General features: G+C 59.4%; 3 protein-coding genes across 5 annotated transcripts in view; all 3 read right to left on the bottom strand.

The window, feature by feature from the left end:
* Positions 1 to 10,798, bottom strand: part of LOC111144143 (solute carrier family 38 member 3) — a 14,321-nt gene extending 3,523 nt beyond the window's left edge. For both annotated transcript variants that reach the window (XM_022498302.1, XM_022498303.1), the window contains exons 1-9: positions 10,750 to 10,798; positions 2,879 to 3,028; positions 2,703 to 2,784; positions 2,410 to 2,525; positions 1,763 to 1,836; positions 1,587 to 1,679; positions 1,403 to 1,484; positions 168 to 250; positions 18 to 76 (exon numbers count right to left, since the gene is read on the bottom strand). In XM_022498302.1, coding sequence (XP_022354010.1) covers positions 18 to 76; positions 168 to 250; positions 1,403 to 1,484; positions 1,587 to 1,679; positions 1,763 to 1,836; positions 2,410 to 2,525; positions 2,703 to 2,784; positions 2,879 to 2,979 — 690 coding nt within the window. In that variant the 5' untranslated portion in view covers positions 2,980 to 3,028; positions 10,750 to 10,798. The remainder of the gene's footprint in view (positions 1 to 17; positions 77 to 167; positions 251 to 1,402; positions 1,485 to 1,586; positions 1,680 to 1,762; positions 1,837 to 2,409; positions 2,526 to 2,702; positions 2,785 to 2,878; positions 3,029 to 10,749) is intronic.
* A 5,311-nt stretch (positions 10,799 to 16,109) lies between these two features.
* On the bottom strand, positions 16,110 to 21,089 carry LOC111144021 (G protein subunit alpha transducin 1). Its single transcript, XM_022498085.1, has 9 exons — positions 20,865 to 21,089; positions 19,599 to 19,641; positions 19,351 to 19,492; positions 19,093 to 19,250; positions 18,876 to 19,004; positions 18,517 to 18,646; positions 18,085 to 18,238; positions 17,769 to 17,960; positions 16,110 to 17,370 (listed from the first exon to the last, which is right to left on the bottom strand). Exons 1-8 carry the CDS (start codon positions 20,968 to 20,970, stop codon positions 17,770 to 17,772), a joined length of 1,053 nt encoding a protein of 350 aa, XP_022353793.1. The 5' UTR covers positions 20,971 to 21,089; the 3' UTR covers positions 16,110 to 17,370; position 17,769.
* A 3,216-nt stretch (positions 21,090 to 24,305) lies between these two features.
* On the bottom strand, positions 24,306 to 52,654 carry LOC111143969 (semaphorin 3F). 2 transcript variants are annotated; one of them, XM_022498009.1, is made up of 19 exons: positions 52,574 to 52,654; positions 48,498 to 48,657; positions 34,295 to 34,455; positions 34,127 to 34,189; positions 33,880 to 33,999; positions 33,145 to 33,237; positions 31,478 to 31,571; positions 29,976 to 30,095; positions 29,614 to 29,753; positions 29,363 to 29,477; positions 29,128 to 29,197; positions 28,823 to 28,967; positions 27,286 to 27,508; positions 26,626 to 26,714; positions 26,446 to 26,487; positions 26,110 to 26,267; positions 25,848 to 25,915; positions 25,422 to 25,555; positions 24,306 to 24,761 (listed from the first exon to the last, which is right to left on the bottom strand). In XM_022498009.1, exons 2-19 carry the CDS (start codon positions 48,607 to 48,609, stop codon positions 24,351 to 24,353), a joined length of 2,358 nt encoding a protein of 785 aa, XP_022353717.1. In that variant the 5' UTR covers positions 48,610 to 48,657; positions 52,574 to 52,654; the 3' UTR covers positions 24,306 to 24,350. The 2 variants fall into 2 exon arrangements, with proteins under 2 accessions (XP_022353717.1, XP_022353718.1); XM_022498010.1 differs by lacking the exon at positions 33,145 to 33,237 and having other exon boundaries at positions 52,574 to 52,611.
* Between the last annotated feature and the right edge of the window lie 14,861 nt (positions 52,655 to 67,515).

Below are 67,515 nucleotides of genomic sequence, written 5' to 3'. Positions count from 1 at the left end.
CATGGAGGGAGACTCACTGCGATTAGGAAGAACACCATGCAGCTGAGAGAGAAGCCGCTGGAGTAACCCAGGTAGCCTGCAAAGTGGGGAGGGGCTGTGGGACTGGGGTCCCCTCCCAGGTACCCCTCCAACATCCCCCTCCAAGGCCATGGCCTTGCCGCACTCACCAAGCTGCCGCATCAGCGCCAGAGGCAGAATGACGGTGACAGAAACTAGGATCACCAGGTAGTTCCCATTCATGTACCAGTCCCTGTGAGGACAGGAGTGGGGAGCCAACGTCACTCTACTCAGCCTTGGGGGTGGGGGCCTGTCTCCATACCTAATCAGTGCCACCCATGGTGCTACTGAGTGACCTCTGAAAAATACTCGCTCAGAGCTCTGAGTCTCCCTTTCCCCTTCTGCAAAATGGATGTTCTCTCAGCACTTTCCTGGGCGAGGTGAGGACGAGGGCACTCGGCTCCTGCTTGGTGACCACCACAGGTAGAGTCACTGCTCTTGTTTTTCTCAGGACACACAGGTCTGGGTCTAGCTTCCCCAGGGAGTGGCCCCCAGAGGCCCAGGGAGGTTGTGGGGGGGGACACCAAATGAAAGAACCTGGCTCTGGGGGTGGGGTGGGACATTTTCCAAGGGGGTCTCAGGGACTTGCCAACTTCCAGTGCCCCTCTGGTCCCTCCTGGATCTGTATCTTGCATCATCCTGCATTCCCCACCACCAAGGGACAGGGGCATAGAGAACTGAAGGGATAACGAATGAGATCCTCCTTCCCAGGGAAGCCTAAAGGCCAACTCCTTGGGAAAGGTCCCCAGGACTGGGGGTAGGGGGGTGGAGGGGAGGTGGGGGGGACAGGGAAGAATCCTGACTGGTTCCTCCCAGAGCTGCTCTCAAGTTCAAATCCATCTGCTTACCTGGGCTGTGTGGCCAAGGGCAGAGCCTGGCTGTCTTCTCTGTCTCCACCCACAAAACATGGTTGATGCCATTAGCCCTGGCTAAACTGACGATGGGCAACTGGGACACCATGGGCTTAATTTCTTGGTTGGGTGGGGGGGGTGGCTAACACCCAAGCCACGGTCAGGAATAGTAGGTGCTTAGAGCTAAGCCCAAGGCTCTCAGGCCCTCCCGTGCTCACGGGCTGGGTCCAGGCCCAGGTGGGGCCCAGCTACCTCAGCCTCACCCCACCCCTTATCCCAGCTGGCCCTCCTGGGGGATTCCCCTACGTGCTCCCTAAATGAATGTCCACTGAATCTTAGCTCTGCTGGCAGCTCTCTGCCCCTCCAGCAGCCACTTGCAAGCACAGTCTCATCACTCCCACTAGCCCAGCCTGGGTTCCAGGGGCTGGCAGTACACATGAAGGGGTAGACTGAGGCTCCCGCCCTCACCCGGCCCCGCCCACCCTGGGGCTCACAAGGTTTGCTCCTCCAGGTTCAGGAAGGTCTGTATGACAAGGGGCAGCTCAGACTTGATGATGTACAGGTAGCTGGACATGGCTGGGGGGAGAGGGGTAGGCAGGCGCTGGGCTCAGCCAAAGCAGCCAGCCTTTGGGCTGCCCACCTGCCCGCCACCTGCCTGTGTCTGCCTGGTAGCCTCACCTCCAATATTCTGCAGTGTGATGGCTAGGGCTGCTGCCAGCTTCCCAGGGGTCCCAAAGGCCCGGTAGCCCAGCTGCTCATAGGCACGGATGCCTGTGGGCACGAAGAGTCAGAACAGTCAGGGGTGCTACCCCCAGTCCCTCCCTCCCTTGCTCCAGGCTGGGTCAGAGGCTCACCCACGATCCCTGAGGACTTAAGCAGCAGGTGGATGGAGTAGCTGGAGAGCAGGGCAACGGCTGTCAGCAGGAACCTGAGGAGGATGGATGAAAGGAGGACACCTGGGTCTTCCTGGGCTGGCAGGGGCGAGGAGCTCTGGGAGGCCAGGGTGTGGGGGTCTGTGACCCAGGTCTCTGGACCCCCAACAGGTCTAGATGCAAGTTCAACAAGCCCCAGCAGTGGTGAACACCGCCCGGTTTGACCCAGGGTGAGCCATAACCCAAAAGGGGCCTCTGAGCACCACCTCCTCGTGTTCTTGGAACAAACATGTTTTCCGTTTGGGCGGCAGGGCAGAGCTCCCAGGTAAAGGACACATGTGCCCACACAAGGCCTGGCCACGGAGGCTCGATCGTCACATGGGAAGGTGGTAGAAGGATAGACTCGGGTCTGTTAGGCTTGCCCTGTGTCGTAATCTCAGTGGGTTTGCTGGGAAATGAGAGATGTTTGTCAGGCAGTGGAGGGTTTTTTTTTTTAGCTGTGGTTTGGGTTAAGCCCACTCACTGTAGCCTGGGTGTTGGGATGGGAAACTGGTGGGTCCTGGGAGATCATGGCTGGTGGTGGCCTGTTTAGGGCTCCTGTCTCCAGAGGGTTCGCTGAGGGGACTTACAGGAAAAGGATGATGCCCGTGTTGGCCATGGCATAGGCGAGCCCCAGGATGCCGCTGCCCATGATGGCATTACTGAGGTTGAACACCGACATCCCAAATGAGGTCTTCCCCTCAAACTGCGGGCACCAGAGTGAAATGGGAGGTTGGGTGGGGGGAGTCGGCAAAGCATGGAGGATCTCCCAGCATTTCCCCCTCACTGCCCCTTAGCCTCCTGCTACTGCCCCAGAGCCCTTCCTTGCTGCAGGCGCACTCCCCGCCGTATCCGGAGCCCCCCCTGCTGCACCCCAGCTCACATCAGTGAAGTGTGTCTCCTTGCTGGGGTTTTTCTGGAGGAAGTCCTCGCCCTCCGCACAGCTCCGTCTGGGGCCCTCAACCCTGCAGGCACAGGCCAGAGCAGGCAGCTCAGCTCTAGCTCTTGCACAGCACCCTGCCCTGTCCCAAGCCATGACCTGGTCCCTCCTCGGCTCACCTCTGGTTGCCTGCCATGGGGCTGGCGCCTGGGAGCAGCCCCTCTGAGTGTTTGCCGTTGGGCACCAGCTCCACCATTTCTGTCTGCAGAGGTGCCTCCATGGTCAGGAGCCACCGCCAGGAGTGCTGGCTCTCACAGTGACGTGGAAGTCTGTGAAGTGATGGGTCCCTCTGGTTATCCCCGCTCGCGGGATTCTCACCAGAAGTCTAGAGCCGTATTGGCTCTAGACCTTTTGGAAGGTCACTCAGGACTTACAGGCATGTGCAGCTGTGTCTGCTGCCTCCCTGGGCCCTGCTTTTGGGGGAGTAGAGCTCAGATACCTGAGTTCTCCAGGACACCCTGAGGAGACGCCCCTAGGCCCATACCTGGTGCTCCCTGCCTCCCCTGCCCTACATGTCAGCCCAGGCAAGCCCATGGGGGCCTCAGTTTCTCCATCTGTCCAGTGAGGATCAGCTAGATGACCAGAGTTCAGAGCCCAGTGGTGTATGGACCCTAGGATGCTGAGTCCCAGGCATCCAGACCGCACTCTGGGGGTGGGCCCCGGACCGACTCCCCCTCCCTGACATTAATACCGGGAGACGGTTTCCTGTGCTGGCCGTGTGTGCCAGGGGCCTCCTAGCCAACCTAGAATGGCACTGCCCGACGGCTGGAGGCCTCGGGAGAGGGTGAGGGCTGTGGGCCCTGTTCCCAGCCGCCCGGCGGGCACTGCTGGCAGCCGGAACAAAGGCCCTTCTGTGGTCTGAGAGCTGGCGCTGGGAACGGCAGGCGCAAAGGCTACCCCCCCGGAGCCAGGAGGCCTGAGGCGGTGCTGGGTGGCTGGACACCTGGGCCCTGCCCGCCTGGCCGCGAAGGGCCCTCAGGGGGCCTTCCAGGAAATGAGTGTCCCAGGGCCGACTTCTCTGGCCCACACAGGCGTCACCCTCCACACAGTCCTGGCCTTATGGCCAAGTTCTCCTTCAAACCTCTCCTCCCCTGCTAGGGAATACCCCCACCCCTTAGGGGGTCTCCGTCTAGGAGTGGACCCTTTGAGCAGATGCCCCATTTCCTGGAACCCCAGGCCAGGAACTCAGGGCCTGGGGCTGCTGTAGAGGGGCCTGGGCCGCTGGATCGTCCTCCCTTCCCTGCCCTCAGGGCATGGCTCTGCTAGGTCTGCAAGGAACCAGCTCCCCTCCTTTTCCCTCCACTACCCCTGCCCCCTACCACATACCTCACTGGCTCCTCTCCCATCACAGGGGCTGGGAGCCACCTACCTCATGCCCAGAAGGTACCTGGGCACAGTGCCCCAGGTCTATAAGGACGTCCTGAAGGCCAGAGAGGCCAGGAGGAGAGCTAGGAGCTGAGTGGAGACCAAGGAGGGGACAGCACTGCCATGTAGGTCTGCCAAAACCTAGTCTTTTTTAAGACTTTATTTTTAAGGAATTGCTACACCCTACATGGAGCTCAAACTTACAACCCCAAGATCAAGAGTTACAGGCTCTACCGACTGAGCCGGAGGGGCACCCCACCAGAATGTCATCAATGATGCCATGCACCCTGTCTGCTTGGGAATGCTGAATGCCCCACCTCCTCCAGATCTTGATGGTTTCAAGTCTGCTTAGAACCCAGAGCACTGGGGGTCTTAGCACTCAGGGCTATGAGTGGAGATAAAAAGCTGGGTTCAGGCCTCAGGCCCCAGCCACAGAGAACTGACCAGAGGACCAGCCCACCGTTGCCCTAGGCAGCCCCAGGCCAGAGTTCAGATCCCAGGCACCTCGGTCCTGAGGACCCCACACTTGGCATCCTTGGACTCCCTCAACCTTCCTCTCCTTCTTCTCATGCTGGCATCTGAAACTGTCGCACCTCTAGCCTTGCCCACTAAGGACCATGACAATGTGACCAGCTCCTCTCGTGTTCTCCTGCCTTGGCTGAGAGCCCCTGAAGTCAGGCTGTCTTCATGCCCCTGCCCTAAGCCCCACCACCAGCCCCTCTCCAAGGGTCCCAATTGGGTGTGGTGATGCCAGCACCTTATCTCCAGAGTAACTCCAGAGTGCCCCCTGGCTCTCAGCTGGGGTTCCCCTTTTCAGGCCTCCCACACTGGGCAGGCTGGGACAGGCCCTCAGAGTGTGCTGAGTTGGCAGCTTGGACAAAGCACCCTTCCCTGCCTTAATATCTTTCCCTAGCAGCCAGGCACTACCTCCAGGGAGACCACAGCCCATGGCATGGTCATGGCCAAAGTGCGAGTTCTCGTCTCCAGGTTCCCCATCCCCCCAGTAGGACTTAGGCCTGGACTTTCACAACCTGTCTATATTACTCACAACCAGTCACTGCTGGGTCTTGGCCTGGCTTGAGATCCCAGAGAGGACATGGAATATCCTGCCTTAAGTGGCTTCCAGTCTGGAAGGGACAAAATCCCCAAACATATCCCCCACACTATGGCTCCTATAGTAACTAAATGTAAGCCACATAGTGCTCAAAAAAGGGGAGACAGGGGCGCCTGGGTGGCTCAGTGGGTTAAGCCTCTGCCTTCGGCTTGGGTCATGATCTCAGGGTCCTGGGATCGAGTCCCGCATTGGGCTCTGCTCAGTGGGGAGGCTGCTTCCTCCTCTCTCTCTCTCTCTCTCTCTCTCTCTCTCTGCCTGCCTCTCTGCCTACTTGTGATCTCTCTCTGTCAAATAAATAAATAAATTCTTTTAAAAAGGTGGGGGAAGGGGAGACAGAGGCATCAAGGAAGGCTTCCTGGAGGAGGAGGTGTTGTGGCCAGTTCTGAAATCTCAGGAGTCCCAAATCATGGGATAGGAAAAAGTACCTGAAGCAGTGGGCACAGCATGGACAAAGGTGTGGTGGGAGACAGACTGAAGAAGGTTCCACGGCCACAGACAAACCCAACAAAGCCTTGAAAGCCAGGTCAAGCAGTCTGTACTTCAGGGTAGGGCAGGGCTAAGGGCTGAGAAGCCAGGGTAGAGATGAATGGCCCCCAGCCATTCCCTGAGGCTGGCAGCCCATTTCTGACATTTCCCAGCCCTCAGGCCTATCACCTAGCATGCTCCTTTGTATCAGGGAATCAGGGTAGACTCAGGGACAGCCTCTGCCTAAAGCAAGCTGCCAGCCAAGTCTGACCCACTGTTGGGACAACCCAGAGCAGACATTCTGAGTCTGAGTCCTGGCCTGGCCCTGCCTCACCGTGTGACCATGGGCAGAGAAATCCCCACTCAGGACCGCAGTGTCCTCCTTTCCTCCAGGGTCCCATGAGGTTTGGCAAAGCTGGAGACAGAGCGAGGAGCTTCTCCAAGGCCTCTGTCCTAGACCATGCCATGGGCTCCCAGAGAAGGGTCGGCTCCAGGGTAGAGAGATCACTGCAACCTTGGGCAGATCATCAGAATGGCATCTGTCGTGGGGGCAGCATGGACTTGGGCAGGAAATCGATGGCCTAGGCCACTGCCCTGGGGCCTGTTTGCTCTGCTGGGAGATAAGGCGAGGCCAGGAGCAATAGGGATAGTGCCGCAGGTAACGCTCGCCCACGCGGACATCACGGGGTGAGAATTTGTCAGGCACACCTCGACAGGTGTTGAGTTTGGCTAATTAAAGATTTCGAGGCCCAGGAATCCAGGCCACTGCTTGCATCAGTTGCTGTGGGACACATATTTCTCGGTCCCATGATCCTTGGGGCCACCGCTTTCTTCCCCAGTGCTCAGGGACATTAGTGGGTCTGAAGTAGAGGGCTACCCCCAGGAAGGCATCCATACTGTCCTTCCCTCAGTCCTGCGGCTACATGTGCTTAGTGAAGGCACAGACCCCATAGAACTTGCTGCAGCAGCCCCCAGGTTTCTGGGGCACGGGGCAGTCCTAACCTCAGCCCAGATCTCGGGCGAGGCAGCTGGCCTGGCCTGTGGGTCCACTGTGGTCATCCCTGGGGGCTCAGGGATGAGGCCTGCCCCCAGGTCCAGCTCAGCCATCCTTATTCCCCTCCTCGGTGAAGACAGGGTGCCCTCCTATCCCAACACCCCTTGCCCACCCACTTCTCCAGGCTTCAGAGGGTGAATACCATCCTAGAACAACTTATCAGTCAACAGGGAAACGGGATTCAATGGATGTGTCTGAGTCATGTGTTCTCAAGGCCCGTCCCCATTGGTGGAGAGATGATTGCTGAAGTCAGGGACTAGACATAGGGCATATCAGGAAGGTGTTCTGAACATGGGAGAGTGTTAAAGCCCTATACACCCCTAGCCCCTCCTCCAGGTGTACAAATCCAGATTTTGACCTCAGTAGACCCAGTCCCTCATCCACTACTCCTTCATTGTCCACAATATTGGGTAAGTAGCCAGTGGCTGGTCAAGGCTGGGCTGGTCCTGAGGCGGGGGTGTGCAGGAGGGGGCACATCGAGAGAAAGGAAGATGGCCCAGAACGCCGATGTGCTGGCAACACCAATCCCTCCTCGTCTCAGCTCCCTGGCCCTGGTGTCTGGGGTCGGTGCGTCTGTGTTCTGGGCATCCGGAAGTGTCTAGGAGGATCTGAGGGGCCCAGCTGGGGCCGGAAGTTGGACTTTCCTGTGACAGGGTACATTTTCTAGACACTCAACAGCTGTGTAGAGTTGGGCCTACCCCAAGACACCTAGGTCTCTCCTCCCACCCAGCCCAGGACCCTCCTTACTCCCCCAGTGGACGCTGCAGCTGGAACCTCTTGGCTCGAGACTGGGCCAGAGCCAGGAGCAGCCCCCTCCCCCCACGGCCAGCCTGCTGAGAGGGACGTGCAGCCCGAGGCCCAGCTGAGGCAAAGGACAGGACATCACGTGCCTGTGGCCCCCCAGGGGCAGGGGAGACCCCGAGCCAGCCAGCCCATCCTCCTCTCTCCTGACCCGGAATCCCCTGGAGGCGGCCAAATATTTGGACAGCCGGACTTCTAGCCCCAAGGAAAGCTGGAGCAGGGGCCTGGGGCAGCTCAGGACTTGTTAGAGACCCTGGCAGGGGCGGCTAAAGGCAAGGTCGGGCTGGAGGAGAGGCACCATCCAATGTCAGGCAGAAGCAGAGAGGCAGAGGGAGGGAAGAGAGGACTGGGAAAGAGGAAGAACAGAAAGCACATATGTATGGTACATGTGTCCACGCATACTGATCCAGACAGACAGACAGACAGACAGGGAGAAAGAGAAATGCAGATGGATATAGAGGTACATAAACAGGAAAATGCACACACACAGAGAGGTGGACAGACATTCAGACAAGGAGACAGAGAGAGAGAGAGAGAGAGAGAGACAAGCAGGGAGGTGAGAGACAGAGTTGGCCAGCCAGCCAGAGATAGCCAAGTGGAAAGAGACAGAGAAACAGGGAGATAACCAGTGAAAGACAGAGAGGACCACAGAAAGAGTAAGAAGGGAAGAGGGAGCCAGAGGACCAGGTGAGTGGGCAGCAGGCCCAGCGGGCACCACAGGGACAGCCAGGCAGAACCTGGGAGGGCCCTGAAAGAAGGCTGCCACGGCATTTGCGGGTTCCTATAAGGGCAGGTTGGGCCTCTATTAGCTAGGTGCAGGGACATCCGGACGGTGGGACTAAGCCGGTGCACGGCCAGTCCCAGCTGGATCCCTCCCTGGTCCAGCACTTGTCTACCGGGACAATGGAAAAGATACACAGAGGTGACAGTCAATTGAAGTGACCCCCACTCTCAGCAGCCACGCACGTGTGCAGACGTGCCGGCCGAGAGGCTGTGTACAGGACGTGGCCCGCAGAGCGGAAATTCAAAACCAAGCCACCCCAGGCCGCTGACCGGAAAGCCCCTCCTGCCCCAGCAGCTGGTCCTTCCCTTTAGCCCCCAGAAGCCCCGCCTGGTCCTCTAGAGTGCACCCCCCACCCCCGAATCTGTCTTCTTATCCAGAGTCAAAGGCCAGCTGTCCACCCCCCAGACTGAAGGTGTGCAGGGCACACGGTAGGTGCTCAGTACATGCTATTAAGTGAACAGAACCAGTTCAAGGCCCTTGGCCAGCCCCCAACCCATCTCAGCCCAGCTCCAAGTGGCCCCTGGCCCCTGGCCATGTGTGTCTACACTAGACCGTGTGCCTGCCGGGCTCCTATCTTCCCACAGCATAGGCTGCACATCCCACCACAGCTTTCTGCACATACACAGATACCAAACCGACCCTCCCCTGCAGTCAGCCACTCCCCTAAAACATGCTTTCTCCTCTGAATGAGTGCCTGTTTCCACACCCAGCCTGGGCTTTGAGGGTGCCCTCAGTTCAGCTCAAAAACCTTCCCTGGCCCTACCCAGCGACTGTGAACCACCTAGGCTGTCTTGTGTCTCCGTTTCTCAATTTGCTCAAGGCTCCAAGGCCGCCTGCTAAGGCAGCAAGCACCAGGACAGGGGTAATCTGTCATGGTCTGGCCACCTGGAGCCCTGGACTAGGGTGGAGTAGGGGATGGGGGGTAGTGATGTGGGCCGAAAGAACCAGTACCCAAGAAAGAATGGTTTGAGAAGCCAGTGAATACACGGGCTCAATGAACCCAGGCAGAGTGAAGTTTTGAGACATAGACCCACAACCTCTCTGGTGAACCGGCCCCCTGTTCCCAACCCCAAGGGGTCAGAGATTCTCATTTCTGATTCCAGTCATTCCAGCTCTCTTGGAGATGTGCCAGGCCTGGCCTCACCCACCCCTGATTCCTCCCACCTCTGGTGCTTCCTGCAGGAAGACTTCCAAGGTTGTGCAGAACCTCCCCCTCCCAAAATGGAACCGTCCCCAGATCTCTCCAGCTTTCTATGGTCCAGACCGAGAAGCTCTGAGGAATGTTCTCCCTTTCTAGAGGGAACTGAGCTCCCATGCCAGACTGTGTACTTGAAGAGGAAGGGGTGGAAGGTCCAAAGGCTTCTTCCAGGCACAGAACAGTGGCCCAAGGCCGCCACGGAAGGAAGGACAGGACTGGCCGGCTGAAGGAAGGATGGGCCTGGGTCGAGGTGTCCCCCAGGGTGCAAGGTGCAAGGATCTTTGACTTAGTCCCTCTCAGACTTGTCCGAGAGCCTGTACCTGCCTGCGTTCAGGGCTCAGGTCACTGTGGGGGGGAGAGGGCGGATTCCCACAGGCCCCGCCCCTGGCCTCCCCCTCCCCGGGTGTAAACAAACGCACGCATTCGCTGTGGCCAATCGGAGGGGCTAATGGAGCGGGGGCGGGCTCCTGCAAACCCAGGCCTCGTCCATTCCCTCCGCGCGTGTGCGTGGCGCCAGCTCTCACACCCCCACCGGGCAATGAGGCGACAAGGAGCGCGCACAGAGCCCCGCCCTCAGGCCAGAGAGCCACACGCGCCCTGTGCCCGCCGTGCCCGCTGGCTCGGCTGCAAATGGCACCGGCTCTGGGACCAACATGTGCCCCGCGGCCCCTTAGGCGGCCTGGCCCGATCTGCCCTCAAGCCCCTGCCCAACGCGGCCGGGATAAATATACCCGGACTCCCGGCGTGCCAGCCGGGCAGATTGGCCTGTCAGGCGCCCGTCGGGGCAGCGCTCCAGGGCCCGCTCCCCGCCCCTCTTCGGCCCCCCTCCGGGACCCTCTTCAGCTAGTCCCCGCGGGTCCTGCCTCGGGAAGCCCCTCGCGCACCGCCCGAGCCGGGACAAGGAGTCCTGCGGCTGCAGCCCCGAAGGCTGCTACCTCCTGCTGTCCCGCCTGCCGCGGCCGACAGGCCCCGAGGCGACGAAGTGCCTCACCGGGGATACCAGCTCCAGCTCGGAGCCGGGCCCTGACTGGCGGGTTCCCGGACCTGAGCCCAGAGCGCTCGGGGTTCCAGCTCTATGGAGGCTGGGGCGCCTGCCCGGGGCAGGGCGGGCGAGGGGAGCTGCCCGGAGCCCGGCTACAGACGGGAAAGTGCACAGTAGGGCTCTGCCCGCCCGGTGCCCTGGGCTGGGGTCGGCGCCCCCAGCGGTACCTGGCCCGGCGGGAGGGGGACGCACGGCGCTCCGCTCTGGCTGGCGCTGTCCGCTCTGCTCCCGGCTGAGCGCAGCGGCGGGGGATGAAGGGCGCCCGGCCCCGCCCCTGGCCCGCCCCCGGCCCGCCAATCCCAGGCGGCGGGCGGGAGGAGGGGCTGGTCTGGGGAGAGGGAGGGGGGTGTCCGGCCCGCTTGGAGCAGAGGGGCAGCCCGAGCGCTAAATAGCCCCTAGGTAGAAGAGCAGCTGCTCTGAGAGGGGCTCAGCTGAGTGCTGTGGGAGGAAGGCTTCGGTCCGGAGCAGATTCTCTCTGAGTGCCCCTTAACTCCTGAAATGCTCTGCCCTCACCTCCCCGAAGCCAGAAGAGAACAGAGCAGTGCTTAACATAGGTGAAGGGTGCTCTCGGTGGGGAACTTCAGATTATCAGTCCGACACAAAATGTCTTTTCTGCCTGCCTCACCCTTCCCAAGCAGAGGTGGGATCGGGTAAGGACGGGGGGCCAACTGCATCAATTCTCCGTTTTCACCCCAGATATTCAGAAGAGATCGAGGCTGGAACAGATAGAGGTAGGGCCTTTGAGATAGGAGGGGAGCACCGCTGGGCTTGTGATGAGCCTTGCTGGGCTCTCCCTGGCCATGATCCCCCTCCCCTTTCCTTATTTCTAAGGAGTAAGAGACCGCTGTGTCTGCCCATGGGAAGTGGGACCCAGAACTTAGTGCCCTAGGGGGGGGGGGGAAGGGGCCCCCCCCCCCCCCCCCCCCCGCCAAGCCTAGCCAGCAGGGAGCTGGGAGAGGCCTTGACCTTGGGGGTGAGCTGGGGGGGGGGTTCCCAGCACAGCTGTGTCCCTTGCTTCTCAGCCACTGGCTCTGATCCGATTAATCCCATGGCCTCTGCTGTTCCTAGCCAAGCTGGATGTCTCTGTGTCATGTCCGCCCCTCTCTTGGTACTGAGGGAATGCCCTCGGAGGACAGGCCTAACCTCTCCTGTGCTCTGGTCTGGGAGTCAGGACTCCTGGATTCTCTTCCTACTGACTCACAGCACCACCAGAGCCAAGCCCGAGCCTATCTCAGTTTCCCCTTGTGTCACAGGGAAATGGTTCTGTCCTCTCTCCTGGCCTGAGGGGAATGGATGAAGGGGAAGATGTGAGCCGAGGGCAGGGGACTCTGGCTGGGAGTGTCAGGGAGCTAGGAGGGCTAAAGAGAAAGGCACTGGGATGGTGTCAATTCCTGAAACCACTCAAGCTCCCACCTTTCTTATGGCTGAAAAATAGGAAGGGACTGGCTTTTCCTCCTGATCTGGGGCTAGTGTAATCCCCAGATCAGAGCTTACCTTGGTCATGAGGGACCCTAAGTCTCTCAGTCTCCAAAGGGGCTTGAGGACTGCCCATTGGAGAGTCAGTAGGCGAGGAACTGACTAGGTCTGCCCCCGCCCCCCCCCACCCAGCGACATATATCCTGGATGCTCACTGAAGCCATTTGCAAAGGGCTGAGTGCTCTCACTGGCAGTTCCTGAGGGCCCAGACCTGGCATCAAGGTCACCCAGCATGTGGATGTTGGGGTCCTCAGTCCTGACAGGAGGAGGAAAGGCCAGCTGAGCTGGGCTGGGCTGCTGTGGGTGGCCTGAGGCAGCATGATGTGGGGTCTCTGGGCCAGACCAGTTGTGGCCAGGAGGGGGAGGGGCTGCAATTTGTTGATGCTAGGTCTGGGCCCCAGCCAGGGCAAACACAGCCCCGAGGCCTTTCCCCCACCACCTGCCGAATCTCCCAGCCCAGCCTGTGGTGGCAGGACAGCTGGCAGCCAGGATGGGACTCAGAGCTGCTGGACGCCTTCTCCCGGGGACCAGAGGGAATGTCATTGATGTAACACAGTGGTGGAGGCATCCATCAGGAGTGGAGGGCCGAGGGTGCTTCATCTCAGTCCTCAGCCCAACCCCCACCCCTAGATCCCATCTCCAGAAACTAAGACATGGGCCTAAGACACGGCCAGACACATGAAGCAGAACTTAGGGTCCCAGGATCGCTCAGACTCTCCTTCCAGGGTCCTGGCAGCCCTCTGCTCTCCTCCTCCCTCTTCAGTCATGTCCCCTCAGCCTCCATCTAGGTGGCTTCCTCCCACCGTGTCACCACCTCCCCTGGCACGTCATCCACATGGTGCCCCAGGACCCTTCCCCGAAAGTGAGCCCCCATCTTCACCTCCAACCCAGTTGTCCCAGAGCCCAGCATCTGTGCCCACTGACTTCTCAGACACTCTGCAGGGCCCTGCCTCACACTCAGCAGGCCTCCTGGACACCCTCCCAACTGGCTTCTTGTCCCAGTTGGCCTCCCCCACCCCACCTGGCTGGCTGCACATGTTCCTGTTGTTCTCAGAACATGCCAGTCTTCTCCTCTCCCTGACCCTCTGCCCTCCTAGTTCCCCACCCTGTCCCACCTCCTCATCAGGCTCTCACTTGTCCTTCTACACCCTGGAGAGGCGGCCTCTGAACAGCCTGGCCAGCTCTTCCTGTACTTCACGTGGCCCCTCTTGCTATCCCACCACGCAGCCTGTGTCTCCAAGAGCTCCCTCTGGGTTGTCTAGACAGGAAAGCTCCTGCCAGGTTGGAGGGTGCGAATCAGGAAAAGCCTGATGGAGAAGCAACCTGTGGGCTTGGTTCTGCCAAGGGGAAGAAAGGCACATGCCAGGATGGGGAAGAGAAAGGGCATTCGGATAGAGGAAACAGCCCGACTACAGGAAAACGTGAGTATGAGCGTGCAATTTGCACCAGTAGGTGGTGTGCATGGGGGCAGGACACGTGGCTTGGAGTCATGTGGGGGGTTTTAAGGCCTCATAGGAGAGGAGGGTTCTCACCTCCATGCCCTAGCGTTGAGGACCCACACTCAGAGCTCCTGACTATACTCTGTCCAGGTGGTGTCTGGGAGGCTCCTCTTCAGCGAAAAGTAGGGGTTTAGTTGGTATAATACAGGGTGTGGAACCCCGTGAGGGACCCATAGGCAGACAGTCCCATCTAGCCCTCCCCCAGCCTGGGTCCTCAGAGCTGATGACCTCTTGGCTGAGGCCCGCTCCCACAGTTCTGGCATGCCCTCCCTCTCTCCCGAGATCTGGCCCCCAGCTTCTCTGGCCACTGAAGCGGCTTAATGAGCCCAGGTCACGTGGGTTATGCTACTGCCTGTGGGGAGGGCCCGAGGCCCTAGTGGCCACCCAACTAGGCCCTGACGTCAGCGGCATTAACCGTCGACCAGGCTTGTCTAATCTCTGGTCTGTGGCCGGGCCAGGTTAGTCCCGCCAGAGCCAGAGCTGAAGGCCGGGAGAGCCCTCGAGGGCACCTTGAGGTTGCAGGTCAGGCAGGGATGCTGGTGAGTGGGGGTTCCCACAGTAAATGACCCTTACCTACAAGACTAGGGTGCGGCCCCTATGCTGCCTCGGTCCGGCTCTGATCCCCTGCCCTCAAGGGTGACTCAGGCACTGAACACCCATTGACTCTGCTCCTTAGGGTGTAATTACAGATGCGGTGAGTGGGGCCTGAGTGGGCCGGGGAGGCTCCGAGCTGGGGGACTCGGCCCCGCCCCTCCACCCCACCCCGACCCCAGACCCCAGCATATTTGTGGCCATAGGCAGGGCAAGCCCCAGCCCATGGGATCCAGGAATCCCAGTCCTGAATCCCCCACCCTGGGGTCAGAACTGTCTGTGGAGGGGACTCCCCGGAGAGTGGGATCCAGCCCCTGTCTGGTGTATGGGCTTCTCTCTGCCCAGACTCAGGAAGGCTGGGGAGCTCATTACTTTTCTTCCAAGACAAGATGACTGTGTGGAAGACCCCATTAGCCCACCTCGCCTTACAGCCTCCTCCCTTCCAAGCCTACCACTCCCAGCTCCTCAAAGCCTCTTGTCTTCTGCCTTGTCTCTCCCCACTAAATCCTGAACTTACTCCTCTCACTCTAGTAAATTGCTCTGTCAGAGGGTCCTTAGTGGAGGTGAGCAGCCTAGCTCAGCTGGGACCAAGACCCCCTGGTGAGGGTCCGAACCCCAGCCTCCCCTCGGGCCCAAGCCCCATCCTCCTCTCTGGCCTCTGAGCAGCACCAGCATGGCTGAGTTCCCTAACCCATCCCAGGTCCCTCTACCACCACACTGTGCTCAGGCCTGGGCGCCCTCACTCCCCCTCTCTCCATCTCACTTCCGGCTCACAGCTCTGCCCTCCTCCTTCTGCAAGGACAGCACGGATTCCCCAGCCCTGCTGCTCTCTGCCCTCATACCCTTTCACACTGGCCCCCAGGGGAAAAAAATGTGTGTCCCTACATACCTGTTTTCATGAAAATAAAATTTTTTTCATGAAAAATCTTAATGATTGTTTTTTTTCCAGAAACAAGAGTTGTAAAATATTATTGATCATTTTATTTCCATTAAAGCCAGGAAAAGAAAATTATAAATTGTTTCAGATATAGACAAAATAGCTAAGCTTAAAATAATGTTGACTTTGAATATATCTACTTTCAAATCTTTTTTCAACTAATTTAATATTCTATTAAAAAATTTACCATTAAAAATACATAAAAACATATATAGGAATGGACATTTTCCTTCTGCTTCGGGCTCCAATATAGAGCTCAGCAGGGTTCTCTTGGATCTTGTCTTTATTTAAAATTTTGATATTTTGTTCATCATGGGTTTTTTGCAGTGATTTGTTTGTTTCTTTCTCTTTTTTTTTGAGTAGGTCATGGGACTTGAACTCACAACCCTGAGATCAAGAGTCACATGTTCTACAGACTGAGCCAGCCAGACTCCCCTGCAGTAATTTTGAATTTAAAAAGTACTGCGTTCATAAATTCTTTATCTTGATTACTGAACTTTTTGGCACCACCTTACATTTTCACCCCAGGTGAGTGCCTCTTTTGCTTCACCCGAATCCCAGCCCTGCTATTAGGTCCTAGCTTTAAGGGCCTCTAAGACCCATTAGCTTCTGGAGGAAGCCCAGGCTCTCAGGCTGGCACTTGGCACCCGCCCATTTTCTCCCCACCCCATGTCCCCTTTGCCTGCTCTTGCCCTATTGAGCTATGGCCCACAAGCCCTCCTTTCTGGGCCTTTTACCCCCTACTCTCCCTGACAGAATAAGCTTCTACCTCAGAACTCCATCTTGATCCAAGATTATCCCTGTGAACGTTTCCCATGGCTCCTTTCCCCTTAAAGCCCTCTCTCGAGAGGCCCCGGTTGGTCCCATGCCCCCAGGATCGCTCCTGCCATGCCAGGCCAGGTTCTTCTCTCTGGAAGTTTCCGTCTTCCCATTGATGTCCAGCCCAGCACTGGGCACTTAATAAATGCCTATGACTCGTGACAATGAACGCTTTTCCCTTCCCCACAAGAAAGGACAGCTGGGGCCTGATGCGAAGGTTTATTGCTGAGTCTGCATCTGCCTGAGGGGAGTGTGGACTGTCCTCTGGCCTTGAGAGATGGAAGCCCCTGTCCTCGACTTAGCATAAGTCCTGGCTCACAGGCCCCAGCGAGGACTTGGGGCTTGATGAGGAACTGGGAGCAGGGGTACAGGTACATGGGCCTCTGTCCCTGACAAAATTTGGACATGGCCCTCAGCTTTTCCTGCCAGGGAATGGGCCCTGAAAGGGTGAGAGAAGTTGCTGGCAGGGATGGGAGGATTACCTGGATTTGCTTGTGACCCCACCTGAAGTAGACCCCTCTGGGCCCAACCTGGGCCTCAGTCATGTCCCAAATCCTCTGCCTGGAGCTGATCGATGGAGTCGGACTCTGCCCCCAGCCACCCCTCAGGACAGTTTGACCATTGGCCACAGCGGGTGTCAACAGTACCCTCCCTCAACAGACCATCCCCTTGGCTGGCTGGCCTGAAGCGCTGTGGGTGGGTGGGGGTGAGGTGGACATGGATTGGGTGTCCAAGGATGGAGGGGGCAGAGCCTGTGGGGGAGGGAGACAGGGGGTTACTTGGAGCCTGCTGTGTGGGGAAGGGTCCAGCTTAAATCTCTTCCTGACACCCAGGGGCTCCCAGGCTTGCCCCCCACTCACTAATTCATTAATGTGGGAGCCACATAGGCCTGAGTGGCTTGGACTTTGGACCCCTGAAGCTACTGAGAGGGAGTCACTGGCCACTGGGTAGACAGGTGCCTGACTTGCCACATGGAGGTAGTAAGGCTAGAATGGGCTGATGGTAAGCAGTAGGCCTGCTTGGAGGAGGGATCTCTGCCTGCCCCCTCGCTCTTCATGAACCTGGGAGGGAGGGCTGTTTGCTGAACCCAGACCCACCAGGTGAGTCATGGGCCCCCTGGGGAGAGAGACCTGCCGGAGATTGGTCAGTTGGGCACTGCTGAGTCACTGTGAGCTCTAGCTGTCCCAAGTCCTGCCTGTTCCTAGCTGGGGCTGGCTGGGGTGGGTCCTGGAGGCCAGTGCCGCCAGGCCGTGAAGGGCAACAGTGGTGTTGGGGGCACTGGGCTCTGGGAGACACGGGGGAGGGTCAGGGCCTCAAGGCTAGTGGGACTCAGGGTTTTGGGTGTGTGGCTGGTGGGACCACAGGCTGGGGTCCAGGAGTTCTGGGGGGCTAATAGGCTCCTGTGGGCTAGGGCTACAAGGTGGCTAGGGCTACAGGGTGTCAGGGACACACATGAGTTCAGGCACCTGTGAACAGAGAAAAGGAAGCAAGTCAACACATCCCTGAGCTCCAAAATAATTGGCCATAGGCCAAGAGGCACTGTTGGGGTGGGCTTGTAAGCAAGGACACCAGAGGGATGGGGCAGGGTCAGAAGGGATTAGTGAGTGGGCCTTGTGTCCCTGGAGGGCAGGGTGGCGGTGGGGCAGTGGCATGGAGTCTGAGGGGCCAAGGTGGGGCCTGGGAATTGGGGGTTGGCACCAGCCACCAGCCACGTGGGATGGGTCTGGAGAGCTGGCACAGGACCTGATGATGACCTAGGGTGGGGTCTGCCACAGTGAGGTGGGGTGGAGAGCTGGGGATGGAGTGTGACGTATTGAGACCAAGGGGCAAGACAGGGGAGCATCCCAGCCCACGAGGATCCTACCTCAAAAGAGGCCGCAGTCTTTGAGGTTTTCTTTGATGATGATGTCTGTGACTGCGTCGAAGACGAACTTGACGTTCTGTGTGTCAGTAGCACAAGTCATATGGGAATAGATCTCCTTCACGTCGCGGCGCATGTTGAGCTCAAGGAACTGCACCTTGATGTAGTTGCCCGCGTCCTCGTACGTGTTGGGCCCTGTCAGGGAAAGGGGTGCTCTCCCTCGGTGTCCCCACTCCGTCCCGCCGCTGGAGAAGCGCAGGCCCGGATGACGGGGTTGGGGCGCCGCCTGGCGGCCAGGACGCGGAGAGGGGGTTCTCACCGTCGTAATCCGGGAAGCAGATGCTGAGATGCGCCTTTTTGATCTTCTCGGAGAAAACGTCCTTCTTGTTGAGGAAGAGCACAATGGACGTGGTGGCGAAGTAGCGGTGGTTGCAGATGCTGTTGAACAGGTGCAGGCTCTCGTGCATGCGGTTCTGAGGAGGACAGAAGCTGTAGGGCACCGGGTGGGGGGGGGCACGGGCAGCCGTCCCCCTGGGCCTGGGGCCCACAGGCTCTGGGGCACCCGGGGCCATTCTGCTGACAGCCAGCTCCAAGTCAGCCTCCCCCACGGTCCCCCTCAGCGTGGCTGCTGGCTGTCTTGTGTCCTCGTTCCGACTGTTCTGGAACAAGTGTCCGCTCTCAGACCCTCCCCGCTCCCGCAGCACTGTCTCCGGCTTTCCCTGGAAACACTCGGGCCCTGCTTGGCACCCACCACTTCGTCGTCCTCCACCAGCACCATGTCGTAGGCGCTCAGCGCCGCAATGAAGATGATGCAGGTCACACCCTCGAAGCAATGGATCCACTTCTTGCGCTCCGAGCGCTGCCCGCCCACGTCGAACATCCTGGGGAGCAGTTGGGGCCTGAACCCGCGCTTGGAACGCCATGGACGCACCCACAGGCATCCCCTTGCCTCCTAATGCTGGCTGGGGGGCACTCGGATGGGACTGGAGTGTGGGGCGTCTGAGGAGGGGCAGGGTCTCTTTGGGACAGGGCCTCTAATAGGGCGTGGGGGCGCTGCACTTGCAGCCCCAGCCCCTGAGGGAGGGCCAGGGCGCGGGTGCGGGGTTGTACCGGAAGTGGAGGTCCTTGAAGGAGAACTGAGTCTCGATGATGCCTGTGGTCTTGACACGGGAGCGCAGCACGTCCTGCTCAGTGGGCACGTAGCCCGGGGTGACCAGGCGCTCCAGGTCCGAGAGGTAGCTGCGGGAGACCGCGAGGTGTGGGTGGGTGCGGTGGAGGGGCATGGTAGGACCCCGCCCGCACCCCCGCGCCCCGCCTGCGCTCTCACTAGCCCGCCGAGTCGTTGAGCTGGTACTCAGAGGCGCGTTCGAAGCAGGCCTGGATACCCGAGTCCTTCCACAGCCGCTGGATGATGTCTGACATCTCCTTGGGCATCGTGCCCTCTTCGATGGTGTCCGCCATGTGCATCAGCTTCCGGGCGTCGTCCTGAGGGTGGGGTGGGAGTTGGTGGTGGTGACCGTGGACTTGAGCCCAGTCTCGTGCCTCGAGTCCCCAGAGGCCCCGCTCAGCCAGTCTCCCTGCACACCTGGCGGGCAGAGTCTCCATACTGGATGTTGAGTGTGGTCATGGCGCGCACGATGGCGAGGATGGACTGCAGCGTGTTGCCGTAGATGATGGCGATGAACTCGAGGCACTCTTCTAACGAGTACCCATCCTGGTGGATGATCCTGTGGCCAGGGTGAGCCGGGTCAAGGCCAATTGGACTGGTGGGGAAGGACAGGCCCCGTGGGTGTGCCCACCCTCAGGGACCTCAGAAAGGGCAAGGGCACTCACTTCATCTGCTTGACAATGGTGCTCTTCCCGGACTCACCCGCTCCTGGAAGGGAAACTCGGTCTCAGAGCTGCGCTTGCCACACCTCCCTACAACCCTCCCCCCACCTTCTACACCCCCTACTCCCCCACCCCCCTAACCCCCCCTCCCCCACAACCGGGCTCAGAAAATGGCGACCGGCAGACTCAAGGCAGGTACCAGTCCAAACCCCAGTTCCACCTGCTTCCCCCACCCCCACCCCAAAGCAAGGTCCCGACACCCTGGAGGAAACACATTTGTAAATGCCAGGAGTGACGAGGGGGTGACAAGGGCAATCAACGACCTCAGCTGTGTTGGGGAGCCTCCAAGACCCCTGGTATTTCCATTCTTGGTTGTTTTGAAACCAAAATAAGGAGAACCTGGAGCGCCACACCGTGGAAGATTCTGGTACTGCATGCAGAGGATTATTGGAGCCGGGTCAACCCCGGCTTTTCAGGGGTTGTAGGGAGGGGAGTGTCTCCTAGAGGCTCAGAGGGAATTAGAGCCTTTGAGTGGGGGAGAAGACAGAGCTGACAGCCCCTCTGAGCCTGCTCTCGCCAGGGCTTTGGGTACAGTTAATGGGATTTCTGGCTTAGCTTCTGTCTCCCTGGGGTGCTCTGGCTTGGTCTCTCTGCCCACATCCAGATGCCTGACTGGGTCCTGGAGAGCCTGGGGTGGGACCTGCACTGCCTCTCAAAGCAGCTCCTTCTTCCCCTTGTGGAAGGCAGTGACCCGGAGGCACCGCCTCAGTCCCACCTCTCCTCACCTCCCATGGGACCAAGTGCTTGGCTTTATCTATTCTACCCGGGGCCTTAGTAGCTCTAAAGAGGGACACCCTCTTTAGGTTTGCCCACAACAAAGCTCTGGAATCTAAGGGCCGTTGTCTGTGGATCTGGATGGTCCTAAAGGATGCCCACTCCTAGGAGGACTGTTACCTTCTTCTTCCAAGGAATCAGCGCTACTGTAGGGCTCCCAAGGAAGCCCCTCATTTTTGACCCCTGCCCAGCAGGGCTTCTCCAGAGAGGAGGGTGCCTAAGTCAGGACCCCCTGGAGAGGGGTTCCACGGGATACCCAGCCTTGCGGAGTCAGAGTACTGCCCACCAGGGCCAGGGCTCCCACTCAGTTCCCTGACCTGTCTTAGGGTCATTCTGCTTCCCAAGTCACCCATTTCACAGAAGAGCTACCTGCCTGCCCCCCCCCCCCCGCCTGCGACCTGGTGGCAGTGCCCCCACCTGGACCCACACCCATACCCAGAAGCAGCAGTTTCACGGTTCGAGCATCCTTCTCAGCATCTTCTTTGAGCTTCTTTTCCAGCTCCCTTGAGTGCTTCTCCTCAGCGCTAGCCCCAGCCCCCATGGTCCCAGCAGCAGGTGAACAGTGTGGTTGGCTGGTTCTAGATGGAGGGGATCCCCAGAGCCGGGCGAGCCGGGCTCAGGTCTCCCAACACCCTTCTGACCCCAGGACTGGCAATCGACTGGCTTTCCACAGACCTGTGCAGGCCCGGTGGGGCTGCTTAGTGGGATTTGGGGGCCAGGGGTTCCCAAGAGCCAATGAGAGACAAGGACAGGTAAAGCCAGCTCAGCCCCCAGCCCTTCTAATCAGGCTGGCGTGGCCCCAATCCCTCAGCTGCTGACTCTGCACCCCACTCTATGAGCCCCAACCCTCTAGGAGAGACCATGGAGACAGTCCAGCCCCTGCACCAGAGCAGGGAGTCTGGTTCCACAGGGTCCAGACTTAGAAGGGGGAGAATAGGACCCTGAACCCCTGGGTGGGGGCAGGGAGGCGGGGCTGGGACAGGGAAGAGAGGGAGAAGCAAGCATGGAGCACCTGGGCCAGGCCCAGCACTGGACTCAGCACTGCTCTCTATTTTGTAAGCTCACACGGGCCCTGGTGAATGGGTGCCCACGTCATCAGTCCCATTTTACTGACAAGGAAGGGGAGGCTCAGAGGGCCACACGGAAGCAAGTGGTTGGGAAGGGCTGGGTGACTCTGGACCGGGCTTCCATACTCTGCAGAGTCAAGAAGGAAGGGAGAACATTGCATTTGCCTCGTACCAAAGGCTGGACCTGACCTGCGCAGGGCCTCGACATACCTCCACAACTCCAACAGACTTGAGGGAAGGAGCATGCATGTCTGCTGTGTGTGCATGGGTGTCTGTCCTTTGCTGGCATCAACCAAAGCAATGACACAACACGTTTGTCCATGTCTGCACTTGTATGTACACATGTGCAGGTGTGTCTGTCAGGGGGGGCACATGTGTGCCCGTGCATACCAGACACACATGTGCATGTGTTCCTTTTTCCTCATGCACACACATGCTGATGTGGAATAACATGTCCACACGGGTATTTGTGTATGGTTGTAAAATGCACGCACACAAGTAGCATGTGCGTTAGTGTGCACGAGCCTGTGGTTTTCGCCTCTGCATGTGTGCTTGTGCACTTACGCATGTGTATGCCTGTATGTGGGCACACTTGTGCGTGCCTGTGCCTACGTGTACAGGTGTGTCTGCGTGCAACAAAGTCTCTGACGTGCAGAGCTGGCCATGCTCTCTTCCAGAGAACATTTTGCAGGCCTGTCGTCAGGTAGGGAAAATGAGTCCCAGAGCAGGTGCTCCCAGGGGCACTGAGGAGGGATGCACTTCCTGTCCTTCTCCTGATCTGTTCCCTGTGGGTGCTCTGAGAGCTGCCTAAGGGCATTTGTAGGGCAAGCCTGCCTCAGCTGAGGGGGTCTAGGGTCTGCATATAGGTTCAGACGGGACGAGGAGTACTGCTGGGTGGAAGTTGTTCAATTAAGCCTGAAGTTTCCAGGCTCTAGAGTTCCCAACCTCCAATAGAAAGACCCAAACCCTGGGCTCTCAAGGCTCCCTCCAGAGACCCTATACCTTCTGGCCGGACTCTTCCTGGAAACCTGGCTGCCTTGTAGTCCTAAGCTCTGTTGCAGACCCAAGAAACCACGAGGGGGTGCCAAGGCCTCAGATCCTGAGCAGTGGAGATGGTCCTTAAGCCTATGGGAAATGGATACTGGCTCCTACCAGAGGCTGGTGGCCTCCCATCTGCCCTATTGGGTCAGCAGGTCGGGCCTGTCCAGGAACAACAGATTATATGTCCCACCTTCAGCTTCTAGGTTCCACCCATCCTCCACCCCCCATGTAGTAAATGGGCCCCTGGGGTGGGGGTGGGGTGGCTCTGCAGCCCCTAGGGAGTTGGGGCAGTGCAGGAGCCCAGGTTACACCAAGGCAAATCTGGTTTCTGCCTATTGGGTTTATTTAAAGTGGGGCCATCCACTGTCTGCCAGTCCCCCTCTAGCTCCCCTTGCCCACCAGATATGGGCATAAGCCCTGCTGGACCCACAGGCCTCCCCAGCTCTTAGCTCCCCCAGCCAGGACTTGACTCATTGAATTTGAACCAAGGCCCCCAGCCGCACTTTCTCCTGTCCAGCAGCATCCCACCTGCCCTGACCTTCCCCACCTGTTGGACACTTGCTCATGCCAGTCCCTCTGCTGAGAGCTGACTGGAAGGAAGCAAGAAGGATGGGAATTTTGTCAATTTTCAGGGAGGGGAGCAGCCAGACTGAGAGGGCTGTAGCTCTGTCTTGCCGATACTGTCCTTAGTGCCTGCCACAAAGCCCACCACAAAAGGTGAGAAACCAACGATCAAACCTACAAGTGAGCGAACGGAAGCCGAGCTTGCGAGAGAGGCGTGGGAACAGTGGTCAGGCCACGTGAAGGGGGGCAGGAAGGACAGAATCTGGATGTAGGCTGAACCCCCATCCTCCCTCCCCTGCCAAGGAGAAAAGCCAAAGTCCAGTCCCAGAGCCAGTGTTTATTAGCAAGATGGAACCCAAGGGCGGCTGTGGCCTGGGCAGCCGAGGGCCACCGGGAGCCCCTACCCACCTACTCCCAAAGCCCCCCAGAGCTATTTACACCCATCCTCTGAAGTGGTGGGCAGAAGGGAGCCCTGGGGGAGCCCCTGAAGGTCCCAGGCCTCCACCATTGCCCCCTCTCCCCTCAGCCCTGCCTGCACCTGCCCCTCTGCTATTCTCCCAGCCCCCAAGTCACAGTGGCCCAGAAAAAGCGAAGAGGAGGTAGAGTGGCCAGGCAGGGAGGGCTGGAAGTGTGCCCCACCCAGGCAGGGCTCCTTTGTTCCTGTCCCCAATAAATAGAGAATAAATACCCAGGAGGGGGCTGGCCTTGACTGAGTGTCCCCTCCCAGGCAGGGGCCGGCCTCTTGTGACGGGCCCCTTCTTCCCTCCTCAGAGTGCCTCTGAGCCCCCACCCCCGCTCCCAGTCTCCAAAGCAGTCCTCGCCTCCGCGTCTGTCTGCACTGGTGGCACAGCTTGAGAGCACATGCTGGCAAAGATGAGCAGTTCGTGCCCTGTCCAGGGGCGGCGTGCTCCCTCCCCGCGTCCTGTAGATCCCGGCGGTGGCGGCCAAGCAGGTAGACTCCCAGCTGAGGCTGGGGACTGTGTGGTCCTGGCCTGGCCCTGCTGACTGGCTGGGCCTGGCTGGGTGGGCTCTGTTCTCTGCTGTCTCTGACCAGCATGGGTCTCAGTTTTGGACCGTACTGCCGCTGAGGCAGGCTATGTACAACCCACCAATAAATACTGTCTTTGCAGGGGCAGGGTGTGTATAGAATATAGATATTTTATATATATATATTTATATATATATATATCTTTTATATTAAAAGGGACGAGGCCGAGGCCGGCCCATCGCAAGGCTCAGGCAGCTGGCCTCATGTGTCCGGTGGGTGATGGCGGCGGTTCCGGGGCTTCTTCTGGTCCTGGGGTTCGGGAGGCCTGGGTGCGCCTGGGGCCTCCCTGGGGCTTGGGGGCACGTGGCGCCAGTAGCCCTGGCAGTACTGGTGGATGAGGCCCACTTCAGGCTGGGCCAGCAGCTGGGCCAGCTCCTGGTAAGGGGGTGTGGGGAGGCCGGCGCCAGGGGGTGGTGGGGCGCTTGCCGCTGGTGGTGGGAAGAGGGCAGCGTGGACGGCGTCCCGGCCCAGGACGTGCAGCTGCACCCGCGTGACGACATGCTTGAAGTTGTTCTCGGTGGCCGTGCAGGAGTAGAGGCCACGGTCCCCAGGCTGCAGGGCGCGGAGCAGCAAGCCTTGCTCTGTGCGCAGGAAGCGGTCCTCGGCACGAATCTGCAGGAGCAGGGAGCCAGGGCTCAGAGCTGTGTGACCTCCCTGCCGCCAGGCTGGCCCCCGGAGCAGACCACCTCTGTGGCCATTCCGTGGAAGGGGCCCCCGTGTGGAATTTCCACGTAGCAAGAAAAGCCCACAGTAAGTTTCCACATACATCTGAACAGGGCATCCGTACGCTTCTCCATTTCGGGAGGAAGGATGGGGAGGAGATTCTGTACAATGAGGGAATGCTCGAGCACAGCATTTCTTTTTAATGGGAATACCCAACTGAAGTATCCTTATAGAATCCTCGCGTAGGGAGGGGTGCCTGGAATGCATTTCCATAAAACGAGGGCTCCTCCACGGAATTCCCACATCCTAGAGCTCGAGCGCATTGACGTTTCCACGCCATGGGGTATATACCTCCAGCAGAGCACACGAATGGGATTTTCATGTAAAGAGGCAGGCTTATAAGTGGTTTCCATAAAATACAGAAATCCTAGTGTTTCCATATAACTCGATCCACGAAATGACTTCCACACCAAGAGGGGATCTTGGAAGGGCTTTCTTAGAATGGGGCTGCCCCAGATGGGCTCCTAGAGCACTTTCCACCTACGTGGCCCTCCTACTGTGTGGGGACTCCCACACCCACAGCGAGGACTAAGGGGTGGAGGAAGTCACCTCACGGCGCCGGTCACTGGGGTCTCGCTGAAACAGCCACTTAACAGTGGCCTGGGGCGAGCGAGGCTGGCACTCGAGGAAGGCCGCGCTCCCTGCCACGCCATACTGCACGGACTCCACCGTATTCTTGTTGGCTGTAGGGCAAGAGGGCACAGCGTGAAAGCAGCATTGCCTTGGGTGGCCTGCAGGCCAGCACAGGGCAGGGGCTGAAGGGCACACACAGGGGCACCCATGCTGGAAGAAGGCAGGGCTAGACCACTGGGCATCCACTCCTTCCTTGAGTGGGTGGCTAAGGACAGCCCATCTGCCAAATCCCAAGCCCCCTTACCCCCTGGGTCATGTGAGAGTCCTTCCGGTGTGGGGGTGGGGTGGCTGGGAGCAGCTCCATGGGCTGCACAGGGCCCCATGCTGGCACAGCACACTCACCGTTGGAGTTAAACCCGCGACACTGCCTGATGGGGTTCCCGTGCCGGACATCCTGCCGGCGGCTCCGCCTAGATGAGGATAGCTCCTGATCAAGTATTTTCAAGAAAGCTATGCCCCTGCCCCAGGTCCCTATACCCCCAAGACTCTAGGAGGGAAGAGTCTCATCCATTACTCCCAGGGTAATATCACATCAGTCACCAAACCCCCAGGATAGGACCCTGGGTCTGGTGGCTCAAATTTCAAGGGCCTGAGGGGTCCACACCTCTTGGAAGATGCTGTGTAGCGGGAGCAGGACTGGCCATCCCAGGCACAGTAGGGGTCCCGGGCGAGGCAGCAGTCGGCACAGGCAGCCCCATACGCCTGGCAACGGTGCAGGCTCAGGTGGGTGACACCCACAGCAGACGCCACGTATAGTTGTTGCTGAGGGCAGGGGAAGGGGCATGTCTGTTCGATCCCCACAGCCAGCCCCCATCAGGAGCCAGCTGGGCTCCTCACCTTCCCGTTCAATACCTCAGTTTCCCAATCCTTATGCCAAGGGCATGACCCCAAGGAAGAACAGGCTCCATCCTTACCCCCAGCCCACCTTAGCAAAACTTACTCTCTTGGAAGAGATGGTCATGGTCTTAACAGGTGCTGGCTCCTGGAAGAAGACAGGGATTACCTTGGGGACGGGGGACCCCTTCCCTGTCCCCATCTGGAGGGAGGTCTGAGGTAAGGAGCTGGTACTAAGGAGGGCCAGGGTGAGAAGAACAGGACTGGGTGTCATACCCGTACCCACCTTGAAGACCTCTACCTCCTCCAGCATGAGCTCCTCCATCTCCTGGTCATCCTTGGGCAGCACAATGACCTTCTGCACTGTCCCGCGGTCTGGAACGGGCCGGGCAGGGCCTCAGTGGGGCTGAGGACGCTGGGGAAGGGGTACTAGCCTCAGCCCCTTCCCCCACCAGGTTCCAACCCCCCAAGGGCAGTGGAGCAGAAACTCTGTACCAAGGTTGAAGAAATTCCCCCCGGATGAAGGGGCCTGGGATAAGGGCGAGTGGTCACGGCTGGGGTCTGCCCCCTCACCCCAGACCCTCATTTTGGGCACTGCTGAGAAAAGGATGCTGGAGGTCCTCCTGTGTGGAGGGGCTGGAGTTGTGGTGGGCACACGTGCACACGTGTGCATGAGAGCAAGTATGGCGGTACTTCGACCCACGTGTCCTGCAGGTGTTGGCCACCTGTTCCTTTTTTCCTAACACTGCACGGGTCCCCGGGTACCCAGTTTCCCTGCTGTCCCCACCCCTTGTCTCAGCTATTCTAGCTCCAAAGGATGGCGGTAGCAGAGTTGACCTTGGCGAGCCTGGAGCAACCCCCAGCAGGGTAGGTCTCCCACCCCACGGATCAGCACCCTCCGCCCAACGGGCCCAGCGTGGGAGGGTCTGGGAGCAGCAGTGGGTACCTGTGCCCAGGAAAAGCACCTCATAGCGCCCGTCGGCTGCATCCACCTGGTCCACAGCAACGGTGGTGAGCCTGTAGGGTGCACCCGTGCGGACGACCAGGGGCCGCCTCTGCAGAGGGTACACAGCCTGGTACATGAGCGGGTGGCTGCGCATGAAGTTAATCACTTCGTCAGGGTAGTCCTTGGTGGACTTCATGGATGGCGTGAAGGTTCCTCCAGGGCACTGCAGGCACGTGACGAGCGTCAGGCCCAGCGGGGGCTTGCTGACCCCCTCAGCTCCAGTAGAGGCCTCTCCTTTGTTCGTCCCCAACACATTCACCTGCTCCACTCCTCAGGACCCCCATCCGGGCTTTCCCCCCCTCACCCAACCTCTCTGCAGGCCCTGCTCCAGCCGAGGTCTCAAGGTCCCACATGGCCAAATTCTGCAGCCACCTTCCTGGCCTCGTGTGTCATGACCTTGTGGTGGCATTAGGCAGAGCTGAACACTCCCTTCCCAGGTCCTCATCCCCCATCCTATTGTCTCCTTCCTCCAGTCTGCCGCCCACATCCACAGGCGCCTGCTCGAGAGACCATAGCCCCAAGTTCCCTTAACACTCTGAGGGTGCTCTGCCCTGACCTGGTGCTTTTCCTTCTGCCTGTCCTTCACCCCTGCCCAGCCCTCATCTCCCTGGCCACCACTAGTCAGCTCCCCCAATGCCAGCTTGCCCTGCAGGTTTGTCCCCCCTGCAGGTGTGGCTCCCAAGCGGCCACACCTGGCCACTATCTTTCTTCCGGGAGCCTGGCTGGGTTCTTCATAGACTGGTGCTGGTCAAATGACAATTCGTTTCATTTTGTTTTATTTATTTATTTTTTAAAGTTCCCTCTGTGCCCAACATGGGGCTCAAACTCATGACTCCGAGATCACGAGTTGCGTGTTCAACCAACTGAGCTGGCCTGGTGCCTTGTGTTTTGTTTTTTAATGTCAGCTTTATTTAAATGGATATATGGGGGGGCGCCTCAGTGGCTCAGTTGTTAAGCGTCTGACTTCGGCTCAGGTTATGATCCCAAGGTCCTGGGATCGAGCCCCACATTGGGCTCGGAGCGGGGAGCCTGCTTCTCCCTCTCCCACTCCCCCTGATTGTGGTCCCTCTCTCATTGTGTCTCTCTCTGTCAAATAAATAAATGAAATCTAAAAAAGGGGGGGGGGCGCCTGGGTGGCTCAGTGGGTTAAAGCCTCTGCCTTCGGCTCAGGTCATGATCCCCGGGTCCTAAGATTGAGCCCTGCATCAGGCTCTCTGCTCAGCAGGGAGCCTGCTTCCCCCCCCCTCTCTGCCTGCCTCTCTGCCTACCTGTGATCTCTGTCTGTCAAAAAAGAAATAAAATCTTTAAAAAAAAAAAAAAAGTGGATACATGGTAGGTTTTTGTGTGTATATGGCCCACCTCCCCTGCCTGGCTGTGATCTCCGTGATGGTGGGGCCCACATCTGCAAAGGGGCTAACCCAGAGCAGTCCTCATAAACAGAAAGGAAAGGGAAAGGTGGAATAATTGGGGCCCTCACCGTGCCGGGCCGTGGGTAAGGCATCTTCCCAGAGAAGGGCATCCACTGGTAGTTGGGGCCCTCCTTGTGGGCAAAGGGCCCATTGAAGACCATGCGGATGTCAGCCATGGAGTAGACGCACACGGCAGAGCCTCGGAACACGGAGCTGTGGGCAGGGCCAGCTGCTGCCATGGGCAGGGCAGACCCTCCGCCCAGTGCCCCTGTCCAGCCTGCCCCCAGCCCTAGGCCACCACCAGGCTGGGGACCTCCGCAAGCCATAGCCCCCCAGAGCAGCCAAGCCCTGCCGCCGCCAGCCCCGGCCTCACCCCGAGGAGATAAAGACGGCATAAATGACGGGGTTCCTCACATCCTGGGTCTGCTGCACAAACACGTCCTCTGGGTGGAGAGGAAGAAGACACTGGGAGGGTGCATTCCCCAAGAGCCCCAGGGCCCTGCCCACTCCTGCCCCGGTGGCCCACCAGAGGGGCCCTGACCCCACCCATCCAGCCCCCACCCCTCCCAGAGCAGCCGGAGGATCCGGCCAGCCTGCTGGGTACTCACGGAGCTCATCAAAGTGAGTCTCGATGCCGTCCTCCCCGGGCACGGAGCACACCAGCCGCGCCTTCAGGAATGTGCTCCACTTGTTCACCAGGCAGCAGTGGCCACCGTCGTCGTTCTGCAGGCAGGGAGCAGGGTCAGATCGGGCCTCGCACCGAGACCCTGCTCGAGCAGGGCTGCTAGAGCCTGCAGCGGGTGTGGAGAGGGGCAGCGCGGGGGTGGGGGCCAGCGGTAGGGGGCCTGCTGGCGCGTACCAGGCAGATGCGCCCGATGCGGGCGTACACCGCTGGGCTCTGCGGCGCCTCGGCTGACCGCTCGCGGAAGAAAAAGTAGAGCTTGTCGTCGTTGCGCTCCGCGCTGTCGGGGATGAGCTCAGCGTGGATGAAGGAGGGGTCTGCAGGCGGGCAGGGATCAGCTAGGCAGGCACTCCTCCAACAAGGCCTCTCTCCCCCCACAGAACCCCTGGCCAGGTACAGGCACACCCCCCACTCTTGCTCCGACGTGCCACCTCCCCTGCCGAAGCCTGTCGCAGGGCCAGACCCCCAACGAGGGCCCCCTGAGGATCCTGCGGGATCGCAGACATGCGGCACCCTGGGGTCTCACGGGCCGCCCTCACCATTCAGCCACCGAGAGTTGTACTGGTCCGTGCGCATGGCCGTCTGCTTCCCCAGCGTGCGGAAGATGGCAGCGTCGGTGCCCATGAAGTCGATGTACACACCGGCATAGAGCTCTTCGTCTGTGGGCGGGGAGGTGGGGCAATGAGGGTACCGCCGTGACCTCGGGGGCTGGGTCCTGTCTCCCCCCTCAGATTCCCCAGGGCATGACGGTGGCACCAGTGGGGTGTTGGTCAGTGCTAAAAAACGGCCTCCGGGGACTGGGGTTAGCAGTGATCGGCTGTGATTCGTAGCGGGAGCCGATTTCTGTGGTATAAATGCTCCCACGGTGGCTGCCTTCACGCTACTAACCCGGGGGCACCGCACGTGGAGCTGGGGAGAGCCACCCACACCCCCATATAGTCTTTCTACCCCACAAATACAACATGTCAATAACCTCAAGAACAAAGATAATAAAATGTAGTGAAATAATGGGGCGCCTGGGTGGCTCAGTCATTAAGCGTCTGCCTTCGGCTCAGGTCATGATCCCAGAGTCCTGGGATCAGGCCCTGCATGGGGTTCCTTGCTCAGCCGGAAGCCTGCATCTCCCTCTCCCACTCCCCCTGCTCGTGCTCCCTCTCGCTGTGTCTCTTTCTGTCAAATAAATAAATCTTTAAAAAAAAAAAGAAAGAAAGAAAGAAAGAAAGAAAATTTAGCAACTACGCAGGCTCTAACATACCACTCCGTGTCTTCCTTCTAGACGTGCCCAGGGCAGGCCCTGCTTTCCCCCATCAGACCCCTAGTCGGGGAGCCACCATCAGGCTAGGCAAGAGGGGGAAGATAACATCTAACCCCAGCCTGGAGGTCTTTCCCAGGCTTGGAGGTGGCACAGTGCCCAGGAGTTGCTCTGAGGGGCAGACTGGGTCCAGCAGCCAGCAAAGAAGCAGAGACAGGGCCCAGGGTCAGGTCGCCCAACTTGGGGGTAGGGGCAGCAGCTGCTCCTGAGGCCCCGAAAGGACCCCTCCTCAGAGAACTTTTCCCTAACTCTCCTAGACACCTGGCCGGACCAGAAACAAACCCTGACCCCCTAGTTGGTGAGGGAGTCAGAACTCCATCTGTGTTCCCCTGTGGGACTCTCCTGGCCTCCCAGACACACTAACATGTATGGAACCACCCCGCCTTCTATGGCTCCCAGTACAGACCAAGCTCATAGGGAGCTTGGTCTTCTCTCTCAGACAGCCTGGGGAGGACCTTCGCACGGCCCGTTTCAGGGTAGGATCTGGCCCTCTTAGTACCCCCATCGGAGGGGCTAGAGAGACTTTCACACCACTAGTCTCTTCCCTGCAGCTCACATCAGGCTCTGGTCCTTACCCCGCCCCCTGATGGGTACGGCCCCATGGGAGGGTTCAGTGGTGGCATAGTCACAGTCTCTGTCATGGGGAAAGTGTTGGTGCCACGCTCCCTATTCCAGAGGCAGAGGCCACCCACTACAGCTATAGAACCAGGATGGGGTAGCGGCACTCACTGATGAGGGCTGAAGCTGTGTCCAGCTTGGGGTCGTACGGACACTTGCCCTTCCCTGACTCGAGTCTCTCCGGCTCCAGATAGAAGATGTAATCCTGCAGGGCAGAGGGGAGCTCAGCATTGTCCAAGCTGGTCCCACAGCCAGGAAGGTTAAGGGTCATCATGTCCCCAGGGTAAGCACAAGCTCCCTGGAGACACCCTGAAGCCATATCCCTTCACTCCCCAGATATCCTTGGGTTTTAACCATCCAGCCAGGTCTCCCTGGGGAAGGGTCATGATGCACATTCCAAGGGAGTTGATTCCTGGTTCCAGGTATCAGATAAGACCTGAGAATCAGGGGCTAAAGCCCCCCATGCCAACTGGGTCAGGGAGACTCTGGTCAGGGCCCCTGGGGCCACAAAGGCACAATTCTTTAAGTTGTGGCCACCTGTCCTGGGCCAAGATGGGGCTGCCAACCTGACCAGGGCAGGAGGTACTCCCAAGGGCCTGCGGCCCTGACCTTTGTTGCCAGGTCCCACCAGGCCAAAGGGCCCTGAAGGTACTGTGTCCCCAGACTTTTATGTCCTACCTGGGGTCCTCAGGACAGACGAAAGGGCCATGGCCTTTCCCCTGCCCCTCAGCAGAGCCCCCAGTTCCCCATGTCTCCCCAATGAGTCAGGAGTTGAGAGGTCCAGCCCAGACTACAAGGCATTCACAAAGCCCTCCGTGCCTCCCAGCCCAGCCCTGAGGATGCCAGCAGAAAAGCTGATAAGGCGTTGGGACCAGAATGAGCTCATGGGGAGAAAGGAGGGGAAAGAGAGGGGCGCAGAGGCAGGGAGGAGGTGGCAGCAAGGGGCAAGGATGGTGATGGGAAGGTGTACACAGGCCCACTTCCAGTTACGCTTGGCACACGTGACTTTCTGTGCACACGGGACTGCACACACAGCTCAGCACACACCAACATCAGCCCACGGAACCCGCCGCTCACACACTGCACACACATGCGGTCTGAGCCATCCCACATTTCCGCACTGTCTGCCACAGACACACATGCTCACGTGACCACTTGCTCTCACTCACCGGCAGCCCTGGCTCCCCTGCCCGCCCCTGCCCAGCCCCAGTTCCCCAAGCCCCACTATGGCCCTCCTCCAGCCCAGTCCCAGTCCCAGTTCCTGACTAGAGGGCAGACAGCTCTGCCTCTTCGGCCCCAGGGGAGCAGAGTTTCCAGCACGTGGGTGTGCAGGACACCTGTGTCTGCCTGTGACCCGTGCAGGCCTGGGGCATGGACAGGAGAGAGTAATATGTCAGGCCACAGACACGTGCCATGTTCAGACCCCAGATGCTGACTAAGGTGTGTGTGGGAGAGTACAACATGTGCCCACATGTGTATGTTGCTGTAGGCTCATGCCTGTGTACACACGTGTTCTGAGGCCCGAGGCTCTCTTTGCACCTGGTGGCTTCATGATCTCCTGCCTACAGGGACTCACAGGCTGACACGAAGCCAGCTGGGAATGCCTTCGGCACCTGAGGGCGCAGTGTGGGGAAGGAGAGGGTTGGGGAGCCCAGAGTCGAGGAAGACCCTCAGAAGGCTCGCATGGGGTGGGGGCTCCTGGCTGGCAGGTCAGGCCCAGGGGCAGTTCAGCTCAGAGGCAGTGCTGCCTGGCAGGGGCCTGGAGGGCTGAGTCCCACCTGGAGTGGGGCTGTGGGCGTCGGGCGGAGGGCACCATCCGTGGCTCTGCTGCCTCGGCCTCTGACCACCTGCGTCTGGGTCCAGGGCGTAGCCTGAGAAGACGAGGAACAGGGGTTAGAGCCAGGGGTGGCCGGGGCTGGGGGAGCGGGCTCGGGCTGCCAGCCTCTCACAGTGCACATGCCAGGAGCACACATGAGCGCCCAGGCCCCCAGAGCACACATACGCCCCTCCACGTGCACACACACACACACAGATTGGCACGCGCCCACACACACATGTCCCTAAGTCCACTCACTCTCACACGCGTCCTACAAGGTCACACCAGCTCACACACACACCCACATGGAAATGAGAAAGGGCAGAAGCGGGCAGGGCGGGACGGAGCTGGGGAAGGGGCAGCTCTCCTCCCAGGCCCTGTGGCAGAAGGGGACCCCGGTGTCCAGCCTCCTGATGCTGAGGCCCCTGCCAGGCCCTCTAGGTTGGCGGCAGGGGCACGGTCCACAGGCACAGGGCTAAGAGGTCTGGGAGCGGCTGCTCACTGAGGCCTCCTCACATCGACCTGTGAGAAAGGCAGCTGTTAGCCCCATCTCCAGGTGAGGGAGTGAAAGGAGTCACTCACCCAAGGTCCCCGGGCTGGGCAGTGGCAGGCCTGGGGCTCAAGCTCAGCCTCCCATCAGAGCCCTGGCGTGTGGCTACTGACTGGGTGGCACGGGGCTGGGCCGGGTGCGGCTCACCTGGGCTCGGCGGCCGCGGTTGACATAGGTGCACATGGGGTTGTAGGCACCGGTCCCACACACGTACAGGTGCGTTCGGTTCCAGGGCTGGATGAGCCTGACGAAGTTCCCGCACTCACCCTGCGGCAGAGGGAAAGCCAAAGAGGTGCCCAGATGCCTGCCCGCCCCGCTGCCTCCCCGAGGTCCCCTGCCTCTCAACCCCCCTCCATCCCCCCTGCAAACACCCCCGCTCCACCCAAGCACTCACATTGCTATCCTTGCCTGAGAGCACACACTCCTCAATGCGCTGTGGGGAGGCTGCCCAGTGGATCTGCCGGAAACAGGGGTCAGAGGGGGCGGCTTGCTGGACAGGGCTTCCAGCCCCAGGGCCCCGCACCCCGCACCCCTCCAACCCCACACCTGGGCTGGCCCTTACAATGAGGGGCTCACGGTTGATGTCATGCAGGTCCAGGGACAGCACGTAGTCCTTGCTGCCCACGTACATGCGGTCGTGGTCCTCGTCTTTGAGCAGGATCCGGTAGTCTGTTGTGTTGAGCAGGAAGTTGAAGAAGTGGGCAGTGCCTGTGGCCTTAAGCTCTGTGGGCGGAGGGCAGGACAGCAGTTAGGCTCCTTGGAGACCATCCAGACATGCCATCTTTGACAGAGGGAGGACCTCCACCACACCATCATCTTAAACCCCGAGCTTCCACCCTCCCCCAGCCCCAACACTGACCCGGCCCCGGGGGCCTACTTAGCTCCCTCTTTAGTCCCTGAGATACTGGGAGGAGAAAGTGGGGCAGGTGGGCAGGCCAGGGAAGGGACCACACCCAAAGCTAAAGCCCTGATTCATCAGCAGCCCCAGCCAGTCTCTGGGTCCCAATGAAAGGGCAGTGGGTGCGGGCCAGGGCGCGTGATGGCATCAAAGAGTCTTTGCTCTAGTGGGGGCTAATGCTCCCACGCTCAGGGTGGGGCCTGCTTCCCACAGGGGCCTAAAAGGGTTAATGAGGAGGGCGGGGGGCAGGTGCCTCCAGGACAGCCTGCAGACGCTGGCACAGGGCCGGGATGCTTTATCCTCACCCCAGCTGCCCACCAGTCAGGGCAAAGCTGACACATAGCATGGTCACTGCCTCATCTGAAGCTGGTCAGCCAGGACACTGGACAGCCCTCTTTGGAGCAATACTGTCCCACAGAACTTGGGCTTCCCCCCAGATCCCACTGGGATGCTAAAGGTGGAATTCTCAGGCCACTTTGAACCAGTCAGGAACAGTCTTTCCCAGGAAAGCTTCCCCCTAGTGCTACAGTGTCCCAAGGCTGGGGGGGCAGGGTCCAGTGGAGTCCTTAGTTTCTCTTCTGCATGAGTCTGGCGGCCCTGGACCTTCTGCCCCCAGATTGCTGGGGGAAAGTCCTCCTTCCTGGAGATGAAGGACAGGAAGGAACTTGGCCAGTGACAGGCTAATGACAAACACAGGACTCCAGAAAACTTAAGAACTTTGCTCTGGAAGTGGGGAGAGCCAAGGGGTCTACTTGGCAAGCCCCTCCTCACCCCACCCCCAGCTGTCTTCAGCTCAGCAGAAGAGGGAAGATTGTAATGAAGGTGATAAATATTCACCAGCACGGGGAGGGGACAGGGCTGGGGATGGCGGCACATGGAGGAGCACACGCTTGTACGCACATGGCCCATGTCTGCACATGTGCATACCCGGGTGGCATCAGATGAGGCACCCGTGAAGGCCACCATACAGCTCCCATCTCCCTGCCCAGTAGCTGGCAACCCATTTCCCAGGTGAGGCAGTCACGAGGTAGGCCTGGGGAGGGAGAACAGCTGGGATCATGTGCCCTAGATGCTGCCAGAAGGTAGGACCAGCAGGTGGCCCCATCCCATCAGTCAAGTCAAGGTCGACCTTGACTCAGGCAGCTGTCTCTGAGGGACCTGGCTGACCCTGACCCTGGCTGTGTGCTCGGGACCCTGGAGCAGAGCTGGAGGGGCTATGCCTGAGAGCAGCTTCAGATGGGAGCTCCAGGATTGTGCTAACATTGGGAGGAGGGTGGCGCTGGGAGCCAGGAGACTCCCATAGCAGACCCAGAGCCTACATCTGAGGGGCTGGGAGGCAAGCAAAGGCCTTGCCCTGCCCAGCCGCATGTGGCAACGAGAGAATACAGGTGATGACCTTGGCCAACCGCTGGGACGCAGGGACGCCAAGGGATCAAAGGGCCGATCCCTGCCTGGCTACGGCTTTGCCCGCCTGTCCGGCGGTGCCTCTGAAGTCCTGGGCAGGGCAGCCTGGGCACCTGTCCTGCACCTGTTGTTGGGCCACTTGGAGTCCCCCGCCTGGCCACCCAGCCATAGTGACAACAGGAAAGTAAACACTCCCCCCACCCCCAGGGCCAGGAAGCAGCCAGAGAGGAAATGGGGCTGCCAGCGGAGCCCCCCCAGGCTCGGACAGCCCGCCAGGGGTTATTTATACCCCAGCTGGGGTCATGGCCTTGGGTTGTCCCCTTACCCGTCCTACTGGGTTAGGAGGCATTTGGGGGACAATGGAGGGGAGGGAGGCAGAGGCTCAAGTGGGTACCTTCAGACATAGGCACCTGGGGTAGGGGAAATCTCCAAACACCTAGCCCCAGGGACATAAGCAGTCAGAATCCCTACCCTCCACCCCTGCCCAGTCTTGGGCCTCTGTAATCTGGACCCTCCCCCTCTGCAGGAACCACTGCCCAAGCCCCAAGCCCAAGTCCCCCCAGAGCTCAGAGCCCCAGCACTCCAGGCTCCATTCCCCATTTGTGGGAAAGGCAGGGGAAAGACACTCAGCAGAGGAACATGGGAGCAGGAGATTAGCCTTGATCGGACATCCTACCTCCTAAACATGCACTCCCTGCTCCCTACCCCTTGGGTAGAAGTGGTCATGGAGGGAGCCTCCCACTTACTCATCAAGCACCTATTATGTGCAAAACATTGAGCTCACAACATCCAATTTACAGATGAGGACATCAAGGCACAGAGAAAGGAAGGAACAGGGCCCAAGAGCATGGGGTAAGATTCCCACCCAGGTCCGTGGCCTTTGGGGCTGAAGGAGAGGCAGCCCAGACAAAGCCAGTCCTGTGAGGGGGATTGCCTACTGGGAGGCCGAGGGCCTAAAGGTGACTCCCCCTCCACTGACAGGACACATGACTCAGGACCCCCGGGACCCCTGCCAGTGGACATGGGATATGGCGTCAATGGCTCTGTTGTCACAGGACATGATGCTTTGGTCACTGTGGAAACTTTGAGGGGGAGTCCCCATGAGGCCATGTGGGGTCGGAAAGGCGTAGGACCAAGGGTCAGGAGTCTTTGGCTCTGGCGAGGGCTTCATGACTTCAATCAGGGCACTCTGTCCTCAATTTCCTAGGTAGACCATCTCTGAGCCCTCCGAGCACTGAAGTTCAATGTGATCCGTGCAGGTGAGGGTCCTGCTCTGAACTCAGCCGAGTACGCCTTGGGACCTCTCCTCACCCTCCTTCATGGGCTGTCTCTGTCTTGGTGGGGAGAGGAGAATGGATGAGATTCCTAGTTCTGCCCCCTGCAAGCTGGCTCCCAGGTGTCACCATCTCTTGGAGGACATCCACCCTCAGTCCTATTCCCGCTATACCACTTCCTAGTGCTGGGGTACAGAGCAGAGAGGGTAATGGGGCAGGAAAGGGCTTCCTGTTGACTCAGCCCAGCCCTTCCCTAACTCCAGCTTATCTCCACCCCACCTTCAACTCACAGGAGCAGAGCTAAATCCTGAATTATCCATCCAAACCCAGCTTACAGAAAGGGAAACTGAGGTGGAGAAGGATGGCTCTTCCAGGGTCCCAGAATGAACTGAGTGTAGGGCTCTGGACTTAGTAACCCATGGCTGGAGTGCTCCTCTCACTCCTGCCAGACTGTAGGAAAGAATTAAAACAAGGGGCTCCATGACAGCTCTGTACCCCAACTTCAGACAGGGAATACTGAAGCCCAGGGGAGAGGGGTGCTCACCTCCAGTCACAGGGCAAGGAGTGAAACTAGTGTCCTGTCACCACCCCCTCCCCACCCTGCCATAGGGCAAAGGAGCCAGAGGCCTTCATTCCTCCAAGAAGCCTGGGTCAGGGCAGGAAGTAGCCGAGTAGTCCTGGGTTTCCTGCTCGGATACCTGCACCGTCAGCAAGGCTAGATGCTCCTGGCCCCCAGCCCCGCTGAGGAGCACAGACTTGGGCCTAAGGGGCATCTGTGGAGGGTGAGGGGAGGTGACATGGGCCTGGCCTGGCCACGTCCTCAGGGCTGTTCTCTACTCCATTCCATGTGTCCCAGGCCCAGCTCTGACAGTAGGAGTGTTACCCAACTCCCATCTCCATGGCAGTACCAAGGAGGGGGGGTGGGGCACAATCAAAAGTTTTGTGGATATTGAAACTCAAGTCTGGATAAGCTTTGACCTTGGGGAGAGAGGATGGTGTGTGTAGTAATGCCTCCTGGGAAGGGCTCCCCACCCCCATACCCTCACCCAGGCCGGGCACACGTTGGGTGGGGCGACATCCGGGAAGGCTTTTCCCGTCATCGGGAAGGAAGAGCCTTTTCTGGCATCAGACACCTCATTTCCGCAGCCGTTCCCAGCCTCTAGAACTTCCCCATGGCCATTAGACACTCAGAGTCCTGGCCCAGAATGGCCTGGCAAAGGTCCAGAGGCAGGAACATTCTCAGTGCCCAGGGGTTTAGTCTTGGGAGGTGGGGGGAATCTCTGTTTCCTCCCCTCGGGGAAGCAGCGGGTGCCTGACTTTAAAGGAGGTAGTGGGTGTGGACCTCACTGAGGGGGTGTGTCCGTGGCCCTCACCCGCAGACCTCAAGTGGGCGGCCCTGACCCCTGCTGCCGACCCCTGCTCCCCGTCTCTAGGACACCGGCTCTGTGGCCAGTGAGGCAGGGGCTGCTGTCAAAAGGGGGTCTTGGAGCAGAGGTGTGCACCCCGCCCCCTTGGTTACAGCCCCACAAAGCAGCAGGTCCTGACTGACAGTGTCACCTCCCAGTGCTGTGCTTGGGTACTAGGGGGTGACAGACAGGTCCCTACAGCCCAGCCCTGACCTCTGACCTCATGTAGGCTAGTGCAGCCCTAATCTCTTAGCTGAAGAGCAATGAGGTTAGGGGTGAGAGGTGGGGGTGCTGGCCAGGGTCTCCGTCAGAGTTCTGTCCTCCTGCCCTTCTGAGGAAGGAAACGGAGGTGGACAAGGAGGGGGCAGCTGCGGCAGTGGGAGTGGCAGGGCCTAGACAGTCCTTACTGGATGTCCCCATGGACTCAGTGTGGTGGGGGCAGACCCTTATCACGCCCCTAAAGCTGTGAGGGGCCCCAGAGGAAGGCCTGGGGGCTGAGCTGGCCCCCTGGCTCCTGGCCTAATCCTCTTTTAATGAGCGGCCAGCCGGAAGGCCTCAGCCCCTGGCCACAGCCCTACAATCCTGGGAGCCCCAGCCAGGCCGAGCTGGGGGCAGGGCGGCCCCTGAAGCCTCTGCACCCACCTCATTCACACCCCAGTGCCGGGATCCCAGCACTGGCCAGGCCAATCCATGGCCCCAGCATCTGCAAGTGTGTACCAGGGAGACATCTGACTTGTGCTCCCACAGACTCCCTTGGGCATTTACCATTTGTTCAGGGTCAGGCCCCACATGGAGCCGGGCAGGGGAGGCTGTCACTGATGATCAGGGGCTTGCTCTCCCAGTCCCTTTTCTATCCCAGAAATGTTCTAGATGGGAATCCCTAGAAACCAGACCCAGAGTTTTGCCTGAGGCTTAAGCTGCCTCCTCCCTGGGGGAGTTCCTCAGCCCCAAACCCCTCAATATCTGTCCCCTCCAATCCCATCCCTGGGCCAGGCTTTCCAGATTGGAGACCCAGAAAATCCCCAGGAGCCATCCACATGCACCCCCTTCCCCCAGGCAGGTGAGCCAGGTCGGTGCCAACAAAACCAATTACAGCCGCTCTCACCCAATTAGCAACTAATTATGGCCTCGTAGTCCATTCAACATAATTAACATGTAAATGACTCCGCGTGTTTATATTCAATAACCGCTCTGATTGAATTTAATTTAAAAGTCTGAACTGGGGACCCAGTTACCGTATTTCACCATCTAGAGCACCACTTCCTGGGAATGTTGGCTCCTGGGGGAGAGGGACACAAGCGGCGGTGGGGGGGGGTGCGTGGAGGGGCAGGTGCTGTGACACTGGCCCAGCCTGGGCTGAGGAGGGTAGGGATGGCTGTGGTCCCTACCTCCCTGACGTGCTGTCCCTGCGGTGTGGGAAAGTGGTGAAGTCTGAAGAGCCCCAGTGGGACCCTAGAGTTGGGAAATCCTCTGGAACTAGGGGCCCCTTCTTAAGGGCTACTGTAAACATCCCAGCTGTTCGGTAAACACCAAGCCAGAGCTGAGCTGGAGCCACCCAGCTGGGCTAAAGCCCTCCCATTTTGCTGACTGCGGCCTGGGGGCTGGGGGCTGAGACCTGGGGCCCAGGGGCCGGCGGGCTCAGCCATGCTGTTCCCACGCCCGTTCCGCCCCAGTGCCCGCCTGCTCCGCCCAGGAAAGGACAGGCTGGGGGCATAGCTCATCCTGACCCAGAAGAAACCAGGAGGGAAGGGGCAGCAGGGCCACACCATGGCACACGTGCCAGCCAGAAACCCACGGTTCTACACCTCTCTTGTGCAAGGACGTCCAATGGATTTCGACCACTGTGGCCCAGCAGGTAGGGGGCTCTCCAGCCTAGGTCCCTCCAGGGATCCCTGTTCGCCCCCCCAGGGCTCCATGGCGCCTGATCATTCTAGGTCTGACCCAGTGACTCAGGAGGCCGGGAGGTCTAGTGTGGATCCTTCTCGGCCCGCACTGCCGTCTATGAGGACACCTTTGGGCCTTCACCAGCTAGGCAAAGCTCAGAGCTCTTGCTCAGTTCGGACACAGTGCAGGGGGAAAGCTGGCCTGTAGGGGCAGGGCAGCCCAGGAATGGGATGGGAGGCAGTGGCCTGGGCCAGGCAAGAAGCTTGGGGTACATTCCAGGCAAGGAATGTACCCCAAGAAGGGTGAAGGAGGTAGAAAGACAGTCGGCCCTAAGGGCAGGGTCACACTGATCCATTTCTCAGGTGGGGAGAGTGGATCCTGCTTCCAGTTCCACAGGCCTCGGGGACCCACCCCGCCTCCCACATTCCAGACCTAGCCCGGAAACCCCTCACTCCTTCCCCCACTACCTCCTCCTCCCCATGACTGCAAAAGACAACAAACTCTCCATGGCTCATTTACTCCGATAAATCAACCAGACGGACAGGCCAGGACAGAACTGACAGGCTGGTGGGTGTCGAGACCCTCCCCCACTCCCATCTCTGGGCCCCCATCTCTGCTGCCCTCCTTGGATTCCTGGGGTCCCTGTATGCCTTCACATCGCTCACCCAGAGATTCCCAGGATGTCCCAGACAGTCTTAGTCCCCTCCCCAACATTCAGACAGGGAAACTGAGGCATCGAACAGACAGATGTGTATTCAGGGTTGGCCTTGGCTGATCTGGTCAGACAGAGTCTGGAGGCCAAGCAGGACTCAGCCAGTCACCCGTCTAGGAAGGCAGCGAGTTCTCCACATGGGCCTGGTGCTGGGACAGGAGGGTGTGCCGGAGCAGGCAGCAGCCCTGGGCAGAGGCTGCCTGGGGTGCCGCAGGAGCCCACAACCCCCACGCCCCGAGTTCTAGCTGCTCCCCTGCCAACCGTAGAGTCTAACCTCCAGGGCCCGCCAGGCTGGCTGAGCAGCAGCCACACAGGCAGTGGACTCTGCCCAGGGAGGGAAATGAGAGCATCAGCCTTGAGCCTGAAGTGGAAAGAAACATGGCTCTTGGCTGGGCACAGGGACCTCAGAGGAAAGAGCATGTCCGGGTAGGAAGCCAAGGAGGGGTCAGGGTGAGGATGGGAGGGGGTGGAGGCAAGGGGGGATGAGGGGAAGGAAGGAAGGAAGATGAGTGGGGGCAGGGGGGTCTGGAGCTGAGGCCTCATGCCCCAAAGACTTCCTGATCCTTGGAGGGGCTGTTGCTTTGGGGCTGTCCCTGCCCGGAGATGGAGCAGAGGGCCATACTTGCCAGCAGCCCCAGTGAGAAGGCCACGAACCAGCCTAGCTGAGGCCTCCCTCCCCTGTAGACAGGCCTCCTGAATCCTAGGACAGCAGCCACCACCCAGGCCCATTTTTTGCTGGGTCAGGACCAGTGCTCAGGGTCTGGAGCCTAGGAGGCCTCCACGCTCTCCCTGAGACTCTTCCCCAGCCTGGGGTATGTTGGGGGTGGGGGGGGTGGCTACAGGCCTGCCAAGCTCTGGCACCCACATGAGCTGATCTTTGAATTCAGACCGGAGCCTTCTGGCATCCAGGCCTCTGGCAAAGGCCCTCTTGCTATTTCTAAGAAAAATGCAGCAGGAATCTTCTCTGCTTCTCCAAAACTCCAAGGGCTCCCTTGAGACAGGGCTCAGATTCCCAGGACAGCACCAGGCCAGGCTGGGAAACCTTGCTCTCAGCCCCGTGATACAGATGCCCAAGTGAGCAACCCACGTCTGGATCCCCAGCACAGGCTGCCCGGGCCGGGATGGCACTCCAGGAGGGGTCGCCGAGGCTGCTAACGGGGCCCCATCAGAGTGGGCAGCTCACCTAGGCGGAGGGAGCTCCCTCCAAGGCATCCCCTCTCCAGTGCCTCTCTCTCACTGGATTTCCCTCACAGTGTGTACATGGTGCCTCTGTCAAGAGGAACAAAGAACTTGAAAACCACAAGGAGCAAGTGCAAACACTCCCCACAGGATTCTGCCCTCCCTGCAGGTGTTATGCCACACATGCCTCCCTGCTCCTGCTCTTCCCTCCCACAGTCTCTCTTCCCCTGTCTGAAAGGCAGCCTCCTCCAGGAAGCCAGACCAGATGCCCACGGCAAGGGCATCATATCTCTGCCTGGCACAGGGCTCGGGGTACCTCCTGCAGTCCTTTCCAAACACGGTCACCTTCACCAATGGTTAGAAATCTAGAGGGAGGGGTGAGGCAGTGCGGGACTCCTTGGGCTTCCTCCAGGAACCGCCCTTGCCCCTCTGCCCCCACCAGGATGGCTCCTAGTTCCTGAGACTTCCTTCCCCGGGGCTGGAACTGCACTCACAGAGGGAACCCTCCTGCAGCACGGTGAGTTCAGCCCCATCCTTATGCCCATTTGACAGACAACACAGAAGGGACACAGAGAGTCCCAGGGACACTGCTCAAGATCTTCAGTGGCCGGGATGTTGGCAAAGTGGCTTGAGCCCTCAGAACGTCGCCCCCACTGGGCCACCGCTGTTCCCACCTTACACAGTGTGGTTGGGGGTGTGTGGAGACCAGGTCCTAGAGGGGCTAAGCCACCTGCCTGAGGTCACACAGCTCCCAGGGGCAGAATGGAGGTTTGTCGGCCTTCAGGGACAGCCCTTGCAAACATCACCATCATCACCTTCACAATCTCCCAAATTTAAGTCCTGGGGCAGGAGCAAGAGGTCTCCTGGGGAGGAGGGGCGGAGTACCCACAGCTCTGAAGACACCCTCCGGGCATCTGCCCCTCTGGAGGGGTCACAGGGTTGGAGGTGCAGACAGGCAGGTGCAGACAGCCAGGAGCCCACTCTGAGGCCGCTGCCTCCCAAGCCACAGGGTGAAAGATACCTTTATGGGCTGGGACGAGATTTTTATCTTGGCGGTTTCTCTTTAAATTCTTTACGATTACGAAGCAGCGGGGGCTGCCAAGGAACATGATTTACTCCTTGAGCATGCACCAGCTCCTCGCTCAGTGCCAAGGGAAGCTGGAGCCAGGGAGGGAGGGGCGGGCGTCCTGCCAGGGAACCAGAGACAGGGCCTGAGCTGCTGAGGCCCAGCTAGCGGCAGGCCCATCAGAGGCTCGGCTGGACCTGGAAGGACCACAGCCGGAGGCCCCCAGCCCCGCGCTGGCTGACTCGGGCTGGGCCTCAGACGGGTTCTCGGCAAGAATAGGACCTGCTCCGTTCTCTCTGAATGCCAACTGCTAGCCAGCTGAGGGGACAGCCAACCTCCAGGACCTCCCAGCTCCCGAAGTGGCCACTTCCCAGTCCCTTCTCAGGAGTAAGGCAGTTCCCATTTCCTGGAAAACAGAGATCCAGGACTCTGGGCTCAAGTTCATGCTTTGGGTCTTCCTACCTTTTTCCTCCTGGCTCATCTGGAATACTGGTCCCCCCTGCCCTCCCCAGTTTGCTAGTTCCAAATCCCAGTGTAGCTGTCAGAAACAGGTCACCTCTACCTAGCTCCCCAGTGCCACCTCTGGTCTCCAAGCTTCTGGGCTTCCCCCCACCCTCCTTCTCCTTCCTCCTTATTCTGAATCTCCTAGCCACCACCAACTCCCGCCAGCCCCCATTAGCTGGCCAGCAAGCTCCTGGGGGTGGGGGTAAGGGCAGGTCCTCACCCCACCCCCACCATACAGTTAGGCCGGGGGGTGGGGCAATGCACCATCAAGGCTAAAGGCACCTTCACTTCAACCCATATTCACCCACTCTTGATCCCCCTTGGGTGAAGTAAATGGGCCATGACCTCTCCTAACCTCCAATGTTGTCACTTCCTAACAAGAAGGTCTGGCCACTCTGGCTCTCTGATGCCACATGTGGATGATGTAAGCGGTGGCACTATCCTGTGCCTTTAATCTCCCGAGGCTTGGAGGCTGGGCTGAGCTGGGTGGGCAGGCAGTGACCGGCACTTACCCACCCATTCGCCCTCCACCTGCCGAGTGTCCCTCTGCATAGAGCAAGCCAGTCACGCCTGGATTTAGAGAAGAGCCAAATCCCAGGGCCACCCTGGACACAGGAGCCTTTCCTCTCTTGGACCCTGGCTTTCCTTCTCCAAAAGGAGAGACCTTCCTAGGGGACTCTGAGCAGTGGAGGACTGGGGTGATGGAGGGATGCATTTAGAGGAACAGTCAAACCCCAATGCTGTCGCTTCCAAAAGCAGAGGGCACAAGAAGCCCACCCAGGGTGACCTCAGCCCTCTCCTTAGGAAATGAGGGTGGGAAGGCTAAGGCCAGCAGTAGGATCCTGGAACCCTGTCCCGAGCTCATGGGAGAGACCTGTGCCTGATTCCCTCAACCCACCCTTTGCTCTCTCAGTCCCTGGACGGGCTCAGACATCAGGCAGAGCCAGGCTCCAGCTTAATCCTGCTCCTGAGTGATGGGAAGCCTCACAGAAAACCCAGGGAGAAACCCTTGGAGAGGGTTTGGAAAGGCCTTGGAGAAAACACCACATGGTTAGCATCACGGGTACCTACCATTATTTATTTATTTTTTAAAATTTTATTTATTTATTTGCTAGTGAAAGGGAGAGCACAAGCAGAGGGGGAAGTAGTCTCCCCACAGAGCAGGAAGACTGACGTGGGACTTGATCCAAGGACCCCGAGATTGTGACCTGAGCCAAAGGCAGACACTTAACCGACTGAGCTACCCAGGCGCCCCCTGACCGTTATTTCTATTACTTTCATCCTTCCTGGCTCTTCCACTCCATTGCCCTACTCCTGCCTCAGTTTCCCCAGCTTGCCCAGCCAGCTTGCATCATCACAGGACCCCTCTCCCCCACCAAATGCGGCTTGCCCCACATGCTGGCTGAAGCTGGCCCAGGCGGCAGGCAGCAGCTTATTGTGGAGGTGGCTTCCTGGGATAAAATAAACATTCCCCAAGCTGAACAAAAGACCTGGCAGGGCACTCATACCTCCCTGCTGCTGAGGGAGGTGGTGCCCCCTGGCTTGGGTCATCTCAGGACGGTGGGGGGGGGAGCTTTTTCTCCCAGGTTTGGCCAGGAACTCTGGGGTTAAGGGAATTCCAGGCCAGGATGGGTGGAGAGGGTCCTACTGCCTAGGCTCTCTGGTCCCAAGCATGAGCTCTCAGGGAACACCTCACCTTTCCTGGAAATCCTCCCCACGTGACCCTGCACTTCTGCCTGACTTTGGCTGTGTTGCTTCTGGAAGCTGAGGGGATGGGCCATAGGAGCCCCCTCCACCCTGCCTTCCCCCTGCTCTGACCCGGGCTATAGCGAAACTCTGGGGCCCTGCTCCCTTGCACCTTTTTGGCTCTAGGCCTGGCTGGGGTGCCCAGGCGGGTGCACAGGCAGCAAGCCCAAGCCTGGACCAGTTCCTGCCTTTCTTCCTTTAGCTGCTCTGGACAGTGTGGCCCCCCGTGCCAGCACCTCCAGCTTGTAAGGTCTGGCCCAGCCAGGCCGGAACTGGCACCTCCTGACGGCAGCAGGCCCAGGGGAGGGGAGGGGAGGAGAGGGGCCTAGGCTGAGTCCTGGGGGCTTGGCATGCCAGCTGCTATATTCAGGCAAGGCACAGATGGGGAAACTGAGGCAAAGAGCAAGAGGATCACCAGTGCTTCTAAGAACAACCCTCTCTGTGCCCCTCACGTGTACCTGGGAGAAGAAGCCCCCAGCCCTTTCCCAGTCCTTGGTCTAGCTGTGAAATCCGGTTTCTATGGATATTGGTATCCACCCTCACTCCACAAATGCTTGGTGAAGACCTTCTCCTCTCTGAGCCTTACTCTGTGTACACGACGAGTCTGAGACCACCCAGCATGGGGGGGTGACTGGGCCTGGTGCAGCGTCAGTGCTGGGTTCCCAAGTGGTACCAACCCACCAGGTGTCCATTAGCTTTGCAGCCAGTCTGATGGTGAGAACCCCATCTTGGTCACCGCAGACTCCCTGGTATTCGGCATGGGGCCTGGCGCAGAGTAGGGACTCAAGCATCTGCTAAATTAAGTGACATCCAAGCACACAACTGGGCCACAGGATCAGCAGGGAACTGGAAAGTTCATTCGGAGCAGAGAAGGATGTGTGTCCGAAGGCATGGAGGCCCGGGGTGGGGTGGCCCCAGGCATCCCATGGTCCCACCCTGAGCTGCCATGGCCGTCAGCACCACAGGATAGCTGCCAGCAAGCTGGGCTTTTAGTCACTGCGGGTGTCAGCCTCAGAGCTAAATGAGAAGGGATCGACCCAACTGATGTGGGCGTCAGCAAGGCCAGGACACTGGGGTTCTATTTCTGGCCTCGCCTCTGCCTCCTGCCTGACCTTGGCCCTGCCCTTGCCTGAGCCTCGGTTTTTCTCTCTGGAAAACAGGAATGAAAGTCCTTAGCACTTTGTCTCTGAAGGTCTAAGAAGGTTTAAGAGGCACATACCGAGGACTGAGGACCGCCCTGTGTCTTATCCTGCCTGCTTCCCCTCATGGGTCTCCAGGGTAATGGCAAAAATAGCACCCAGAGTGAACGTCTGGGTTCTAGGGTCCCAGGGGTGTGGAGACAAGGCCCCATTCCCTTCCCCTGTTGGGGGAGGGGATGCTCTGCTCCCCATGCTGGCACCCTGGGCTGGGAAGGGAGTGGGAGCAGGGCCAGGCCCCTTCAAGATTTATTCATCTGCTAGGAGGAAGTCCACTGGGGAAGGGTGGAGTGATCAGCAGAATAAACTTCACCCCTTCTCAGGCCTAGGGGCGAAGGGCGCTCTTACAACCAAACCCATCACACTTCCGCCCACTCCTCAGGCCCCACACTGGACTCCTTCCAGGCACATCGTCTGAAATTCACTCCCCACTCCCCCCATCAACTCACAGGGTGGGATGAGGACAGGGGAGGAGCTCTGCTGGGGACAAGGGGACATGGGAACATGGTGAGGTGGAGGCTGGACCTCAGCCAAACCCGAGGAAGGAAAAGTCAGCCCAGCCTTTCACCCCAATTTGTGTGCCCGGAAATCTGGCCAGCTAGGGCTGAGTCGGCCCCGCCCAGGGCAGGCGGCTGGACAAAGTGATCTTGGGCCAGAGGAGAACTCCGCAGTGACCCCAGGCCCCCCAGGTCCCAGCATCCCCTTTCCGCAGGAGGGGCGGGGGGAGAATCTTCCGATCATACACACCTTTGAAGAAGAGCTAGTGACTGAGCCATCTGGACACCTGAGTGTGTGCCATGTGTATTCGCCCACCAGTGGCGATCGAGCCGGGGGACCTGTCTCTCACTCTCCAGAACCCAACTGCTCATTAGAGCCTTCCCGTGACTCCCAAAGCAAAGTGCTCGTTGGGGAGCTCAGACCCGTCACATAGCATGTGCTGTCCCTGGACTCGCCAAATGGCCCGCGCTCCCCTCGCAGCCCAGGGCACCCTCCCAGCTTCCTGGGACCCCCTCCCACCTGGAGACGCACCCCTTAGCAGAGCAGGGTCTGCTGCTCCAGCTTTCTGCGGCTTTGGTTTCTGCCTGACCACCTGACCCTCCACCTCAGGAACCACCCAGGGCAGGACCAGACACAGAGCAGCAGCGAGGACGGGCTTCCCCAAATACGATTCGGGAAGAAGAGGCATCTCTCCCCAGTTATCTCTCACACTGAGGGAGGTGCTTTACGGACCCAAGGCCACCCAGCCTGACACCCCAGAGTCTGCCTTGAGAAGGGGCCCAGGCTCAGGAGACTTTGTGGAAACGTCCACATGGCCCATTCTCTAGCCTTTCCTGCCAAGCTACCGCCATCCCTCTCCTCCCCACCCACATACCCAGGGCAACCCATGTGGCTGCATGAAGTATCTCTTTCTGCCCTGCCTCTTCCGGTGGCCTCTGCAGCGGGCTGAATCCTGTGGACAGAAGATGATGCTGGGAACCAGCGAGGCAGTCTCTTACCTTTGAATGAGAGCCGGACGCGGGGCGTGGCCGGGAGGTGGTCCTGGGTGGGGGTGGCTGGCCAGGCCCCAGTCAGTAGGGAAGCCCAGAGGAGGAGACAAGCGACAGGCATTGTGGGAGGGGCCTAGGGCCCAAGAAGCTGGCTGGGCTGTCTGGACACCTGGGAAGGAGGAATCAATATTTGAATATGAAAGGCAGATGGGGGAGTCTGGACCTACCAACTCTCCTTTCCCACACCCTTGGCCTGGGGCCATGAATGCCCCAGTGTGCAAACCTTATACACTTTCTGGTCCCTGCCTTTATCTGGGAATGTGTGGCCAATAGGCCCAAAGACGGAGCAACCAGGTGCAGCCTGGGGTCACCAGAGCTAATAGGGGCCAGTGGATATTCAAACACTACCCTGCCCTCCAGCACCCCGAATTCCATTTGCAGGGTCCTGCTCAAACAGGCCAGCTTACAGCTTCTTCCAGTTCCCAGCAGGCTCTCTCTGTTGTGTCCACCCCCAACCAAATGGGCTGCTCCTTCCCTCGCCCACCTCCAGAAATGGGGGAAGAGATGGTTGCCGTCCTGCCTGCTCCCGCCAAACCTCTCCACCCAATCTAAGGAAATTGGGACCTGATTATTGGGGCAGGGGGCATGGGAGACAGTGGAGGATAAGTGAGACACACATAGACAGTCTAAAATGGAAGAGATGGCAGCCAGAAAAGGAGAGGCAAAGAATAGCAGGGTCTACTTTTACTGAAATCACAGCAGGAGGGATCCAGGTCAGATGTACGGAAGGACTTCCTGCCAGGTAAAGTTCTAGCTCTGCCTCTAGAGGGCAAAGAGAGGGGAGCGAGGAAAGCCAGCAGGCCTGGGGCAGCGTCTGAGCCAACCTCAGTGTCCCCAGCAGAACCCCCAGCAGGTCCAAGTTTCGATATGATGTTTTTCAAATATTGTCTCCCCAGGCAGGCTGGCTGTTGGGTAAACGCAGCCCAGCACCAGTTGTCGGAACATATTGCTCCCTCCCGGCAAAAAACAGCGCCAATTCCCAACCCCCCCACCCGGATACATTGGGGGTGGGGGCACAGAGAACGACAAAGTGAGCCCCCTCCTCCAGATCTGCCTTGTCTACTTTCGTTTCCTAGGGCAGGATCCTAGGCCCATTTCTAGGACCCTGGAGTGGGGGTGAGAGGCAACAGGGGCTGCTAATCCTCAGCACTGGCGGACAGAGGCTGAGGCAAGGCCGGGCTCCACATCTGTCAGGCCCCACTCAGCAGACACTGAGGCCCTCCCTGGACCCAGGTCCCCTCCCCCCAGCCCTAGCCTCTCCTGCCAGGGCAAACCACACTGGTGGCTCTTCAGACAGGAAGTGAGGCTTCAGGTCTCCTGGCCCATTCCCCAGGTGGTGCCCTCTGTGGGAACACCCTCTCACCATTCCTTAAAGATCCCCCATCACAGATGCTCCCTCCTGGGGAGGCTAGCGGAAGGAGAGAACCAGAGCCAGCCTCTCCCCCAGGCTGCTGGGGCACCAAGCTGGTGCTGGGTGAATCGCAGGCTCCGGTGAGAGGAGCAGGTAGGAGAGAGGGCTTTGAGGCCACCATCACCCTCGAGTATACCTGTGAGGCCTCACACACAGTTGTGGATATACACACGTCCACACTTGCATGCCCACACACGTCCTCCCAAGCATGTGTTTGCTCAAGAACTTGACCTGCTAGTGGGGTGGGGCTCAAGGAAGCTGGGGAACACTGCCCTGGCTTGGGTGGGAGGCAAGCTGCAGTCTGGGTCCCTCAGAGACCTTTGATCCTATGTATCAGGGGGCTCAGGATGACTCAAACCCCCCTTGACCTCATTTCCCCTGCATCCATTTTCATGGTAACAAGGTCAGGGTCACCAAGGACAGCTTTAGAGTTCTCCAAGGTAGCCAGGAAGGTGGAAGGCTTTGCCTCACTGGGCCCCTACAGGGACCTCCCAAGATGCTCTGGCCCTTTAAAGGACTGAATGGGGGATGTTCAAGTCTACTGGGGCCAAGTCCAGGACCCCTCTTTGGAAAGCATGGGGGAATGGAAAAGAGAAGAGAGAGAGGGGAGAAGAGAAATAGAGGGACAGAGAGAAGGAAGGGGAGGACATTTCCACAGTCGCTTCCATTCTGCCAGCTCCTAGATGCATTCCACTTAGCCCCAGCCCCAGAGAAGCCCCCAGTAAGGCGAGCCAGGTGGGTGGACAGAGAAGGAACAGCCACCGCCACCTGGGAGCCCACCAGGAGGAGAGCAGAGAAAGAAGGAAAGAAGCCTGGCGGGAGGGAGCAAGGGAGGGAGGCAGGCGGGAGGGAGGAGGAGAGAGGGAGGAGAGAGGGAGGGACGGAGGAGAGACGTTCGAACAAAGAACCGAGGAGCTGGGGCTGGCAAGGGGTGCAGAGAAGGGGCGGCCAGACAAGGGGGTCTAGAGGCACCTGGGGGTAGGGCAGGGGGCTAGGGAGTCGAATTGTCCGGCCTGATCCAGACCTCCCAGGCTTGTGGGGAGGGGGTTGGGGGAGTGAACAGCCTGCCTCAGAGAAGGGAGGTTAGCTCCTCTGAGCTAAGAACTGCCTGGATGGAAGGGAGGCAGGAGCAGGGGCTGCGGGGGAACATGGAGATGAAATTATTAACAGCACCCCGGCCCTACGGTACGCACCCCTACCCCCACAGGCCAGAGATCCTTTCTGGCTCCTTGGCTTTCCCCCTCCCCCAGCACCCCATGGACTGGGAAGCAGAGCCACCCCCCCATAGCTGGGATTGAAACCCCCCCTTTCATGATCAAGGGTTTCCCAGTCAAGGTCACCTGGGCTCAGCTTCATCCTCCCCATCAAGGTATGTCTACCAGAGCATGGGGGCCACTGAGGCTAGGCTGCTGGCCTTCTCTCCTCACACCCCCGCACTTCTGGGCCTGGCTACTTCAGAACTGGGGGTCAGCAGCAGGGGTAAGCTTACCCAGTGCCCTAGCCTTGCAGCACACCTTACCCCATAAGTCCAGGCACACTTCCCACACAGCCTCAGAAAAGACCCCAGCTCCATCCAATCCCCTGGACAGGGATAAACCTCCCAACCCCCGGACCCCTATCTCTGCAACTAGGACAGAGGCTTCTGGGAGACAAACTGGGTGAATTCAGGAGGACAGGAACCCCCAACCTGGCCCAGCTCCAGGGTGGACACACCAGTGCCTTCAGGTGGCCCCCCTCCCCGGGGGGTTCATGGAATGGTGTTCTCCACACAGTTACCTCAACAATTATAAGTTACTGAAGCAGCCAGGGCCTCAGCCTTAGCTCCAGCTGACCCATCCTGCCAGGCCTGCCTCATTCCCGGGCCACCCTGACACTCTCTGGTCCCACCTGTTCTAGGTGAGCCCACCAAGCTCCTAGAGTCCCCTGCCCATTTCACCACTGGGGCTCCAGCCTGCCCAAATGGGGGACTTAACTGCAGGCTCTGGCAGCTCACCTACACCCCACATACAGCCAGGCCCCTAAGCCGAGCAAGACTCCCTGTTAGAAACGCAAACCCAGCTAGCAGCTGGGGGTCAAGGGGTTAGCACAGAGTTGGGAGAAAAGCCTCAGGGCTGGAGGCCCTCCTGCCTTGCTGATCTGGGGGACCCTCCACGTGGGGGCTGCGGGTATAGCGCTTCTCTTAGAGCAGACGATTCTGGGACACTGAGGCAGGGCAGACGCACTTAAGGGGAAGAGCTCTGCCCGAGGCATTAGTGGGAGAGAGCTGAGCCAGGAGAAGGGGCGTCCGGACTCCCGCTCCAGGAACGTGGGGGTGGGGGTGCGTGCAAGCACCCACCCACCCAGAATCTGACGAGAAAAAGTTGCTCTGCACACTGGTGACCCCGCAGGACATCTCATCCACACATCCCCACGTCGCACCGATAAGGTTCCGGGCAGCCTGGACAGGTACAGCGCCCAGTCAAGTCCTACAGCCCCTGCGTCCCCGGAAAGCCCCCTGCCTCTCCGAGCCCCGCGCCCCGGACACTTCTGCAGAGTTGCAGTGCCGCGGGTCCCAGAGGGATCGCGGGGTGGCCGGGCCGCCTGACTGCTCCCTCCCGGTTCCCGCCGCACTCACCTCCTCCGCGGCGGCGGGGCCTGGGCTCCCGGGCGGCGGGGGCGGCGGCGACGGCGGCGGCAGAGCGGCTCCCGGTTGGGCCGGCCGGCGCTAGCGGCCCCCCGGGGCCATGGCCCTGCCCGCGCCCTCTCGCCGCTGTGCCTGAGCCGGGGTCGACGCCGCGGCCCGGGTTTAACGGGGTCCGCGGGCTTCGGGCGCGTCAGCAGCCGAGGCCCCGGGCCCTAGCCCGGGCCATGGGAAGGCTCAGGGGCGCTCGGGGCCGCCTCCCCCCGGGTGGGCTGCGGGCGCCCCCTGGCCGGCGCGCCGAGGGCGCATTCCCCGGCGCGGGGCGCGGGCGACGGCGCGCGCTCGGCTTCGGGGCGCTGCGCTTGGCTCGGCCCGGTGGTGCTCGTCTGCTTGTTGGACTGGGGCCAGGCGGCCGCGCTGGACTGAGGCCGGGCGGCCGCGCTGGGCTGCGCCGCTCCTCACCGCGCGCGCTGGCCCTGCGCTGCGCTCGGGGATCGCCGGACCGCGGCCGTTCGCTCGCTCGCTCGCTCTGGTCTCGCGGCCGCCGGCGGGACGGGGCGCTCGGAGCCGTGCGGGGAGCGCCGGCAATTGGCCGCCCGTGGGCGACATTTGCATAGCGCGGCCCCGCCCCGGCCGCCCCGCCCGGCCCCACCCCCGGGGCGGGACCCGCCCGGCCGCCGCCCCGCCCCCGCTCCACCTGTCCGCGGGCTGGGCTCTGGGCTCTCGGGGCGGTGGGGCGACCCGAGCCGGGGGAGACTAATCTGCACCCCGCGCCCCCGCCCCGGCTTCGCGGGCGGCGCCCCCGCCCCGCCCTGGCTTTGTCTCTCAGTGGATACACCGCGCACACCGCGCCTGGTGTTTACCCCGGCACTCAACTCCCTGGCGGGAAGGGCGGGCGCGCCGGGGAGCAACGAGCCTGCGCTCACCTGCGCACCCCCTGCCGTGTCACTCCTTCCCACTTGCTGCGGGCCGCGCCGGGCCCCGCGCGTGAGTCCCGCAGCGTAGGACCCAGGACTGCCCCAGCCGCTCAGCAGGTGGCGGTGCAGCCTCTGGGACGGCTGGCACCGCTGGACCTGCTCGCTGCCTCCAACCCAGGCCAGGTCGCAGCAGCCCAGCCTGACTGCTCTGTCCAATCACTCCAGGGCTACCCGTGATTCCCCAGCCTCCAGTCCTATTTTAAACCGGCAGCCCCACGGATCCACTCCTTATAGTTCCATATCCCCAGAGAGGCCAGATAGGCTGGGCCTCCTCTCCTAAAAGGGACATTTGCTTTCAAATGGCCTCACGATGACCCCAGAGCCCAGCAACTGAGGCAAACACCTCCCCTGATCCCAGAAGGGACCTGACACCCCAAGGCCATGGCCTCACCAACCAGGATCACAGTCTCAGCCCTGCCCCAGGCCCTTTGCTGAGGTCCCAAGGGACATGGGCCTTCTTTGTCCTCTCCTTCCACCTCTCTCTCCTCCCTTGTCTATTCCCTCCCCTTCCTCCTCTCTCCTATCTTTTTTCTCCCTTTCTCCCCTCTCCTGTCCTCTCCCTTCTCCTCCCTCCTTTCCCTTCTTTCCTCTTTCTCTGCCTTCCCCTCCACTTCACCCTCTTTCCCCTCCCCCTATTTTTCCTTCTCTTCTTTCTCTCCTTCTCCTCCTTCTTTCCCCTCCCCCTTCTCTCCCTGGTTAACAAGTCCCCTGGAGAAGCCATCCCTCCGTCTGACCCACTGACAGGTTGACTGTGGAAGGTTAAGAACCCAGATGAGGGTCTCCTGCCCTGGATTTTGAGTGCTGGCCCACAGGCTCCAAGCAGAGACCGCCTGAAGCAAGGAAACCAGCCTGGACTTATGGTGGCTCCAGGGACCATGCCTGCACCCCTCTGCTCTATTAGGTCTCATTTAAAACACCGTGATAATCGTCCCTCCTCATCCCTCCTCCTCTAGGTACCAGGGTCACCGCTGAGGCCAGTACCACTGCGCAGCCATCACCAATGCAGCCTACGCCGCCATCACCATGGTTTCCAACACCATCCCTCCCCCACCTCCCCTTCACCCCCAGTCTCCCTGGTCTTATAGCCTGGCCACCCCTGTCACCACCCCCAGCGTGATCACCATCATGGTCACTGAAGCAGAACTATTAGGACTTACCAAAGACTCCAGGGTGCTGGCTTGGGAAGAAAAGAGATGCAATGGATGCGTCCATGGAGCTCTGCTCAGACGCAGAGAACGGACCTGGTGCTAGTGCATGGAGGCCTTCTGAAGACGGGGAGGCAGGGAGAGGGGAGAGACCTTCAGCAAGCCCACCTCACACAATGGAATGCCAGTTCTCTCCTAAACAACATGAGCAGACTGAGTAATAGAAATAAAAGCAGAGTTATTGCAACAGAGAACTCACAGTGCACCCCTGCCCACCGTCCGCTGTCCATGCTGGGCTGGCCATTTTGTGTCACTATTCATGTTATTATGCATATAAAATATGCATTCTTGGGAGAAATATAGTCGACCCTCCCACAATCTGTCTTCAGTGTAGGGGTCTAAGGGCGTGTCGAAGCCAGCCCTGGAGGCCAGGCTAGGAGGCCCTGTCTGCCACCAGAGTTTGTGGTTATGGGTTCCCAGGCACTTGATGGTTCCTCCGAGAAGCAGGCCCTGCTGTCCCCACTGTGCAGATGAGGAAGGGGCGACTGAGGGAAGTGGGGTGAGGCTTGCAGGCACTGGACTGTGGTGTTAGGAAAAGGTGGCCTTTTCATGAGTTGTGGGAAGGCTCCGGAGGGAAGGGCCAGGCCAGGGGGCCCACGTGGAGCCAAGGGCCTACAACCCAGACAGGCACTCAGGGCTGGCCGTGAGTGCTGGAGCCTGGTGCAGCACTTACAGAGTTCAATAAATCTTTATTGAATGAATAAGAAAGCAAATCCCCGTGGCACCAGATCCAACAGGGAACACAAGCCAAGAACCAATAGGCCAGGAGCCAACTCTAGTCCCACCACCTGGCTTCTCTGGATGGGCTGCCTCCACCGGCCCCTTTCCCCGCCACCCAGAGTCCTTGTGTCTTCCTCTCCAAAAGCCACTCAGCTGTTAGCTCCACCTGAGAGCCATGGGATGCCCTGAGGGGTCACCTGAAGTGAGACAGCCAGGCCAGGCTGGCCCCCTGGCCCTGCTGGGCCTCCCTCCCTCTACTGCAGGACACTTAGATCCTGGGCCTGCTTCTTTTCCAGCTCTCCCATGGCCCATCCTGGTTCCAATCTGGATACACACATGAGGGTGGACACAAAGAAGGTTAGGCCAGATCTGGTTTCTCCTCTGACCCAGCTTCTAGGTTCCCCTTCCCAGAGTAGTTCCCTCTCCCTTTCAAGATGGACTCTGAGTACCTATAAGATAAGCCCTGGGGTGACAACCTGAGGGTAGAGTCTTGGGCTCATGACTCAGCTTCCCAGAGTTTCTGAGATGCTACAAAGCCCAACAACAAGGGTTACAACCAGGAAGGAATTAGCCCCCTTTGTCCCGGGCCTCACCCCCAGGTGATGGTGCTGAATTCGGGCCAGGCCCCCCAAGATCACCTTGGAGCTCTTCTCCAAAACACTCCCAGCCTTTCAGTCTGGCCCAGCCTTTGTCTCTGCCCGCACACATGCCTGTTTCTTTTCCTTCTGGTTTTTCCAGGCTGCACTGTGGGGGACTGAGGTACAGCCCTGGGCTCCTGCGGTCTGTCCATCCTCTGTCTGTCTATTCTATCCGCCTCTGTCCAGCCTCCCTGGAGTGGGGCGAGAGAAGACTGCTACGCTGAGTAACCTCAAGAGAGGCTCTGCCCTTCCATCCTCAGCATCCAGAAGGCAAGACTTGGAGGCCTGGGCCTCAGAAACCTGCCATGCCCCCAGGATGAAGGTGGTAACTAAACCAACCCCCCCTTCCTCTGGCCCAAGTCTCCAGGGGGAACCTGTTTCCCGGGCCTAGCAGGCTCAGCAAGCCCTGGCCCGCCCGCCCCAGCGTTGCTGGCTCAGGTTTCCCCACTTTCTGGTTTTCTCATCTCCCCTGCCCCAGGCGCAGCCCTCACCCGCCTCCCGGAACTGGATCCCAGAGAATGGGGGGAGCGTTACAAAGGGGGCCCTGGGAGGGGGTGTAGGGCGTTGCTCTGGCAGCACCGGGAGTGGGGCAATGAGAAGTCCCCACAGTCCAGGCTCAGAATGGGGTTCAGCTCAGCCTCCTCCTGCCCTGCCAGCCCCAGGAGCTGGCTCAGAGCCCATCAAAAGCTGGAACAAGCCACCTCCCTCGCTGCTTCCCAAAGCCTCTTCCAGGCCTTTTCTGCTGCTGTCCCCTCAACCAGGAATGTTCTTCCCAGACTTTGGCCCCAGTGTCAGCCGAGTTTCCTCTAGCTCCAAGCCCTTGGCTTCCCCCTTTACCCTCAAACACCATCCCCTTCTGCACAAGGGCCAAGCCTCCCTTCTGGAGGCCACCTCCTCCCCCTTTCCTCTCAGGCAGGAGCTCCGCACTGTCTCATCTCCTGGTCTTTGCACATGCTGCTCCCCTGTACCTGGAATTCCTTTCCCATTTCCTTCTAGATCCTTCAGGCCTCTGGGAAGATACTACCTCCCAGGAAGCCAATGCTAATGGCTGAGTCAGGAGTTTCCTTGGGCTGCTACAGGTCCTGCCCTCCCAGTCAGCCCCCACAAGATGCTGCCTGGGACCCAGGGTCTCCCTGAGTTCAGAGTGAACAAGGGGGGGGGGGACACAGCCTCTGAGACCCACACATGTTACCGCATACCCCTCATCCAGTGTGTGTGTGTGTGTGTGTGTGTGTGTGTGTGTGTGGTGAGGGAGGTGGGGGTTGGGTGGTCCCAGGCTCGGCTGGCTGCCAAGTGACCCATGACCGTCGGCCAGCCTAAGCATATCCTGTTTAGACAGAAGCCAGACAGCCATCCCTCACCCACTTGGGCCTGCCCAGCTCCTGCTGGAGAGCCCAAGTCTTAGGCCTAGAGCTCAGTCCTTATCTGGCTCCAGAGAGGCCTCCTCATGAAGAATCGGGATAGGAATTCTGTGTTTCCTATGCCCTCATAGCAGAGGCCTTTACTCCGGGCGCTGAACCTTGGCGCAGTAATATTTGGGCTGCCCCAGCTGCTGGGTGGGGATGAGGGTATGGAGCCTGCCTTAAGAGACAGGGTCTGCATAGAAAAGACCTTGGATCTGGAACCCACCTGGGAGCAGCCTCCAACCACTCCTTGGCTTTGCCCAACTCAGTTGGGGCAGCTCCGTCTTTCCAGCTGCTCAGGCCAAGAAGCCAAAAAACCAGCTTGCGCTCTCTCTCACATCCACATTCAAACCATCAGCAAATACTTGCAACTTCACCTTAACATGTGCAAAATATCAAATGACCCCTTCCCACCTTCTCTCTGGTCACCAGCTCTACAGCCGTGGCCTCTGTAGCCACCGCCCCCATGGGGGGTGTTCCTGACAAGCCCCCCAAGGCCTCCTTATTGGGTTCCCAGTGTCTGTGCTAGTTTCCTACAATCTAGTCAACCAGGATCCACGGAGACCCTGTTAAAATGGAAGCCAGGTCAGGTTCCTTTCTTGCCCAAAGCTCTCAAAGGCTCCTACTTTGTCAAGAGTCAAGGCCATGTCCTTGCAGTGGCAGACCCGCAGCCCCCTTCTCCACCTCTGACTCTCCTATCCCTGCTCTGGATCACAGCCTCCTCACTCCTCCACCCACACCTCTCCAGCCTCCGGGCCTGGCAGTGACTGTTCCCTTAGCCTGGGTGCCCTTCCAACAGATGCTTCCATGGCCTCCTTTAGGTCTCTGCTCAGATAATGTCTGACCACCACCACTCCGGAACAGAAGGGGGCTGAAGCCAGGGCCCTCTGATCAGAAACTGGGATCTGCTTTCTACCCTCCTCCTGGGCCCTCTGCTCACACTCCCCTTTGCAGAGGATGGGACAGAGATGGCGCCCATTTGCTGTTTCCTCCTCTATGTAAGAGCTGTGGAGAGCGTGGCCCAGGCTGCAGCAGCAAGGACTCAGGGTAGACTCTGTCTTGACTTAAAAGTCAGTGAAACTGCAGCTGTGAGCCCCCCATCCCCACCCCGGGGAGAAGCTACGGTCCCTTAGGCAGAGCTGTGCCTTGGGGCTGGGGGAGACCTGGGCAGCCCCCAACAAAGCTGATGTTGACAGGCTCTGATCCATGGGGTTTCTGGCTGCCTCTCAGGCTCACATCTGCTGCACACACCCTGTCCATGTGTCTGTGTGGCCACAGTCCTGGGGGAGGGGCCCAAGGAGGGTCCTGCAGCCAGGCCTACAAGCTGGGATCTGGGCTTACTTAGTTCCAAATGACTGGGGAATGTCCCTTCCGTGACAGTCGCCGTGTGGCCTCCCCTGGTCCCTCACTCCCTGCAGGGAAGTGGTGCCCAGATGAAGGCAGCCCCCCCGGAAGGGGGAGGGGCTGGTGGGCAGACGTTGGGCACCCCGCCATCCTGGCCCACTTCCCTAAGCCTGGCTTGAGGTTTTCCCTGAGGAAGTGCAGCATATGAGGTCACTGTCTCTACCTTCAGACCAGAGATCTCAGGCCAGAACACCCCTTCTCGGCCTCCATCCCCCTTGAGCCAGGAAATGGAGGACCTTGACCAGCAGCTCTAGCCTGTTCTGCACTGCAAGGTGTCTGTGGCACAGAGGCGTTAGGACCAGCCAAGAAGAAGTACTCCTTGTAGATAATCTCCCTTCACAGAGCACAGCCTCAGTGCCCCGGACAAGGGCTGGGCAGCAGAGCCAATGTAGGTGGTGGGGAGCTGGGTCTTCCCCAGACCATTGGCTTGCTAAGCGCGCCATCCACAGGGACAAGCTTTGTGGCTCCCAGGTGGGCTTGGCAGGGTGGCAAAGCTGAACCCGTGCTCCCTACCCTGGGATAGGGTGCCTTCCTGTCCTGGAGGGTTTGATTTCCAAACATAACTGGACAGAGTGGACACCTGGGCCATACCAGACCTCTGGACCTGCATTTAGAAAACTGGGGTCTCTACTCCTTTTCCACTCCATCTTCGCGGTAGCTCCATCACTCGCCGACCTGTAGCTCTTTGTCCACACCCGGGAGCTATGCACCCTCCAGGTGACCGCAGGAAACCCGTGTCCCATGGAGCCTCGCTGGAGATCAGGTGGTGCTGATCGCTCCAGGAGATCAGGTGGTGTCCTGGGCAGGCCTGCCCCTCAAGGCTGAGGCCCCCCTGGGTCAGGGTGGGGTGGAGGCTCTGACCCCCACCGGAAGTAACCAGTCGCATGCTTGGAGGTAAAGGCCATGCTCCCCTGGCCCGTGCTGGGAAAGCCAGAGGGCAGACTCCCAAGGTGGCCAAATGGGAGAAAAAGAAGACAGGCCAAGCCAGTCGGCAGGTGCGGACAACCAATGCTTTGTCAGTGCTGTGCCCACCTTTGGCAAGATCAGGGGCCCCATGCCAACCCTTAAGTCCATTGTAATCCTGGCTCTCCCTAAGAAAGTCACTTAGTTAGTTAAAAAAAAAAAAAAAAAAAAAATCAAAGCTAAAGAAACTGGGAGCTCCATCTGTGCTACCTGTGGAGACCTAGGGAGGATCAGGCCCCTGACTCACCGTGGCCAGAACAGCATTGTGTATCCATTGAATGGAAGGGAATACTGAGACTTTGAGGAACTGGGGCCTGGGCAACCTTGTCTGTGGATTCCAGACTAGAGCCCCCTTGAATGTTGAGGTGCAGTTTCAGATTGAGAAAAGAGTAGGACCAGCCTGAAGGTTATGAGGCATGGCACAGTCTGATTTAAATTTTTAAAGGATTCCTTTGGTTCCTGGGGGGGCCAAAAAACAAGCTATGGGCCTCCAGAAGAGGGAGGACAGACACCTGGCTGGATCACTGCGGGTGCTGTGATCTATCCTCAAACTTAGCCAGGCTCCCCTCATGTTTCCCTTGGAGCTCATCCATAGGGTATGACCTGGGATTTTGGGGTGGGAAGAGGGGCCTCGTTCCCTGCCCATGCCCTCCTGGGGCCTGGCTGGCCAGCCTCCCTGCCCCCCACCCTCCTGAGACCGTGGTTGAAGCTTTAATCAGAGGACAAGTCTCTGCAAAGCTCATGTTTGCTGCTGGAAGGAACAGCAGCCGCCAAGATGAAAGGATAAAGAGACCCCGTATATGGAGGAAGGGAGAGGGCCCGGCATGTGTAGGGAAAGAGAAGAACACACTCCTCCTTCTGGCCTGCCTGTCGCCACCACCTCCAGACTCACTTCAGGGACCTTATTCTTTTTTCTTTGTTTTTTTAAGATTTTATTTATTTATTTGACAGAGACACAGCGAGAGAGGGAACACAAGCAGGGGGAGTGGGAGAGGGAGAAGCAGGCTTGGCGCTGAGCAGGGAGCCTGATGCGGGGCTCGATCCCAGAACCCTGGGATCATGACTTGATCTGAAAGCAAACACTTAATGACTGAGTCACCCAGGCGCCCCAGGGACCTTGTCCTTATCACCCAGAGGGATGGTTCGTGTGTCCACAGCCCACCGGAGCACCTACTGTGTGCCTCCTCTGTCTCAGTCATGGCTGCAGGGCTCGCAGGGAAGTCTCTGGGACTGAAGCCGCACCCGCAGTCAGCCTAGCCCCAATAGGTTCTGACTCCTGAGGACCTTGTCAGGGGCCCAGAGGGCAATTGCCCTCCCCCTCCCATGGATTGCTAGGCTTCTCACAATCACTGAGGGGAAACTGAGGCCCACAGCATGCCCATATCCTTGTCCTCTCCTGAAGTACCCCCATTCCTGTCCTCTAGTCCTGGGTATCCCAGCTTCTTCCCCCCGCCCCTTCACTGTGGTCTTCCCATACCATCCTTAACCACAGGCTACCTTTACTCCACTCTTTCCTCGGTGCACTCCACTCCTGCCCAGAGGAGAGGAGGTCCTGGAGAGCTGGGTAGTTGGAACCAGGAGGAAACTCCAAGTCCTCTTAGCTAGCCGCCCCCGACCCCATCTCAGGGCCTCCACTCTGAGGGCAGAGCTGGGTTTGTGGGAAGGGCTGGGCTATAGCTACCAGACCTAATCTGCTTTGGATTCCCCTGGGAGCCACGTCCCAGACCACTGATCTCCACTTCCCTCCCTGACACTAGGCTATCTCAAGTATCCCCAGCCTTTCTGCAGCTGCCTCTCTGAGTACCCCCCAAATCAATGCTTCCCAGCCAAGGACATCTGTACCCTAGCCTGAGAGGGTCTCACTGCTTGGGGTGGCCCAAAGATGAGATCTTGGGCAACAGTCCAGCACTCTGGGTCAACACAGAGCCTCAGAAAGCCCCCATTTCCCAGCCAGGGGTCTGGTCAAAGGCAGAACCAATGGAGCCTGGTTTATCTGCAAGAGGACTCAGTCAGAGGGGTCTTCCTCTTAGTGTCTGGAAGGTCCCAATGGCCTGGCCAGGCAGGTCCTTAGGTCAATGCAGGACCCCTTAGTACACCTCGTACCGTGTTGTTCTCAAGGCCTTGCCCAGCCCACTCTTCCACTGGCAATGTCTTTTTTGTCTCCCTGGAGATGTTGTCCTGGCCTGATTCAAATATGTCTTCCCAAAAAAGCTTCCCCTGTTTGCCCAGCTGGTCTGTCTTCTGAGCTTCTAGGGGAGAGCCTTCCTCGCTCTGCTTGTGTCTTGGTCAAATGTCATTCATTCATTCATTCTGCAGACATCATGTGTGCCCAAGCCTGTGCCAAGTACGAGGCCACAGAGGCTGATATCTCCACACATCTCACCTGCATTCTGGGCCATGAACTCTCCAGGGGGTCTGGTAGGATCTTCCCTGGACTAAGGATGTGGAGCTGGTTCTGAGGGGAAAGGGGCCAGATGGCTACTGAGTTTCCACTCACCAGGTGGGAAAGTCACCAAATTCCCGTCCCCTACCACTGATTCTCTACTCCAATTTGGCCTGAAATTTCAACAAAATTGCCTCCAAGGACCGGTAAGCGAGGCTTCTAGGCCTGGGGCTGAGGGGTGGAGGTTACCTCAGGAGACCTTGACAGCACCAAGTTGGGGATTCAAGTTCCTGCAAGGCCCAGGCCCCACCCAGACCCTACACCTTGGAAAGGCCCCAGGAGGGTGGGGAGATGGGCTCCAGGCAGGGAAGGCCTGGCATCGAGGGCAGACTGGGTCCCCCAGAAGTGTGGAGACCGGTGTGCTGCCTGGGCTGTGGCCTCGCAGTGCGTGCGGCCCCAAGAGTTTCTGGGGAGGTGGGAACACGGCGGATGCGGTCAGGACTGCCAGGCTCTGATTTCACTGTGCTTCATCCAACTTGCTCAAATATCAGGGCCAACAAGCCTGGGGTGTAATATGTGTACACACACCCACATACATGGGAAGATGGCCACTGCCCCCTCCCCCTACAAGAACCCCTAAGCTCCAAGCCCTGCTGTATGCCTGTGGCTCTCAATGGCCCACGTGCACTTACTCACCCTTTCTCTGGGACAGGAGAGCAAGTCCCTCCCCCTGCCACCTCCCCCTGCCACCCTGTCTACCCATGTGCTGGGAGGGGGAGAGGGGGAAACCAGCTACCAAGAGCAGATTGCTGGCAACAACATCTAATACGTAGGACACACTCTGCTTGTGTCATCTTTGTTGTGACTCACTGTATCTCCCCAGTGGGTGACAGTGGGTAACAGAGAGAGCCAGGGGCCTTCACCAGGGGCATGAGGGCTAACCAAATGGCTCTGCATGGGAGAGTGGGGAGGTGTTTGCCTTTTCATCCAGCAGAAGGGTCTGCTAAGGGCACCTTAACCCCGAGTCCTGCCCACACCCCTGTTTGTCAGGCATCTGGGACCCACCTGGGAGTTCCCACACTCCCCCCCACTGGAGGCTTCACCACAAAGGTGACCTCACCATCCTCCCTGGGAGAGGACCTGCGTTCAGGTTGTCATGGGAGTGCAGGGCTGGCTGAGCAGCCGCCTGGAACTCCCAGGCCCCACACCCGCCTCCCTCCTCAAACAGGCCTGCACCAGCTTTGCCTCAACCCCAGCGTCCAGCCCACAGTTCCTCCAAACATTTATGGACCAGGAGCTGTAGGAGTTGGGCAAGGTCAGTGGGGGTCTCCTGATAGACGTGTGGAAGGTCTCTCGTGGGCTAAGAAGGTGACTCCGGGAAGGCTGTGGGGAAGAAAAGACACAGCCACTGACCTTCTAAGAACCAATGAAAGGGGCGCCTGGGCGTCTCAGTCGGTCAAGTGTCTGCCTTCAGCTCAGAGGAGGGGGTGTCCTGGGATCCAGTCCCATGTCCAGCTCCAGGCTCAGCAAGAAGCCTGCTTCTCTTTCTCCCTCTGCCCCTCCCCCGGCTCAAGTGCAAGTGCTAACGCTCTCTCTCTCTCAAATAAATACATAAAATCTTAAAAAAAAAAAAAAAAAAGAACCAATGAGAAATCTCACAACTTGGGGCACCTGGGTGGCTCAGTGGGTTGGGCCTCTGCCTTTGGCTCAAGTCATGATCTCAGGGTCCTGGGATCGAGCCCCGCATCGGGCTTTCTGCTCAGCGGGGAAGACTGCTTCCCCCTCCCTCTCTGCCTACTTGTGATCTCTCTCTCTGTCAAATAAATAAATTAAATTAAAAAAAAAAAAAAAGAAAGAAATCTCACAACTTGGAGGATGAAGGAACAACGTGGGCAAGAGCCTGGAGGTGTGACCCGTCAAGGTATGTTGTAGAGGTCTGATAGAGGAGCTATCTGGAAGGGGCTTCACAGGTCAGAATCTACTAGAGATGGTCATGGGGTGGGCCTGGGGGTCAGGGGCTGCAGCAGTGGCCCATGAGCTCCATTTTAACCAACGCTTACAAGAGCCAGGAGGAGACTGGGGCTGAGTTCAGCAAAGACGCAGAGGGAGGGGTGATGTGGGCCCTGGAGCAGTCCTTGGGGAAGCCCCAGACAGATGAAGAGGCCAAGTGAGAGGACAGCTGGCCCCAGGGAACTGGCAAACTAGTCAGAAGGGGAAGCAGAGGAACAAGGCGAAGCACAGGGACAAGGCCATCCTAATGAACAGGCTGGGGGAAGGGGCTCCTGGAGACCTCCAGCCTACAGCACCTTTGCTGCCTCTGAACACAGTCTACTGCCAGATTATGTCATCTTCGCCAGAGGGATAGGTCACTTCTTCTGGAGAACCAACTGCTTTCCTGAGCATGAGGTCTTGGGAGGGTCTTGGGACATCTAGGAGGGCACAAAGCAGTAGGATGTGTCCCTCACATACCTCTCCCCTCCCCCAGCCCCCTGGTGTCCTCCTCTACACACCTGCCTGCCATCCAAGCCCCACCCCCCGCGATGACCCTCGGGCTGGGGTGGGGCCCACCTGCTTCTAGGGCCCCCTGGGCTACTCCTCAGAGACCCTATCCCAGCACGGTTGTCCACAAATGGTGAAAACTGAGGCCCAGAAGGAGAGGGCCTTACCCAGCTTCAGCCTTCTGTCATCTCCATGGGCCTTCCTCCGTGGCCCCCAGAAATGAGAAACCCTGGTTCGAAGAGAGGGCTCAGACCACCCGGTGACTGGGAGGTGCCTCCAGCAGTCTCAGCCCTGCCTTCCAGAGCCCTGAAACCACTCCATCCTACTTACTCCGAACCCCCACCCTGCCCCGGCTTTGGCTTAGCTGAGCTTCTTCATGCCGCTGGGGCGCTGCCTGCTTTTCCCTGTGAAGACCCTCCCCACCCCGTCCACTGGCCTGCTTCCCATGAGCTAAGGAAGGGCCCAACACCAGTCCCTGACCACCCCTCTCCACCAGCCCCGCCTGGGGACTCCCTGTCTCTGGGGTTGGGGATCCTCTGAGGCCTTCTCCAGGATGACCTGCTGAACCAGGTCAGGGAGAGGCAGGGAGGGCTGGGGAGAGAGGACCAAACAGGATTGCAGGGCAGGGGCCCCCAGAAGATGCTCCACTTGTCTCCCCCAGGGCTTGTCTGTGTTCTGGGTGTCAGGCGAGGCTCCTGGCCGCCCTGCCCCCACCAGGTGTGGGGCTTCCGGCTCCTGAGAGGTCCCTTTGTCCCTTATCTTCTCTGCCTTGGTGGCTGTATCCAGATAAGCATCCTACCGGGGACTGAAATTCCAGCCTGGCTGCCCTGTCCTCCACCTGGGGGTCTGGGACCTGCCAGCTGCACTTTCCCCAGGACCCACCCAGAGTCTCCAACCCACTTAGAATCCCCTCCAGCTGCACATTTTCCCCGGGACTCCCTCTCCCGCCTGTACAGTTGGACCTGAACCCCCACCGCCCCGTTGGCCAAGTAGACTCGTGCCTCACAACAGCCCCAGGCGCGTGCACACACATAACCTCCTCAGACCCTCCCCATTTTGTTGACAGTGGGCCACTCTGAGGCCCCTCCCCTCCCCTCGTTTCCACCCCATCTAGCTGGGGGTGGGGAGGTAGGCCCTGTGGCCCCTGACCTACCAGTGGGAGCCCAAAGCTGTTGAGCTGACCCCTGTGTGATCCCACCCCCCACCCAGGCAACCCCCAGATGCACACATCCCCGAACTTCCTGGACCACCCCTCTCAGGGACTCTGTCTCCATCTCCTAGCCCAGTTCAGCCTCCTTCTTCCCCGTCTCCCCCCTCCCCCCTCATTAAGCCTCCTAAACCCGCCAGCTCCCTGAAGCAGGAAATTGCATTCTGCCAAGATTAAATGGACTTGAACGCCCTGCCTCTGCCCGCAAGGGAGGGGAGCTGAAAGGAGCCAAGTTTGCTGGGGGGGGGGGGGGCGGGCCTGGGACACCGAATCCCAGGTTGGGGAGGAGGGTTCCAGAAGGGTGGGGTATTTCTGGATGGGGTGGGGGCTTCCTCAGGGGCCGAGGGGAAAGGGCGGAGACTGTGGGGAGACAGGGGGCAGGAGGGACGGCCTCCCCCCTCCGAGGGCCTGGAATGAGACACAGGGAGACGAAGCCACCCTGTGGGGGTGGGGGTATTCTGATTAGGTAGGGGGGAGGGGTGGGGAGTAGAAAGTGGGGAAAGGGGAGGGGAAGGGGCGGGAGGGACGGTGATTGGGAGGTGAGAGGGGACGCCTGTCAGATTGAGAGCCGACCTACAGGAAATGGGAAATGAACTTTGGGGGTTGCATGGACTGCTTTTTTGGAGTCCCCAGAGGAAGGGGGTGGCACACATCACACTCCCCACTGGCCCGAGGTCTCCTGGCAAGAGCTCAGTCAGGTGGGTGAGAATCCCTGCGTGCCCTTGGGCCCTTGCCCAGCCCAGGTTACCCAGAGCCCCCACCCCTGCACTATGTGGAAGACCCCACCAGGAGACAGCAGGACAGTCCCTCCTGGGCAAAGATGCATTAAAGGTCATTACACCCCAACGCTCCAGCCCCAGGCTGCCGGCACAGCAGGCCCCATACCCTATAGTTGGGGGGATTATCATCTGCCCGCCCCACGCTGAGGCCCTCAGATGCTGCTCCTTCTCCCCAGGCCACAGGGCTGCCTACAGGCCCCAGCTAGATGTAAGGGGAATGGGGGAGGGGTTGTACCAGCCTTTCCATTTCCCAGGTGGCAGGGACAGGGACAGCTGCGCTGAGTGTGGACCTCAGAGGGGCCGTTCCTGCCCCAGGGCCCAGCCCTCTGAGTCTGGGTCACCCCTTCAGAGCCTGGCAAGTCCACGTGCACTGAAGGAGCAGGAAGAACAGGGTGTCCAAACCTGGTATGATCCCTGGGAGCAACCCGCCAGAGGCTGGACTACAGGCAACAGTGCTTACCAAGCAACCTCTGTGTATTAGCCTGTCCTTTGCCCCGGGGCCGTGGTGCGCACTGGAAAGGCCGGCCCGCTCTATCGGCACCATGGCCTGGAGTGGAGGGCTATGGGACGAGTCCTCCAGGAGGGAAGTAGAGGTCACTCTGTGCCAGGCAGAGAATTCAGGTCACCTGAGGAGGGCCTGAGAGAGCTCGGCCTGGCTGAACACGAGCAGGCAGTGTGTCAGCCATGGGACGGAGGGGCTGGAGGTCCATGCGGGTATGGGGCAAGCCTGGGCCGTGGGTAGCGGTAGGAACTCATCT

This window comes from Enhydra lutris, unplaced genomic scaffold (assembly GCF_002288905.1).
Source record: "Enhydra lutris kenyoni isolate GAN:26980312 unplaced genomic scaffold, ASM228890v2 scaffoldscaffold10, whole genome shotgun sequence".
Classification (NCBI taxonomy): Eukaryota; Metazoa; Chordata; class Mammalia; order Carnivora; family Mustelidae; genus Enhydra; species Enhydra lutris.
Note: the sequence above shows the minus strand (reverse complement) of the source record. Positions and strands in the feature narration are given on the sequence as shown.

Coding starts and splice junctions, on each gene's coding strand:
- LOC111144021 (XM_022498085.1), bottom strand. CDS start 20,970: ATGGGGGCTGGGGCTAGCGCTGAGGAGAAGCACTCAAGGGAGCTGGAA. Junction 19,642..20,864: donor CGTGAAACTGCTGCTTCTGG/GTATGGGTGTGG, acceptor TTTCCCTTCCAG/GAGCGGGTGAGTCCGGGAAG. Junction 18,647..18,875: donor TTCAAGGACCTCCACTTCCG/GTACAACCCCGC, acceptor ACTGCTCCCCAG/GATGTTCGACGTGGGCGGGC.
- LOC111143969 (XM_022498009.1), bottom strand. CDS start 48,609: ATGCCTGTCGCTTGTCTCCTCCTCTGGGCTTCCCTACTGACTGGGGCC. Junction 29,198..29,362: donor GACTCACTTTGATGAGCTCC/GTGAGTACCCAG, acceptor CTCTCCACCCAG/AGGACGTGTTTGTGCAGCAG. Junction 27,509..28,822: donor CTTACCCACGGCCCGGCACG/GTGAGGGCCCCA, acceptor ACGTGCCTGCAG/TGCCCTGGAGGAACCTTCAC.